General features: G+C 43.6%; 1 protein-coding gene across 1 annotated transcript; it reads left to right on the forward strand.

The window, feature by feature from the left end:
- Positions 1–40235: 40235 nt before the first annotated feature.
- On the forward strand, positions 40236–41669 carry LOC115205008 (extensin-3-like). Its single transcript, XM_029770575.1, has one exon. The coding sequence runs from the start codon at positions 40236–40238 to the stop codon at positions 41667–41669; it is 1434 nt and encodes a 477-aa protein (XP_029626435.1).
- The last annotated feature ends 30420 nt before the right edge of the window (positions 41670–72089 follow it).

Below are 72089 nucleotides of genomic sequence, written 5' to 3' on the forward strand. Positions count from 1 at the left end.
GGCTGGCCCATAATTCTCCTCCAGTCTGCTTATTGACTAGCTGACTGGCAGGTTGACGTTTATTGGAATGAGTCTTTCTCCTGGAGGCAGAAATTAGCGATTTCCGCTAAATGGGCCAGCTGTAAAGTCAAAATTGGCTATATTGTAAAAATTCATGAAAACAAAAATGACCTTTTTGGTCTTAAGACCCCTTCACGTATAAAAAATAAAAAAAAAATATAGAAATAAAAGTATTGGATGAAACATTGCATTTGACGTTACTGCTATTAGCCAATAGAAAAGCATTAAATAACATATTCACCACATGGAACAACAGATAGTCAAAACATGTATTATTTATTTATCGCCTTATTTTAGCCACTAAACTATCTCCATATATAATTCCAATCATTTTCTAAACTGGTACCGGGGATCTTCAGACGAGCCTTGTGAGGCTTGTGGGCGTCCAAGAGCAAAACGGAACACTATCGTGTTTGTGAGAGTCTCGTCTTTCAATACAGCGGTCATAATGAAGAGCAATTTTCGGGGTGTCTCATGGTCTGACAAACACTGCAGACGCGGAACGGCGATATCGGCGGATGCGGTGGATTGAGACGCAGCACTTGCAAAACTGATATCTCTAGTTTAAACAGACAGATTTTAAATGGGGATTTTTTTATTATGTTAATTAGATTTCCGGAAATTTCAGGCAAAATGTTAAAAGGCTGGGCTGATAAAGCAACAAGACAATCACACATTCTGATCAGTATGATATCTGGTTTGGGCACCAACTCTGTTCTCAGCCTACCCCCCCCCCCCCCACTACTCTCCAGGCCTGCCTCCTGTCCTCTCCAGGCTGCTCTGCTAGAAGCAGTCGCAGGGTTCTAAGAGTGAGTGATGGGCTTCTGGAGGCAGATCAATAGTCCAAGGCCTCTGTCCCAGATTGGGTCTCTCCACGGGGAATTTAGCCCCCCTCCAACACACACCAAACCCGCCCCTCCACCAACCTCACCCCCTGTCCTGATCCCCCTCCACCCACCCTTCCCCTTCGGTCCCATTCATCAAAACTTCCCACCACTCTGCCAGTATAATAGCACAGTCACAGAGAAGCAGTCTGCATTCAACTGCTGTGCTCTCATACTTTTCCATCACACAGCACTTAGAGACAGGAAGACATGAACTGCTGCCTTTCTGTCTATTGTTTCAGCCAGGAGTCACCTAGAAGCTACTGTTGTTTGTTTCTCTTTCTCCGCAGTCCTCTGATTCAGTATCTTGAGCACTAATTGGCTTAATTTGAATCCTTCTAGCTAGCTCCACCAATAAGATGCATGTTTGTTAGCGTTACCATATCCTCACTTTCCCATTCCATACGTCCATACCCTGCTCTAGTAAGTAGTATGTACTCTCTCGACCCGACTTCCACTCCTCGATTCCTCTTCAACCATAGCCAACATTCTTGAGAATATTCATTTGAATACATTTTTTAGCTGTTTATTTACCTCATGTTCATCACATGGGTAACACATTCAGTAGCCAACTTTCCAGTTTTCACGTACAGTAGCCCAATACATACCCTGTGTCTTCCTGACCGAGCACCTCTCGGTATTTCACTCACCAGATAATGATAATACATTCATAATATAGCAGTAATAATAACCAGCTTGGCGTCAATCCCTATCTCATCCAAACTGAAGTAACGCAGATCTCTGTAATACCAATTAAATCAGGCGTTGAGGATTTGTGAACTGTCTTTGCGCACGTACACAAACAAGCACATGCACTCTCAAACGGACATACCACGGTAGCTGATGTGCTTTCTCACTCTGCTTGAGAAAATGCCTTAAGCACATTTACACATGCAACGGTTGATTAGAGAGTGGGAGAGAGAGAGAGAGGGAGGGAGGGAGAAGGAGAATGGGGGTGGGAGAGAGAGTGGAAGACGAGAGAGCAAAGTGGGAGAAAGCAAATTGATTTTGCATCTTGCAGCGTTGTGCATACATTTCCTTTACAAATCAATTCTGACCTGGGAATTCTTTCCACTGCTTCAAAAGAATGAGAACCAGTGAGCATCGAGATCTGAAGACTTCTATCACACATGCCTCACAGAGACAAGCTGGAAATCAGACACATCCAGAGTAGGAAGGAGGGGCAGGAGGGACGGTCGAGCAAAGCAAAAGCAATATAACTACTTCAAAACATGCATAATTACAGAGTTATACAATTTTTAAGTATCGAATTTAAGTATTGAAAATACGCTGACAAAACAAAGACATAATTGTTGCATTGCTTGGTTAATTCGACTGTCAACTGTCAACTGACAACTGTTTTGTCCAGTTATCGCTGACAGATTCTGATAGGCTCTTTCCTTGCTCAATTAATTCCAAAGTTGTTGGATTGATTTTCTAAAGCGAGAGGGAATTTTATAGAGTCATAAAGGTTTGTTTTAGGATAATCACCACCCTGACTAGCATGGAAACCACAGCTAGTCTATCCCTAGCGTCATGACCCTAGTACCATTGTAATGATATCCAATGCAAACATTGGTCATTGACTAACATATTACTTACTTAATACTCTTCATTCCCATGTGGAACATAAGGCTTCCATGATACAGGGCCACTGTTGCCAATCTTCTGCCTTTTTGGGGATGTTTTTCCAAGACAGGCCATAGTCCTTCATCTCCTTCTCCGTGGTTCCTTGCCTTTGCCTGAAATAGCAAAACAAAAATATCTGAATAAAATGTAGCTTCAATTCTGACGCTGTTCTGTTTAACGTGTCTTCTTTCTTAGATATGTGGCATGCTTGTGGTTAGCTTAAACCCCCCAAAAGACACTTGGCGTTAAATACAGGTGGATCCATCTTCTGTTGTGCTGTTGTTTGTTTCTTCCAGCTTCTCTTGTGGTTTGTGTTGGATCTGTTACAGTACAGCATGAGTAGGGATCAGAAGTCTTTCTCTTCTCTTCCACTTCTGAACAGCGCGTTACCTTTGTCACAGTGTAACAAGAGCCATATATACTGTACATAGCACAGGAGGCTGGTGAGGGGAGGATGGCTCATAATAATTGCTGGAATGGAGAGAATGGAGTCGTATCAAACACGTGTTTGATAACATTCCATTCATTACGTTCCAGCCACATGAGTTCGTCCTTCCCAATTAAGGTGCCACCAGCCACTTGTGGTACGTACATAAAAGGCCTTCCCCGTGGCTCAGTTGGTAGAGCATGGTGTGTGCAACGCCAGGGTTGTGGGTTTGATTCCCACGGGGGGCCAGTACAGAAAAAAATTAAAAATACATGAAATAAAATGTATGAAATGTATGCATTCACTACTGTAAGTCGCTCTGGATAAGAGTGTCTGCTAAATGACTAAAATGTAAATGTAAAGCCTGTCATTGGTTTATTTTAAATTGTATTATTTCTTGTCTCATGCCCACACATAAAGCACACATTCACTTAGTTACACACAAATGGAGAGGTTGTTTTTGGTTTATTTGACTCTAGAGATTCCCTCCCTGCCACAAATCAAAATAATGGCCCTTTTAATGTATTCCTCTCAACTTTTGCACATAGCAAATGTGTAAATATGTCTACTCTTTTGTTCAACAGTGCATGAAATTACCAGAAGAGAGAGAGGACCCGCTAGTCCCAAAGGGCATAAAGGCTTCTTTGAAAGAGAGAAGGGAAGAGTAGAACAATTCATGAAATTACTGGGCGAACTGAATATGATTTACAGACTGGCTTTCTGCCCCGAGACAGTGCCTGTCTAGAAATGTAAATAGTTACATTAAGTTCAGCAGCTGTCTGTGTGTGCAGTCCCCTGGGACCCTAGGGCTCTCAGAGTAAACTCCTCTTGTGTGTGTGTGTGTGTGTGTGTGTGTGTGTGTGTGTGTGTGTGTGTGTGTGTGTGTGTGTGTGTGTGTGTGTGTGTGTGTGTGTGTGTGTGTGTGTGTGTGTGTGTGAGAGAGAGTGTCCATGTTTGTTCTATCGTAGACACATAGCAAAGCCTTCTACAGTGTCGCTTACATTAAACACACAGTTCAGTGCCTTGCCAGTAAGGGCTCAGGGAAATACCAGACAGGTCAAGGCTGCATGTCTTTAATCCAGATGCAGTACACTGCAGACACACAGAACCTCACACACATAGAAAACTTCACTTGCAAGACAAATCTCTCAATTGTGCTACTTTACCAATGTTACTGTACCATCAACTACTCCTGATTGTCACACATGCCAATACCTGATTAACTACATGTATTAATCACTGGTCGAACACACACACACACACACACACACACACACACACACACACACACACACAAAATTCCCATTACAATTCAAACAGACAGAAACTATATCCTTCTTAGCCGTATTCCTTAATGAAGGACAACAGGGTCACCCGTTTGGGCGCCAGGGAGTTGTTGTGCTATGTTGGCATCGCTGTGGAAATGACCCATTTTAGATGCTAATGATGCCGCAGTGGTCCATCTTAAGTGTGGGCGAAGCAGCACTTTGCACCTAAGTCATCAGGGACTGGGGCTCATAAGGATGGAAGGAGATGGAATTATGCAGATGGTCTACTGTAAGACTGTCAGGGTTCATCAGGCACACAGACATAAACACACACACACACATGGTTGCACACACACACGGTCGCACACACAGTGTGTCACACATAAATGTATTAGCACACAGACACCCATGTGCACATACACACACCACACAAAAAATATTCATACCAATACATAAATGACAGATGTGTCCATGACTGTTTGACATTGGCATGCCACTGGTGCACCAGTGTTATTGTGAATGTAAACTGTTCCATTGGATGTGCAGTCAGGCTCTGGACCATGGACCTTGGCTCCCACTGTGGCGTGATGGTGTCCAGGCCTCTAGCCCTGAGAACACCAACACAACTTTGGCCAACCACCACAACCGTCACATAGCTCAGCCTTATATGGTGGGGAAAAGGAGAGGAAGGGAGGAGAAGGAAGGAAGAAAGATGAAGGGAGTTAAAGAAGGTGAAACATGTCATTAACCTTTTGTCCAAATCGTATTTAATTCATTTTGACCACACACCAAACATATACATTAGGTCTAGAGATACGGGCATGGAGGTGAACGTGTGGGTGCCTTACAACTTGACATGTGTACCGTATGAGAGAGATATCAAGCTGAAGAAGACAGAAAAGGGGCGGTAATCAGAGGGAAGGAGAGGGGAAACAGACAGGGTAACAGGGTAGATGGTAAAGAGAAAGAGAGGAGGAGTGAGGTGGGAGGTCTGGCCCTTCTGTCAGCAGTAAGGCCAGGCTCCACTGCTTCTGCCAGGTCTCTGTGAAGCAATTGTACCTGTAAGAACAGGAGAAATAAAGTCACCTCTCCAGAGAGAGAGAGAGAGGGGGAAAGAGGAGGCAAGAGAGAGAGAGAGAGGGGGGGAAAGAGGAGGAGAGAGAGAGAGAGAGGGGGAAAGAGGAGGTGAGAGAGAGAGAGAGAGCGAGGGGGAAACAGGAGGCGAGAGAGAGAGAGAGGGGGAAAGAGGAGGCGAGAGAGAGAGAGGGGGAAAGAGGAGGCGAGAGAGAGAGAGAGAGGAGAGGAGGGGGGAAAGAGGAGGAGAGAGAGAGAGAGAGGGGGAAAGAGGAGGAGAGAGAGAGGGGGGAAAGAGGAGGAGAGAGAAAGAGGGGGAGAGACAGAGAGAGAGAGAGGGGGAGAGAGAGAAAGAGGGGGAAAGAGGAGGAGAGAGAGAGAGAGGGGGAAAGAGGAGGAGAGAGAGAGAGAGGGGGAAAGAGGAGGAGAGAGAGAGAAAGGGGAGAGAGAGGGGAAAGAGGAGGAGAGAGAGAGAGAGGGGGGAAAGAGGAGGAGAGAGAGAGAAAGGGGGAGAGAGAGGGGGAAAGAGGAGGAGAGAGAGAGGGGGGGAAGAGGAGGAGAGAGAGAGAGAGGGGGGGGAAAGAGGAGAGGAGGAGAGAGAGAGAGGGGGAAAGAGAGGGGGGAGAGAGAGAGAGTGAAAGACGAGGAGAGAGAGAGGGGGAAAGAGGAGGAGAGAGAGAGAGAGAGAGAGGGAAAGAGGAGGGAGGAGAGAGAGGGAAAGAGGAGGAGAGAGAGAGAGGGAAAGAGGAGGAGAGAGCGAGGGGGAAAGAGGAGGAGAGGGAGAGAGGGGGAAAGAGGAGGAGAGAGAGAGGGGGGGAAAGAGGAGGAGAGAGAGAGAGAGAGAGGGGGGGAAGAGGAGGAGAGAGAGAGAGAGAGAGAGAGAGGGAAAGAGGAGGAGAGAGAGAGAGAAAGGGGAGATAGGGGACACTAGTGGGCGCACGTGCGCAGGCTCATGCACACACGCACACACACACACCCTTTCGTCTCCACTTGCCAAACGTCAAAGGACATTTTCCCTTACCCATTTGAAACATTCAAACTCTCAACAGTGAGTTAAAGAAATTATCAAAAGGTTGTCCAAATCTCAACGGCCCAAATTGTATTGGTCACATGCGTCGAATACAACAGGGGTAGACTTTACCGTGAAATGCTTACTTATGAGCCCATTCCCAACAATACAGAGTTAACTGGGGTATGTGGGACGATTTCGTCCCACCTACGTAACAGCCACTTCAATCCAGTGGCGCGATTTTTGAATCGTTAGAAATGCTATAACTTCAATTTCTCAAACATATGACTATTTCACAGCTATTTAAAGACAAGAATCTCGTTAATCTAACCCCACTGTCCGATTTCAAAAAGGCTTTACAACAAAAGCAAAACATTAGATTATGTTAGCAGAGTACCCAGCCAGAAAAAATCTGACACCCATTTTTCAAGCTAGCATATCATGTCACATAAACCCAAACCACAGCTAAATGCAGCACTAACCTTTTATAATCTTCATCAGATGACACACCTAGGACATTGTGTTATACAATACATGCATGTCTGTTCAATCAAGTTCATATTTATATCAAAAACCAGCTTTTTACATTAGCATGTGACGTTCAGAAAAAGCATAACCACCGCAAACTTCCGGTGAATTTACTAACAGTTTGCTAAATTACTCACGATAAACGTTCACAAAAAGCATAACAATTATTTTAAGAATTATAGATACATTACCCCTCTATGCACTCGATATGTCCGATTTTAAAATAGCTTTTCGGATGAAGCACATTTTGCAATAATCTAAGTACATAGCCCGGCATTACAGGGCTAGCTATTTAGATACCCACCCAGTTCAGCCTCCACCAAAATCACATTTCCTATAAGAAAAATGTTCTTACCTTGCTTGTTCTTCATCAGAATACACTGCCAGGACTTCTACTTCAATAACAAATGTTGGTTTGGTCCCAAATAATCCATCGTTATGTTCCAACAGCGACGTTTTGTTCGTGAGTTCTAGAATGCTTTTTCACGGTCCCGCGCATGGCGCGTTGGCTTGTCAAAAATGTCTAAATATTCCATTACCGTACTTCGAAGCATGTCAACCGCTGTTTAAAACAAATTTTTATGCCATTTATGTCGTAGAGAAGTGATAATATTCCGACCGGGAGTATGCATTGAGCCTAAACAGCCGAATAAAATTTCTCCTCAGAAGCGACTCATGCACGCGCTTCATTGAAAGGTCCTCCGAGCATCCACTTACAAAAGGCGATAATATGTTTCAACCTGAGGTTCCCTCGTAAACCTTCAGTTATTTCGCGGGCTCTGAGAACCTATTGGAGCCCTGGGAATTGTCACGTTACAGCTAAGATCCTTACTTTTCAATAAAAAGAGGTAAGACGCACGACTCCTTGTCAGACAGGGTACTTCCTGCTTGAAGCCTTGTCAGGTTTTTGCCTGCCATAGGAGTTCTGTTATACTCACAGACACCATTCAAACAGTTTTAGAAAATTCAGAGTGTTTTCTATCCAAACCTGAACAATAATATGCATATTCTAGCTTCTGAGTTGGTGTAGGAGGCAGTTAAAAATGGGAACATATTTTTTCCAAAATTCTCAATACTGCCCCCTATACCAAACAGGTTAAAAATGAATAAATATATTTGCGAAATAAACATTTTAAAAGTAATACAATAAAGAACAATGATGAGGCTATATACAAGGAGTACCGGTACCGAGTCAATGTGCAGGGGTACGAGGTAGTTGAGGTAATTGAGGGAATACAGTATATACATGTAGGAAGGAGTCAAAGTGAAACCTGAATCAGGATACATAAATAACAGCACAGCACTTACGTGTACGTACATCAATATGTGTGTGTGAGGGTACAGTATGTAGTGTGTGTGTGTGTGGACAGAGCTTGTGCAAGAAAGTAAAAAAATAAATATAACAAAACAAATAATAAAGGAGGTGTCACGTTGGTAACAATGATTCGGGAGACAGGCGCAGGAATGCGTAACAGTTTTTTGTATTACTCCCCAAATTATGGCGTGCCGTGTAAGGGAACGGGGACGAAGACCAAACAAACACTACAAAAAACACAGGGTTGAACCCAAACAGAAGAGTGAGGAGTACCTTGAATAAATAACACACACGCACACAATGATTAACACTTGGGATGAGACCCGTAATCATCTGATCAATCCACAAGAGCACGAAAGCCCAAAACACACAGCACAGGTACTCACACGCACCAACGGACATTGGAACAAAAAACGACATCCCAATGGAAACCAAAGGGCACACTTATACAAGCACAATCAGTGGGAATAGGGGACAGGTGTGCGTGATGAAGGTTCCTGAGGGATCCGTGACAGGGGGTCAATTGTCCGGGTAGCCATTTTAATTAACTGCTCAGCAGTATTATGGCTTGGGGATAGAAGTTGTCCCAGACTTGGTGGTCCGGTACTGCTTGCCGTGCGGTAGCAGAGAACAGTCTATGATTGGGTGGATGGAGTCTTGACATTTTTTAGGGCCTTCCTCTGACATCGCCTGGTATAGAGGTCCTGGATGGCAGGGACTTTGGTCCCAGTGACGTACTATTTCCATGGCAACTCTGAATGAAGGTGTTTTTCAGACATATTTAACGCTGTATTTGAAGAATGTACTTTGTCTACTTTCATGTCTTGTCTAACTATTATCATAAGAAGCAATTGAGAAATACATTCATTGATTTAACAAGACAGGGAATGCTTTGCTATGCTTTGCAGTACGGAACACACTGCTTAACCCTCCTGCTGTGTTTTCTCTCTGAAAAATGTAGTTCATTTAATCTGATTATCAGAAGGTTCCATCACTTTGTCCACACAGGGCATCTGAACACACAAAATACAGTTTGATGATTTTCATTACGTTTTGGGTGTTTTATTTAACTTCTGTACACCTGTGGTGTTCCCGGTCCAAAATAACCGGTCATTAGAAATGAATTGGTGAGACTACAATTAGTGTATAAAATAATTATGAATAGATCCACCATTGAGCACAAAAACAGCACTTGTTACAGAATATTTTACATAGAAATAACATCTGTCAGACAAACCATGCCTGACAACATGATCCAATAAGACAGAAAACTAGAAGAACATTTAAAGGCTTCCTCTCCCAGACCCCACATGCATGTGTGTTTGAGCACACACACCTCACTCACCTTCTTGGCTAAAGTTGATTAAAAAAAAAAGATCTAACACATTAGGTGATAATATATGTGTTTATATGGATTTATAATCAGCTATAATGGGGCGGTCCTTTTGGACCGGGAACACAGAATTAATTAACATGAAACGAACACAACACCCGGGTTAAGACACTGCTTAATATATACACTGAGTGAACAAAACATTAGGAACGCATGCTCTTTCCATTATATAGACTGACCATATGAATCCAGGTGGAAGCTATGATCCATTATTGAGGTCAGTTGTTAAATCCACTTCAATCAGTGTAGCTGAAGGGGAGGAGACAGGTTAAAGAAGGATTTCGAAGCCTGAAACAATAGAGACATGGATTGTGTATGTGTGCCATTCAGATGGTGAATGGGAAAGACAGAAGATTGAAGTGCCTTTGAACGGGGTATAGTAGTAGGTGTCAGGCACACCGGTTTGTGTCAAGAACTGCAACGCTGCTCAGTTTTTCACACTCAACAGTTTCCTGTGTGTATCAAGAATGGTCCACCAATGACATTCAGCCAGGTTAACACAACTGTGGGAAGCATTGGAGTCAACATGGGCCAGAATCCCTGTGGAACACTTTCGACACCTTGTAGAGTCCATGCCCCGACAAATTGAGGTCAAAAGGGATGCAACTAAATATTAGGAAGGTGTTCCTAATGTTTTGTACACTCAGTATCTATGTAGAACTTCCCCAGTCAAATGTTAAGTGGAAAGGTCTAGAAGCAACAATGGCTCAGCCGCAAAGTGGTTGGCCACACAAGCTCACAGAATGGGACCGGCGAGTGCTGAAGAGCGTAAAAATCCTCCGTCCTTGGTTGCAACACTCACTACCGAGTTCCAAACTGCCTCTGGAAGCAAAGTCAGCACAAGAACTGTTCGTCGGGAGCTTCATGAAATGGGTTTCCATGGCCGAGCAGCCGCACGCAAGCCTAAGATCACCCTGCACAATGCCAAGCGTCGGCTGGAGTGGTGTAAAGCTCCTCGCCATCAGACTATGGAGCAGTGGATACGAGTTCTCTGGAGTGATGAATCACGCTTCACCATCTGGCAATCCGATGGGCGAATCTGGGTTTGCCGGATGCCAGAAGAAAGCTGCAAGCAGTGTATAGTGTATAGAATGTAGTGTATAGAAAAAGAGAGAGAGAGAGAGAGACAGAGAGAGAGAGATAGAGAGAGAGAGATGGAGAAAGGAAGGAAGTAGTATTGACCAGTAATTGACAGGGGTGTAAATCGAGGCTAGAGGCTAATGGCCAGCAGCAGAGCAGCCTCAGGATTCCTAGAAGCAACTTAATTAGAAGGTTTCCAAGGACTCTGCACATCCTGGCTTCGCTGGCCTCCAAGGTCAGCTTATTGGTCAGTGGGAATACCCTGAGCAGGACCATTACTGGGCCTGTCTACAGTCTACAGGCCTGCGTGAGTCAATCACAGAACAACTAGGGAAATACATCATGGAAATTATTAAAAGCAAATATGTTTTGCCCAATGTCTTCATTTATACGTGATGATATGATGGGCAGGCAAGGAGAGGAGAGAACAGATAGAGACAGAGCGAGAAAAGAGGAGAGAACGAGATAAGGAGAGGGAGACACAGTGACAGATATGGAATGTCAGTACCTCTGAGATGGGAGGTGTCTGAAAAGTACAAATGGAGGATTTGCTCAGCATAGGTGGTCTGGATGTGGAGGATCGATTGAGCCGCCCGTTTCAGATGAGTGACTCTCACTTTGCAGACAAGCTCCAGGGCTCTCTGGTCTGGGCTGCTTGATCGGGGTCAGACGCTGGCCTGTGGCAGGTAGGAGGAAGACAGGAAGAGAGGGAGAGAGAGAGGAGGAGAGAGAAAAAGTTCAGTATAGGCGCTCTCTATGCTGTGTTCTGAGCCCTCAGGGCTGTACTGCATCTGTGGGAGTCTGTCTGATAAACACACACACACGTACAAATTGTAGGTACATGCATGCAGAGACACACACAAACACACAGACAAATGCAAGGGGGTGCGCACAAACTCATGCACACGCACACGCACATGCACACGCACACGCACGCACACACACACACACACACACACACACACACACACACACACACACACACACACACACACACACACACACACACACACGTGTCAAGGACTGGAGTGCTGTGTCAGCAGCACATACTCTGACCCTGGTGATGCGAGAGAGGAGTTCTACTGCTGATCTGGACATTTTACAGCATTTCCACATTTTTTGGTTCCTCCTGAGTTTTCTGCTCTCTGACAGACTCTGATTCAGTAGAGCATGGAGCCAGATTCTGGGCGCGTTCCCAAGATCTCACCTCAAAATGTATTGGAATCTGCTGTGGTATTTAATTCCTGTTTGCCTCCTGTATTGTGATCTATAACGAGGCTTTTGACATTCAGTGTAAATTGCGTTTCTCTTTCACAATATGGTGTCAATATGTATCTTCTTATAGGCTGCCCAGCATGTTACCACATAACAGTATCCAACAAATACAATACTCCAAGAAAGCTACTGGAAACAACAGAAGCATTTTCTACAAGTTGGTCCTTGTTGTTTCTTAGAAAACAAATTACTACCTCCAGCCCTAAGTTAGCTAGATAATGTATGCTAAAATAGACCCTGAGATGTATGCAATGCTGTTCAAAACATGCATATACAGTGAGGGAAAAAGGTATTTGATCCCCTGCTGATTTTGTACGCATGTCAACATTTTTATAAATTGACTCTTCAAGGGAGTGCTCCTAATCTCAGCATGTTACCTGTATAAAAGACACCTGTCCACACAACATTTACATCATTTACATTTAAGTCATTTAGCAGACGCTCTTATCCAGAGCGACTTACAAATTGGTGCATTCACCTTATGATATCCAGTGGAACAACCAATTTACAATAGTGCATCTAATTCTTTTAAGGGGGGGGTTAGAAGGATTACTTTATCCTATCCTAGGTATTCCTTAAAGAGGTGGGGTTTCAGGTGTCTCCAGAAGCAATCAATCAATCAGATTCCAAACTCTCCACCATGGCCAAGACCAAAGAGCTCTCCAAGGATGTCAGAGACAAGATTGCAGAACTACACAAGGCTGGACTGGGCTACAAGACCATCGCCAAGCAGCTTGGTGAGAAGGTGACAACAGTTGGTGCGATTATTCGCAAATGGAAGAAACACAAAAGAACTGTCAATCTCCCTCGGCCTGGGGCTCCATGTAAGATCTCACCTCGTGGAGTTGCAATGATCATGAGAACGGTGAGGAATCAGCCCAGAACTACACGGGAGGATCTTGTCAATGATCTCAAGGCAGCTGAGACCATAGTCACCAAGAAAACAATTGGTAACACACTACGCCGTGAAGGACTGAAATCCTGCAGCGCCCGCAAGGTCCCCCTGCTCAAGAAAGCACATATACATGCCCGTCTGAAGTTTGCCAATGAACATCTGAATGATTCAGAGGACAACTGGGTGAAAGTGTTGTGGTTAGATGAGGCCAAAATGGAGCTCTTTGGCATCAACTCAACTCGCCGTGTTTGGAGGAGGAGGAATGCTGCCTATGACCCCAAGAACGCCATCCCCACCGTCAAATATGAAGGTGGGGAAACATTATGCTCTGGGGATGTTTTTCTGCTAAGGGTGCGCGACAACTTCACTGCATCAAAGGGACGATGGACGGGGCCATGTACCGTCAAACCTTGGGTGAGAACCTCCTTCCCTCAGCCAGGGCATTGAAAATGGGTCGTGGATGGGTATTCCAGCATGACAATGACCCAAAACACACGGCCAAGGCAACAAAGGAGTGGCTCAAGAAGAAGCACATTAAGGTCCTGGAGTGGCCTAGCCAGTCTCCAGACCTTAATCCCATAGAAAGTCTGTGGAGGGAGCTGAAGGTTCGAGTTGCCAAACGTCCGCCGTGAAACCTTAATGACTTAGAGAAGATCTGCAAAGAGGAGTGGGACAAAACCCCTCCTGAGATGTGTGCAAACCTGGTGGCCAACTACAAGAAACGTCTGACCTCTGTGATTGCCAACAAGGGTTTTGCCACCAAGTACTAAGTCATGTTTTGCAGAGGGGTCAAATACTTATTTCCCTCATTGAAATGCAAATCATTTTATAACAATTTTTACATGCATTTTCAGGATTTTTTTGTTGTTATTCTGTCTCTCACTGTTCAAATAAACCTACCATTAAAATTATAGACTGATCATTTCTTTGTCAGTGGGCAAATGTACAAAATCAGCAGGGGATCAAATACTTTTTTCCCTCACTGTAGCAGAGTCCTTTCTAGTCACATTAGTACTGCAAATGCAAAAGTAGTGCATTGCTAGGGTTAGGTGTTAGGAGTAGGGGCAGGGGTTAGGACTAGGGTTAGGGGTTAGGACTAGGGGCAGGGGTTAGGACTAGGGTTAGGGGGTTAAGACTAGGGTTGAGGGTTAGGACTAGGGTTAAGGGTTAGAACTAGGGTTAGCGGTTAGAACTAGATTATGGGTTAGGACTAGAGTTAGGGGTTAGGGTTTAGGACTAGGGTTAGGGGTTAGGACTACATTATGGGCTAGGACTAGGGTTAGAACTAGGGTTAGGAGTTAGGACTAGGGTTATGGGTAGGACTAGGGGCAGGGGTTAGGACTAGGGTTAAGGGTTAGGATTAGGTTTAAGAGTTAGCACTAGGGCTAGGGGTCAGGACTATGTTATGGGTTAGGACTAGGGTTAGGACTAGGTTATGGGTTAGGACTAGGGTTAGAACTAGGGTTAGGATTTAGGACTAGGGCTATGGGTTAGGACTCGGGGCAGGGGTTAGGACTAGGATTGGGGTTAGGACTAGGGTTAGGGGTTAGAATTAGGGTTATGGGTTAGGATGAGGGTTAGGGGTTAGGAAGAGGGTTAGGGGTCAGGACTAGGGTTAGGGGTCAGGACTAGGGTTAGGACTTGGTTAGGAGTTAGGACTAGGTTATGGGTTAGGACTAGGGTTAGGGGTTAGGACTAGGGTTAGGGGTTAGGACTAGGTTATGGGTTAGGACTAAGGTTAGGGGTTAGGACAAGGGTTAGGGGTAAGTACTCAGGTCTGTGTTTAGGCCTAGGGCTAGGTTATGGGTTAGGGGTTAGAACTAGGGTTAGGACTAGGTTATGATTTAGGGGTTAGGACTAAGGTTAGGGGTTAGAACTAGGTTATGGGTTGGGACTAGGGTTAGGACTAAGGTTAGGGGGTTGGACTACGGATAGGGGTTAGGACTAGGCACAGGAGTTAGGACAAGGGTTATGTGGTATTGGTTCGGACAAAGGGCAGGGGTTAGGACTAGGGGAAGGGGTTAGGACTAGGTTTAGTGGTTAGGTGTTAGGACCAGGGTTAGGGTTTAGGGCAATGGTTAGGGATTAAGAGTAGGGTTAGAGAGTTAGGGGCTAGTACTAGTGTTATGGGTTAGAGTTTAAGACTAGGGTTAGGTGTTAGGACTTGTGTTAGGGGTTAGGACTAGGGTTAGGGGTTAGGACTAAGGTTAGGGATTAGTACCAGGGTTGGGACTTAGGTTAGGGGTTAGAACTGGAGTTAGGGGTTATGGGCTAGGACTAGGGGTAGGAGTTAGGACTAGAGTTAGGGGTTATGACTAGCGTTAGGGGTTAGAACTACAGTTATGTGTTAGGGGTTAGGACTAGAGTTAGGGGTTAGGACTAGTGTTAGGGGTTATGACTAGGGTTAGGGGTTAGAATTACAGTTATGTGTTAGGGGTTAGGACTAGAGTTAGGGGTTATGACTAGGGTTAGGGGTTAGAACTACAGTTATGTGTTAGGGGTTAGGACTAGAGTTAGGGGTTAGGACTAGTGTTAGGACTAGGGTTAGGGGTCAGGACTAGTGTTACGGGTGAGGGGTTATTACTGTGTTTAGGTGTTAAGGGTTAGGACTAGGGTTAGGGTTTAGGATTATGGGTAGTAGTTAGGACTGTGATTAAGGGTCAGGACTATAGGTATGGTTTAGGACAAGGGTTAGGGGTTAGGACAAGGTTTAGGGGTTAGGACTAGGGTTAGAGATTAGGAGTTAGTATTAAGGTTACGGGTTAGGCGTTAGGCGTTAGGACTAGAGTTAGGGGTTAGGACTAGTGTTAGGGGTTAGGACTAGGGTTAGGGTTAGGACTAAGGTTAGGGGTAGGACTAGGTTTAGAGGTCAGGGGTTAGTACTAGAGTTATGGATTAGGGTTAGGACTAGTGTTAGGGGTTAGGACTAGTGTTAGGGGTTAGGACTATGGTTATGGTTTATGACTAGGTGCAGGGGTTAGAGGTTAGGACTAGGGTTAGGGGTTATGATTAAGGTTAGGACTAGGGGTAGGGGTTAGGACTAAGGTTAGAGGTTAGGACTAGGGTTTAGTACTAGGGTTAGTACTAAGGTTAGGGGTTAGGACTAGGGTTAGAATTTAGGGGTCAGGACTAGGGTTAGGGTTTAGGATTATGGGTTGTAGTTAGGACTGTGGTTAGGGGTCAGGACTAGGGTTACGACCAGGGTGAGGGGTTATTACTTTGTTTAGCTGTTAAGGGTTAGGACTAGGGTTAGGGTTTAGGATTATGGGTAGTAGTTAGGACTGTGGTTAAGGGTCAGGACTATAGGTATGGTTTAGGACAAGGTTTAGGGGTTAGGACTAGGTTTAGAGATTAGGAGTTAGTATTAAGGTTACGGGTTAGGCGTTAGGCGTTAGGACTAGAGTTAGGGGTTAGGACTAGTGTTAGGGGTTAGGACTAGAGTTAGGGTTAGGATAAGGGTTAGGGGTAGGACTAGGTTTAGAGGTCAGGGGTTAGTACTAGAGTTATGGATTAGGGTTAGGACTAGTGTTAGGGGTTAGGACTATGGTTATGGTTTATGACTAGGTGCAGGGGTTAGAGGTTAGGACTAGGGTTAGGGGTTATGATTAAGGTTAGGACTAGGGGTAGGGGTTAGGACTAAGGTTAGAGGTTAGGACTAGGGTTAGGGGTTAGTACTAGGGTTAGTACTAAGGTTAGGGGTTAGGACTAGGGTTAAAATGTAGGGGTCAGGACTAGGGTTAGGGTTTAGGATTATTGGTTGTAGTTAGGACTGTGGTTAGGGGTCAGGACTAGGGTTAGAATGTAGGGTTTAGGACAACGGTTAGGGGTTAAGGGTTAGGACAAGGATTAGGTGTTAGGACTAGGGATAAAGGTTAGGGCTTAGTACTAAGGTTACAGTTTAGGGATCAGGACTAGAGTTTGGTGTTAGGACTAGTGTTAGGGGTTAGGCCTAGGGTTAATAATAGGGTTATGGTTTTTTACTGGGGTTAGGGGTTAAGGGTTAGGACTGGGGTTAGGGGATAGGACAATGGTTAGAAGTTAGGGGTTAGAACTAGGAGCAGGGGTTTGGAATAGGGATAGGGGTTAGGACTAGGGTTAGGTGTTAGGGGTTAGGATTAGCGTAAGGGGTTAGGAATAGGGTTAGGGGTTAGGAGTAGAGTTAGGAGTTAGGGGTTAGTACTAGGGTAGGGGTTAGGACTAGGGGTAAGGTTTAGGACTTGGGTTGGGACTATTGTAAGGGGTTAGTACTAGGGTTAAAGGTTAAGGGTTAGTATTAGGGTTATGGTCTAGGGGTTAGGACTAGGTTTAGGGGTTAGAATTAAAGTTAGGACTAGGGGTAGGGGTTATGACTAAGGTTAGGGGTTAGGACTAGTGGTAAGGTTTAAGACTTGGTTAGGTACTAGGGTAAGGGGTTAGTACTAGGGTTAAAGGTTAAGGGTAAGTACTAGGGTTATGGTCTAGGGGTTAGGACTAGGGTTAGGGGTTAGGATTAATGTTAGGACTAGGGGTAGGGGTTAGGACTAGGGTTAGGGGTAGAACTAGGGTTAGGACTAAGGTTAGGGGTAATATCTGGGGTTAGGGCTAGGGTTATAAATTAGGGGGTTAGGACTAGGGTTAGGGTTTGGGACTAGTAGTAGGTGTTAGGACTAGGGTTAGGGGTTAGGACTAGGGGTAGGAGTTGGACACAGGTTATGGGTTAGGAGTTAGAACTAGAGTTAGGGGTTACGATTAGTGTTACGGGTTAGGACTAGGGTTAGGGGTTGGGACAAGGGTTAGGAGTTAAGGGTTAGTACTAGGGGTAGGGGTTAGGACTAGGGGTAGGGGTTAGGAGTAGGGTTAGGACTAGGGGTAGGGGTTAGGACTAGGGTTAGGGGTTAGGAGTGCAAGACGTGCCACTCTGTTCTGTGCCAGTTGCAGCTTAACTAGGTCTTTCTTTGCAGCACCTGACCACATGACTGGACAATAATCAAGATAAACAAAACTATTGACTGCAGGACTTGCTGTTTGGAGTGTGGTGTCAAAAAATCTGAGCATCTCTATTATGGAAGAGCTCTCCCCATCTTTACAACTGTTGAATCTATACAGTTTGACCATGACAGCTCTCACTACCTCTGAGAGCTCAGTGGTGGAGGAAATTATTGAAGAGGCTGGGGGAGAAGCAGGGGGATGGTAGAGTGTATTCTACTACATGGAATTGTTTTAAGGTCCTACCAAGGATCACTTTGCTATTTGATTTTGAATTTGAAGACCCTTTGAAGTGTCAAAAATGTTTACATGAAAATGTTTTGATATGAAATGTTTGGCCTTACTGCTATTAGCCCATGCAAACGCATTGAATAATTGGATTCACTACATGGAACAACAGATATTACCACCAAAAAAATCCAAAGGAAGTTTTCTCTGAGGTGTCTTTCCTTTAGATTTTTTACTTGTAAAACATTTTTAACCCAGTCTTCACATACAGTGCATTCGTAAAGTATTCATACCACTTGACCTTTTCTACATGTTGTTATGTTACAGTTCTTTTGTTTCATCGATCTACACATAATACCCCATAATGACAAAACAAAAACAGTTTTTTGACATCAGTCTGAGGTCCTGAGCGCTCTGGAGCAGGTTATCATTAAGCATCTCTCTGTATTTTCTCCGTTCATCTTTCCCTCGATCCTGACTAGTCTCCAAGTTCCTTCTGTTGAAAAACATCCTCACAGCATAATGCTGCCACCACCGTGCTTCACCGTATGGATGTTACCATGTTCCTCCACACGTGACCTTTGGTTTGATTTTGATTTGATTTGGAATTCAGGCCAAAATCTTGGTTTCATCAGACCATAGAATCTTGTTTCTCATGGTCTGAGAGTCCTTCAGGTGCCTTTTGGCAAACTCCAAGCAGGCTGGCGTGTGCCTTTTACTGAGGAGTTGCTTCCGTCTGGCCACTCTACCATAAAGGCCTGATTGGTGGAGTGCTGGAGAGATTATTGTTCTTTTGGAAGGTTCTCCCATCTTCACAGAGGAACTCTGAAGCTCTGTCAGAGGCCCTTCTCCCCCGATTGAAGAAGACTCTTGGTGGTTCCAAATACATTTTCTTTGTCATTATGGGGTATTGTATGTAGACTGATGAGGAAATCAATTTTAATCCATTTTAAAATAAGGTTGTAACGTAACAAAATGGGGGACCTTCAGACGAGTCTTGTGAGGCCTCCGGGCATCTTAGAGCAAAACAACTAACATGTTCGTGAGAGTCTCATCTTTACACATATTAGTGTGTAGCCCAAACCTTTCTGATGCTACAGGCAGAAGTCGGCTCTACCGACAGCAGACAAACAAAAATGTGACATGACGGGAGAATGACCGTGTTTGGTTTACTCCAAATACTTGATCAGCTAAAATTCAGAAACAAAGTCTCTTTCACACATGATAAACTTGCCATACAGAATTTTAACTGAACTACAAATTTTGCACGGATGCATGGGACTGATTATGATGGCGTCAAAGCAGCAGAGCGCAGAACATAACAAGTGTATGGCAAGGTAGTGTATAATGTGAAGGCTACAGGTGGAAAATTAGGGCCTATCTTTAGATCTAGCCAGAGTGGACTTTAATAACATTTCCATATACAAGCCACTGTATTGTTATACTAGTGTATTACTTTCATATCTGATATAGCAACTGAATTAGACTATTCACATTACAACAAAAAGTTTCAATATCTCCATCCTCCACAACTCTGTCCACAATGAATGGTGGGTGGGTGGTGGGATTGTCACACCCTGATCTGTTTCACCTGTCTTGTGATTGTCTCCACTCCCTCCAGGTGTCGCTTATTATCCCTGGTGTATTTATCTCTGTGTTTCCTGTCTCTCTGTGCCAGTTTGTCTTGTATGTTTCTTAAGTTTTTTCCTGTACTCTTGCTTCTATTCTCTTTTGCTAGTCCTCCCATTTTTTTACCCTTGCCTGTTTTCTGGACTCTGTTTCCCCGCCTGCCTGACCATTCTGCCTGCCCTGACCTCGAGTATGCCTGCCACTCTGTACCTTCTGGACTCTGAACTGGTTTTGACCTTTTGCCTGTCCACAACCATTCTCTTGCCTACCCCATTTTGATTGTTTAATAAATATCAGACCCAAACCATCTGCCTCCCGTGTCTGCATCTGGGTCTTGCCTTGTGCCCTTATAGGGATGGTAGCCTAATACTGCGTCCAGCTCAAAATAACATGGGCATTGGGTTCTCCTGTTCCCAGCCCTGCTCAGACAGTTCTTGGACTTTCTGTGCAATGTTTTCAAATACCTGATTTTGCGCTGGCATTGGAAATGGGAACAGGATAACACTTTGTCTCTTATTCGAGACTATATATCTCAAATAAATATAGTTAAATACGTTATATACGTAATTCCGATGGCATTCGACCACATAGCCAGTAGGCACTTGCTTTCTAATGAAGTTCATGATCTTATTTCTGGAGGAATTGTAGAGGTATTGTTGGCCATAATTATTGCCTCAACTGGCCGGATTATTTCATTTTAGAGGGACATCCGTGACGGTAGCCAAATTTATATGCTTTCGTTATCACAATTAGTTTACACTTATTTATACTCATGCAAGACGCGTATTCGACTACCTCCCGAAGTGGTCAGGAAGATCTAATCACAATCACAAAACTATATTTTCTATGAGTGGCACTAAGAAACAAAGTCTTCACTTGTAAGTGAATTTAGAAGAATACCAGCATTGACAAATGTTTATCTTGGTTCTTTGTAAATACGCTACACTGCTTCCTGGAGAGGGGCGATCTGAAAAACAGTTAGTGGGGGAGATGCTGCACTGAACACAATAACATAACAGAATGACAGTAGTTAATCAATCATGGGAAAATGATGATAAGTTGAATGAGGCTGTTGAGTGGGAAGAGTCGCGCGCGCAGTAGGAGGCAAGACACAAGAGGTTTTTTTTCTTTTTTTTCTTATTTATTGACGCGTCTAATTCGCACGCACCTGGAAGTCTGGGTGGAGAAAACAAAGATTGCTACATTACCCAACGAAATAACTAAAACAAAGAAAGAGTGGGAAAATCCATGGGGGAATGGTTAGAAGGAAGATGGGGGAGACGTGTGGGCCATGCTAATGTTCGAGCATTTATCACCATTAGGAGGGTGATGGATGTCACTGAAAATCTCCCTCCCTGAGGAAGATGGACTCTCCACTGCTCCCTCTCTCCCTCCCTCCTTCCTACCCAGAGAAGACCTGCTGGAGGTAAACACAAAGAGAGAGGAGGGTGTCTCGCTCCGTCCCTCCTTCCCTCCCAGAGAAGACCTGCTGGAGGTAAACACAGAGAGAGGGGGTGTAGGGAGAGATAAAGAAAAAGAAGGAGAGGAAAGTAAAGAAAGAGAAAAAATATAGAGAAATGAAAGGATGTGGGGAAGTCTGTATTTCTCCTCTGGTGTATAAAAGGTAAAAGCAGAAGTAGTTGGAGATTCAGAGAGCTGAGCTATGAGCTGTGTGGTGTGTCCCTGCCGGGAGAGGAAGTGCCATCAGGACCTGGGGGTTTGGCAGACACTAACTCTCAGTCCCTGGGCTAAGCCTGGGATGCTTTCATTACACACGCCGCTTCTCAGGTGCCAATACTGCGCTGTCACAGGAGTGGTAGGCCAGGGGAGCAGGGATGACAGGGGGAGGAAGGAGAGGGAGGCAGGGGGGGTGTACCTAATTGGATGTGCCATATACACAGGAGTGGGCTGGAGAGAGGGTTGAAGAGTGGTCGGCGTGGTGGCGGTAGTACACTTCTCCGGTCAAAAGTAGTATACTATATAGGGAGTAGTATGCCATTTTGGACAGAGACTCATCTGCATTCTGCAACTGATCTCACAAACCCATGCCAACATTTTTCACAATTGAGTTTTTCCAATATCTTCTCCCACTCGCCATACTTTAACATAATTTGGTGATATCTGCTGTCTAAGAAAAGTGGAGAGCTTGGCAATATATACTTCATAATTCAAATTGAGATTCATTATTCTTAGCTTTTGTAGAGGTTTTAAGATATTAAACTTTGTCTTAATATACACTCTCATCCATGTCAATACTACGTTGTTTTTGCTGAGATTTCAAATGATATCTTACAGCATTTTAAAATATTTGTGAAAGCTACTAGAACACAATGGAAAGCAACACTGAAGCATGCATGAGAGCACCAGCTGTCCCGAACGACTGTGTGATCATACTCTCTGTAATTGATGTGAGCAAAACCTTTAAATAAGCCAAAATTCTCAAGGCCAGACAGGTTACGGGTTACCAAGACATGTTACCAGGACCTGTACTCAGAGCATGTGCGGACCAGCTGGCAAGTGTCTTCACTGACAGTTTCAACCTCTCCCTGACCGAGTCTGTAATACCTACATGTTTCAAGCAGACCGCCATCGTCCCTGTGCCCAAGAAAGCAAAGTAACATGCCTAAATGACGTCGGTAGCCATGAAGTGCTTTGAAAGGCCGGTCATGGCTCACATCAAAACCATCATCCCGGAAACCCTAGAACCACTTAAAATTGCATACCGCCCCAACAAATCCACAGATAATGGAATCTCAATTGCACTCCACACTGCCCTTTCCCTTCTGGACAAAAGGAACACCTATGTGAGAATGCTGTTCATTGACTACAGCTCAGGGTTCAACACCATAGTTACCACAAAGCTCATCACTAAGCTAAGGACTTTGGGTCTAAACACCTCCCTTCCTGACAGGCCGCCCTTCAACACATCATCACACTGATCCTCAATACCGGGGCCCCTCAGGGGTGCGTGCTTAGTCCCCTCCTGTACTCCCTGTTCACCCACGACTGCATGGCCAAGCATGACTCCAACATCATCACTAAGTTTGCTGAAAACACAACAGTGGTAGGCCTGATCACCGACAACGGTGTAGTGCCAGGACAACAATCTCTCCCTCAACGTGAGCAAGACAGAGGAGCTGATCGTGGACTACAGGAAAAGGAGGGCCGTACACGCCCCCATTCACATCGAATGGGATGTAGTGGAGCGGGTTGAGAGTTTCAAGTTCCTTGGTGCCGACGTCACCAACAAACTGTCATGGTCCAAACACACCAAGACAGTCGTTTCCCACTCAGGAGAGTGAAAAGATTTGGCACAGATCCTCAAAAAGTTCTACAGCTGCACCATCAAAAGCATCCTGACCGATTGCATCACCGCCTGGTATGGCAACTGCTCGCCATCTGACCGTGAGGCGCTACAGAGGGTAGTGCGTAAGGCCCAGCACATCACTGGGGCCAAGCTTCCTGCCATCCAGGACCTATATATTAGGCGGTGACAGAGGAAGGCCCAAAAAATTGTCAAAGACTCCGGTCCCCGAAGTCATAAACTGTTCTCTCTGTCCCACCCTGATCAGTTTCACCTGTCCTTGTTATTGTCTCCACCCCATCCAGGTGTCGCTTGTTTAACCCTGTGTTTCCTGTCTCTCTGTGCCAGTTCATCTTGTATGTTCCAAGTCAACCAGCGTGTTTTTCCTGTGCTCCTGCCTTTTCTATTCTCTTTTACTAATGCTCCCGGTTTTGACCCTTGCCTGTTTTCTGGACTCTGTACCCGCCTGCTTGACCATTCTGCCTGACCTGACCTCGGGCCTGCCTACCACACTGTACCTCCTGGACTCTGAACTGTTTTTGACTTTTTGCCTGTCCACTACCATTCTCTTGGCTACCCCTTTTAGATATAATAAATATCAAAGACTCAAACCATCTGCCCCGTGTTTGCATCTGGGTCTCGCCTTGTGCCCTTATACTCTTTGCTACCTCACGGCAAGTGGTACAGGAGCACCAAGCCTAGGTCCAAAAGTCTCCTTAACAGCTTCCACCTCCAAGCCATAAGACTGCTGAACAATTCATCAATTGGGCACCTGGACTATTTACATTTACACTGCCCTCTCCTTTTGTTTTACTCTGCTGCTACTCACTGTTTATTATCTATGCATAGTCACTTTACCTATGGCCTACATGTACAAATTACCTCGACTAACCTGTACATCCGCACATTGGCTCCGTACTGGTACCCCCTGTATATATCCTCATTATTGTTATTTTATTGTGTTGCTTTTAAATACATTTTTTACTTTAGTTTAATTAGTACATATTTTCTTAACTCTATTTCTTAAACTGCATTGTTGGTTAAGGGTTTGTAAGTAAGCATTTCACGGTAAGGTCTATACCTTTTGTATTCGGCACGTGACAAATAAAATGTGATTTAATTTGATATTTTACTACAAGTTACAGCGGACATATTCCCCAGTGTTTTTGTTCCATTCTTTCTATTCGATGTATTTCTATCTTGCATGATTAATTAATTCCAGAGCACTCGAAGTGAATCTCAGCCATTATACAAATATTAGCTTTTTGCCCCAATAATGGCTTTTTGTATTAAAAATAACAACTTGCACACAAGTGCAATCGCAACTCAATCAAGTATAGGCTATTTCCAACCTAACTATTCATTCTCTAATTATTATCCTATCCAATGTTTTATGTTATCCTCTCTGTTGAGTTCTCTGTGTTTTGGCTACATAGTGAAAGTTAGTGTTTTGAATGTCACACTGCCAGTTAGTTACAATCTCCTTTGTGCCTCTGAAGAGTCCGCCCCCAGCGTTTGCCTTCTTCCATTATCATCTCCAATAGAGAATTATTATCTCTGGAAAGCTGTTTGATTAGTTTTCCATTGATGCATGCGCACAGATGCACTCACACATTCTGCGCACGGGCAATGCCTACACACTGGCAATGCACATACAAACACACGTCCACTAGTACGCGCACGCACACACACACACACACACACACATCTCTAGGCTGCACCTGCGAGAGCAGCTTTGCCAACACCATTAGTGTGTAATGAGCTTTCTATAGCCCTGCTAGCAGCAGCAGAGGGCTGGGGTCATGACCTCTCTCCCCACAGGCTCACCTGTAGACACACAGGGAATGATGATGTGGATCTGGCTACATGCTGCACATTACAGAGGTCAGAGTAAGGTTCAACACACGACCACACCATACAACTCAATACACTATACAGTATACTGCAATAGAACTACGTACCAAAATAAGCAACGTGATACAGCCTAATAGAGAACTGCTATTCGTAATGAAATATTATACACAGTTTGTTCTATTGGTAAATAGAACAGGTCATCTATTAGTCTTTGTTAGGTAAAGCCCCGCCTTATCTCAGCTCACTGGTCACCATAGCAGCACCCACCCGTAGCAAGCGCTCCAGCAGGTATATTTCACTGGTCACCCCCAAAAGCCAACTCCCCCTTTGGCCGCCTTTCCTTCCAGTTCTCTGCTGCCAATGACTGGAACGATTGCAAAAATCACTGAAGCTGGAGATTTATATCTCCCTCACTAACTTTAAGCATCAGCTGTCAGAGCAGCTTACCGATCATTGCACCTGTACATAGCCCATCTGTAAATAGCCCACCCAACTACCTCATCCCCATGTTGTTATTTTATTATTTTGTTCCTTTGCACCCCAGTATCTCTACTTGCACATTCATCTTCTGCACATCTATCACTCCATTGTTTAATTGATAAATTGTAATTATTTCTCCATTGTGGCATATTTATTTCCTTACCTCCCTAATCTTACTTCATCTGCACACACTGTATATAGATTTTTCTGTTGCGTTATTGGCTGTACATTTGTTTATCCCATGTGTAACTCTGTGTTGTTTGTGTCACACTGCTTTGCTCTATCTTTGCCAGGTCGCAGTTGTAAATGAGAACTTGTTCTCAACTGGCCTACCTGGTTAAATAAAGCTGAAATAAAATAAATAAAATAAATATAGTCCTAGTACTTAAACCCCAGTGAAGGTATCAGTTGAATTAGTTTTTGTTGTAAAGTCACCACTGACCTCATGCTACTGAAGTCATGCCACATTCTATATACTAATTACCTAGTATATAGAAACCTGTGAATTTTTTTTTTAATACATTTTGAGCTTCGGCTAACGCTAATTGCTAACTCTATATGACATGCTGTTGCTGTGGATGGGGAGGCCGGGGAGGCCGCAGGTTAACATTAATTGTCATGAATCTTGCCCTGGAGGCAGAACTGAGCAATTTCTGCTAGATGGACCAGCAGCAAAGTCAAAATTGGATATATTGTAATAAAAGGGTGGTCTTAATTTAAGGTTAGTGTTAGGCATTAAAGTTAGCAGTGTGGTTAAGGTTAGGGTTAACGTTAGGGTTAGATTGTAAATCAGATTTTATGACTTTGTGGCTGTGCCAACAAGTGACCATTCTGTAGAGCTGCCTCCAGAACAAGATTCATGACAATAAATAGCAACCTGTGTGGAGGCCACTCAGGGAAAGGTCAGCAATGACAGCATTTTAAGGTTGCTTCCTAATGAGAAGGGGATACATGATGCAGGACCATACGTCCATAGATTTGAATCTAGCATTTTATTGCAGAGTCTGAATGCCCAAGATGGGTTGGAAGTGCCTGTGTGTAGGTGTTCAGGAGTGAGGGCGAGAAGGAGAGAGGGAGTGAGGAAGAGAAAGAGAGAGGGAGAGAGGAAGAGAAAGAGAAGTTTGCATTCATGTGGGAGCTTTTAGTAAGTGTTCATGTGTATTGCATACAACTGCATACAACATGATGTTTAGCATATGACAAAGAGTTCCCTGTGTAAATTAGATGGACAGTAAGATGGTTTGAAATTGAATTCGATATTTTAATTGAACGGTCTTCACATTTGTGCGTGAACAGGCTACACGTTTTGGCCAAACAAGTGACTATGTGAGGGGTAGCCTGCAGCCATGTAACTCCAGCTGACCTTTCTCTGTTGTGTGAGCGAGCTGCTCCATGCCGTCACAATGAGGATCATACACTACTGTTAGTCTCTCTGTGACAGTAATGGCTGCTGCTGCTGAGGGATTCATCATTCTTCTATCTGCCATTTAGGATCCCCCTCTCTACACTAAAGCCATCCCTCTTCATCTGAATAATTGGCCTGGCATGAGGGAATCTGATTTCCAAAACTATAGGTTGTTATAATATGGAGTTGAAAGGTTACTGTTATAGTATATGCTTATGTATTGTAGAGGAACAACATACCCCTAGTATTCATGCATTCTCATTCATTCCAAGTTTGAAACGGTGTTAACATTCTGTGAATTACTTGATAAGCTAAGATGGATGATGTTGCAGGGTTGATCTCCCAGCCTCCCCCATAGCATGTCCTCCTTTTTCCTCTCATCCCTCTTGTTTCTTTCAATACTAACCCTCCCTCTGTTTTAGCCACTTGATCACATGATCTTCCTCTAACTTCCTCAACCAGGCCTAGTTTGATCTGTGTAGGACATAGGCCTAGACTTCACCATTGAAACAAACTTTATCAGACATTTTCATACCTTGTTAGTGTCCTAAAGTCCAGCTGTGTCCTGAGGTGTTTTCATTAGTCGGGTTTACATTGCAAAATGTATGGTCAGTTGCCATTGCAACGGAAACCGTTTACTCCTAACGAAAATGTTTCGCAACAAATACGATTGTTTCTATTGGACAAATTCAGGTAGGTCCCTTCCCATTTCGTTTTGTTTTCTTCCGTTTGGTTCCTAGAGCTAACAGTAAACGGTTTTCGTTGCGAAACAATTTCCAACAGACGAAACGTTTTGCAACTAAATCCGAATAATGAATACACTGCAGGTCCCACTGGATATATTCCATAAACAACTCTGGTGTCTTGACTGCCATATGGGATGGATAAAAACAATTGTACCATGTAATTCTTGCATAATTGTAGCAAATTTTGCAACAAAAAGTCAGCTAGCAAATAACAAGTTGAAACTTTAACTGCTAATGTCACGGATCCCTCCAGAACTTTCATTACGCACACCTGTCCCCTAATCCCACTGATTAGTACTTGTATAAGTGTGCCCTTTGGTTTCCATTGGGGGGTCGAATATTGTTACAATGTCTGTTGGTTGTTGCGTGTGAGTACCTGTGCTGTGTGTTTTGGGCTTTCGTGCTCTTGTGGATTGATCAGATGATTACGGGTCTCATCCCAAGTGCTAATCATTGTGTGCGTGTGTTATTTATTCAAGGTACTCCTCACTCTTCTGTTTGCGTTCAACCCTGTGTTTTTTGTAGTGTTTGTTTGGTCTTCGTCCCCGTGCTTTTACATGGCACGCCGTGATTTGGGTATAATAAAGACTCCTATTACGCAGTCCTGTGTCTGTCTCCCGATCCTTCATGCCAGCGTGACAGCTAAGCTGCACGTCTTTTTATTTTACTTCATATATCCACTTTGTTTGTTCAATTTAGCTGTTATTCAGGGTTGGGGGGGGGGTAGATCAGCTTTAATATTGCAGATAGATTGTGTCTTCTATCAATGTAATAATCTGCCTAATTTCCAATCCCCCATATTTAGCTAATATTAGTTAAAGATTTAGATTTGCTTCCTTTTTTTGACTGTGTTCCTGCAAATTTCTGTTCTAGCGGTAATTGGGACAGATCTCGCGGGAATATGATGAGGTTTTGTGGTAATATGACTAAAAACAGGAATCACATTTGACTCTGTAATGGTCCAAACTGTAATCAACGCTAAATGGATGAAACTAAATTGATGCATAGATTTGAGGATGGAGAACAACACAAGTACAACTAGTTTAAGAGTTCAGCTTTCAACCTTTGTTAATTGAATCATTTGCTAACTAAATCATTTGCTAACTGAATCATTTGCTAACTGAATCATTTGCTAACTGAATGTTTTGTGCAATTGTGACAATTCAGACAATTGTGCTCAATTTCTTCAGGACATCAAGACTGCAGAGTTTAAATGTATAGCCTATAGAATAAATGCCGAAGGACTCAGTTTAACTTCTGAAAACATCTGATAAAGTTGGTTTCGAAGGCGAAATATCTCTTTTAGATAAAGTTATATGGAGCATCATGGTCTCCTAAACAAGAAAGAACCCAGTGGGGCAGGTATATAGAGGGAAGGTGGACTCAGACGCAGATCTAACTGTCAAAGCAGTTGTCTCAGATAGAGGGAGAGATTGGAGAGGAGAGGCAGGAAAGTGGAGGAGAGAGTAAAAGACATTGGCCCTTTTTATCAGCTGACAGATAAGCTGAAGCTGATTACAACAAGGGATTTATCCAGAGAGAGAGAGAGAGAATATTCACTCTTCACACCCTAATTGACAAACAAACCAAAACAAAGGCAAAGTTTTCTCATGATTTTTTTATTTAAAAAAAGCTTTCGATTCAATTTGGCATAATGGTCTGCTATACAAATTGATGGAAAATGGTGTTAGGGGAAAAACATACGACATAAAATCCATGTACACATGCTCGGGGGGGGGGGGGGGGGGCAGGGATGCAGCTTAAGCCCCACCCTCTTCAACATATATATCAATGAATTGGTGAGGGCACTAGAACAGTCTGCAGCACCCGGCCTCACCCTACTAGAATTTGAAGTCAAATGTCTACTGTTTGCTGATAATCTGGTGATTCTGTCCCAAACCAAGGGCAGTAAATAGATATTCCTTGCTATTGAGAAAGACCACGAAGGCAGACCTGGCTCTTAAGAGAAAACAGGCCATGTACACACTTCCCACAAAATGAGGTGGAAACTAAGATGTACTTCCTAACCTCCGACCAAATGTATGACCATATTACAGACACAAAAACTCAGCAAGAAAATAAATGTCCTCTCACTGTCAACTGCGTGTAAATGTGTAAATATGTGTATGAACATTACAAGATTCAACAGCTGAAACATAAACTGAACAAGTTCCACAGACATGTGACTAACAGAAATTGAATAATGTGTCTCTGAACAAAGGGGGGGGGGTCAAAATCAAAAGTAACAGTCAGTATCTGGTGTGGCCACCAGCTGCATTAAGTACTGCAGTGCATCTCTTCCTCATGGACTGCACCAGATTTGCCAGTTCTTGCTGTGAGATGTTACCCCACTCTTCCACCAAGGCACCTGCTACTTCCCGGACATTTATGGGGGGAATGGCCATAGCCCTCACCCTCCCATCCAACAGGTCCCAGACGTGCTCAATGGGATTGAGATCCGGGCTCTTCGCTGGCCATGGCAGAACACTGACATTCCTGTCTTGCAGGATATCACGCACAGAACGAGCAGTATGGCTGGTGGCATTGTCATGCTGGAGGGTGATGTCAGGATGAGCCTGCAGGAAGGGTACCACATGAGGGAGGAGGATGTCTTCCCTGTAATGCACAGCATTGAGATTGCCTGCAATAACAACAAGCTCAGTCCGATGATGCTGTGACACACCGCCCCTGAAGATGACGGACAATTCCACCTCTAATTCGATCCCGCTCCAGACACCAGATCTCGGTGTAAAGCTTATTCCTTCGACGATAAACGCGAATCCGACCATCACCCCTGGTGAGACAAAACCGTGACTCGTCAGTGAAGAGCACTTTTTGCCAGTCCTGTCTGGTCCAGCAATGGTGGGTTTGTGCCCATAGGCGATGTTGTTGCCGGGGATGTCTGGTGAGGACCTGCCTTACAACAGGCCTACAAGCCTTTAATCCAGCCTCTCTCAGCCTATTGCGGACAGTCTGAGCACTGATGGAGGGATTGCCACTTAGGCCACCTCACTAGAACACGTAATAGTGAGGTGGCCTTAGAACTGCTCTCTTTTATGATAAGCCACCTTAGTGTCATATCTGCCATCTCTGTTCCATTTCTTATCCAACATACACAATTTATTTACACATTGCGATTTAATGTCAGCTTATATAAAATTGGATAGTTACAGCCACTCTTGCAATTTGATAAACAATTTCACACATATATGCTCATGCACATATTTGAACTCATTAGCAGTGATCAGTTAGATACATAAAAGATGATTCAACTTTTCAGATAAATCAGTTTTTTGTGTTCCAAACTCCGTTCAAGTTTACCAAGATAAGGCCTCTCCACTTGTGTATTCTATCCATGCTTATCGGAGGGCTCCACTGCTGCCTGTCAGAATATTTTATCGCTTGGCGATTCCAGAACGTGATCTCGTTCATCATGCTGTTTCTTCCACGGCATACATTTGTTTTTACAAAGTAGACCATTTCAACAAGAAGCCACACTCAAACAGGGAGCTATCCAAACTAGTCCGGCTTCACAGACACGCAGGACAGAGCCATGATTTTAAGATAAGAGCCTGTGGTTGTTTAAGGATGAATCTTCTCTGTTCTCAGGCTTGATAGTGTCATTGAACTGTTTAAAAAAAAATTACAAATAGTAAATAAACCCAGTGATTTCACAATGATTTATTGGATTGCATCTCACATGTTATGATTTCCAGACTGTTGAACCATATTTCTGAAATTCTGAACACTTTTCTTTCGAAATATTAAAGCTCTATAGTGGCTATGCAGTACCTGTTGTGCTGTCAGAATCTCTCTCTCTGTGTCTCTCTGTGTCTCTCTGTGTCTCTCTGTGTCTCTCTGTGTCTCTCTGTGTCTCTCTGTGTCTCTCTGTGTCTCTCTGTGTCTCTCTGTGTCTCTCTGTGTCTCTCTGTGTCTCTCGGTCTCTCTCTGTCTCTGTATATCTCTGTCTCTCTCTGTCTCGCTGTCTCTGTCTCTGTCTCTCTCTGTCTCTCTGTCTCTGTTTCTGTCTCTCTCTGTCTCTGAAATGACACACTCTAATTGTTTTATGTTTTTGACATTTTGTCAGGAAATGCAGCTCTGTCTCAGGTTCTGCTGTTGTGCAGTGATTGTACAGCCTTTCCTCTACAGGGAGCCATGTTTTCCTTCTCAATGGCAAGGCTGTGCTCACTGAGCCTGTACTTTGTCAAGGTTTTTCTAAGGTTTTGATCAGTAACCATGGTCAAATAGTTAGCCACGGTGTACTGTCGATTTAGGGCCAGATAGCACTGCATTTTGCTTTGTGCTTGTGCTTTTGTTTCCCAATAAGCAATGTAGTTTTTTTTGACTGTGTTGTAATTTGGTTTATTCTGATTGATTGGATGTTCTGGTCCTGAAGTTTGTGAACTCAGCCCCAGGACCAGTTGGATGAGGGGACTCTTTTCTTTGCTCAGCTCTTGACATTGCAGGGCTTGGTAATGTTTCCACAACTTAATTGCTCTTTTTTGAGTTTTTATTATTAGTGGATATTGGACTAATTCTGCCCTGCATGCATTGTTTGTAGTTTTCCTCTGGACATGTAGGAGAATCTTACAGAACTCCGCATGCAGGGTTTCAATGGGGTGTTTGTCCCATTTGATGAAATCTTGTTTTGCAAATGGACCCCACACCTCGCTGCCATGAAGTGCAATTGGTTCAATGACACATTCAATTCGTTTTAGCCAAATTTTAATAGGTATTTCAATTTGAATTTGTTTTTTTAATGACGTAGAATGCCCTGCGTGCTTTCTCTCCCAGTTCATTCACTGCCTCATTAAGGTGTCCAGTTAAGCTTATTTTTAAACCTAAGTAATGGTAGTATTTGCAGTACTCTATATATTTTGTACCAATTGAGAACTTTGGTCTAATTCCCTGAGATCTGGATCTTCTCCTTCTCATTATTTTAGTATTTTTTGGGTTTACTGCAGGGCCCAGGTCTGGCAGTACTGTCCTAGCAGGTCCAGGCTCTGCTGTAGGCCATGTGCTGTGGATGACAGCAGGCATAGGTCATCTGCGAAGAGCAGGCATTTAACCTCTAAATTGTGGAGACTAACACCAGGGGCTGAGTAGTTTTCTAGAATAGTGGCCAATTCGTTGATGTAAATATTAAAGAGTGCAGGGCTCAGATTGCAACCCTGGCGAAGGCCCTGCCCCTGGTTAAAGAATTCTGTTATTTTCTTGCCAATTTTAATGCTGCACGTATTGCCAGTATACATTGATTTAATTAGGTCATATGTTTTACCCCCTACACCACTTTCAATAACTTTGTAGAACAGTCCTGTATGCCAAATAGAATCAAATGTTTTTTGGAAGTCGATAAAGCAAGCGTATATTATGGTATTATTTTGGTCGACATGTTTATCTATCAGGGTGTGTAGGGTGTAAATATGATCAGTTGTGCGATGTTTTGGTATAAATCCAATTTGGATTTTACTCAAGACATTGTGCTTTTTAAGGAAGTTTAAAACTCTTACATTTATAATACTACAGAAAACCTTCCCCAGGTTACTGTTCACACAAATGCATCTGTAATTGTTAGGGTCAAATTTGTCTCCGTTCTTAAGGATTGGGGTGATGAGTCCTTGATTCCAGATGTCAGGGAAATAACCTACACTCAGGATCAAATTATACAGTTTTAATATAGCCAATTGAAATTTTGCACTAGTGAGTTTGAGCATCTCATTTAGGATGCCATCAGGTCCGCATGCTTTTTTAAATTTGAGGGCCTGAAGTTTCTTATAGAGCTCCTGGTCAGAATCTCTCTCTCTCTCTCTGTCTCTCTCTGTCTGTCTCTCTCTCTGTCTCTCTCTCTCTGTCTCTCTGTCTCTCTCTCTGTCTCTCTCTCTGTCTCTCTCTCTCTCTATCTCTCTCTCTCTCTCTCTCTCTGTCTCTCTCTGTCTCTCTGTCTTTCTCTCTGTCTGTCTGTCTGTCTCTGTCTATCTCTCTCTCTCTCTCTCTCTCTCTTTCTCTCTCTCTCTCTCTCTCTCTGTCTCTCTCTCTGTTTGTGTAGCTGTCCGACCGTATGAGGGTGCATGTTTGAGTGAATGGTAGGGCCTAGTATAAATTTATGCTTTTACAGGGGATTTCATGTAATACTTAAACAGACAAAAATATACAGGCCTTTAAATAACCCAGAGGAATACAGACATCTCATTTAAATGGAACAGGGGATGGCGGGGGGATGGAGGGGTATAAGTGGAGGAGGGGTTTTCCCGCTATCAAGGATTGGCTGTATAAGAGGATGGTGGAAGCTTTGAGTGGTAGGAGTAAAGCAATGCCATAGCTATGACAATGGCTGCTGCTATTGAACACAGGCTGGCTGCATCAAAGCAACGGGAAAGATGAATTTCAAACACATTTATGGGAGACTGGATGAAAACAGATTGTGCACTCAGATCAAAGTGAATGGAAACATAGGATAAGTATATTTGTATGTTGTCCATTATAGCAGAGATACTGATCCAGACTGACATTGTAGGACACAGTACAAATTAACATTCACAAGCAACTAAGATTTTTTTTTATTATCCTTACAGAATCCTATCGTAGGTTGGTAAAGGGAGATCCCCAAACAGTCACAATTCAATTCAATTCCATTCAAATGGCTTTATTGGCATGGACAACATATCCCTAAGAAGTTAACATTGCCAACAAGTGAAATATATAATAAACAAAAGTGAGCAAACAAATTTGTGGTTGACAATAATGTCTATAGCAGTCAGCGTTGTTGTGAGAGTTTTTATCTGACATGTACCAGATATATGTTTTTATTGTAGCAGATAGGTAAAAAAAAAAAAAGTATCACAGGAAACCCATGGAAAGAGACAGGGGGGACTGCTGAGGGACTGCTCTCTCTCTCACACTCTATCTTATGTCTCTGTCTCTGTCTCTCTCTGTCTCTCTCTCTCTCTCTCTCCTTCGCCCTTTCTCTCTGTTAAATCACCCCAGCGTCCTAAATCAGGAAAGGAACACAACACAGCCTTGATTTACATAATGGTCTGTTACAAACACCTGACAGCTCTCAGAATACACGGTAACATTGGGAGATACAATACGAGAGGAAAAGACAGCAAAGCTTCTTACCGAGCGATAAGGAACTCATATTGCGAAGACAGATCATCAGAAGACTACTGAGTAAACACCCAGGTAAACACCCAGGGAATTATTGGCTAACAGAGCTGCTGTTTGTTGGTAGGTAGACGAGGTGGAGATCAAAATCAAATCAAATCAAATGTTATTTGTTATATGTGCCGAATACAACAAGTGTAGACCTTACCGTGAAATGCAGTTCAATAGAGTTAAGAAAATATTTACTAAATAAACTGAAGTGAAATAAAAATAATAATAAAAGAAATGAAATAAAAAAGTAACACAACAAAATTGAATAACAATAACGAGGCTATATACAGGGGATACCTGTACCGAGTCAATGTATGACTATTCTATAGATAATAAACAGCGAGTAGCAGCAGTGTAAAAACAAAGGGGGGGGGGGGGGGCTCAGATGTAAATAGTCTGAGTGGTCATTTGATTAATTGTTCAGCAGTCTTATGGCTTGGGGGTAAAAGCTTTTATGGAGCCTTTTGGTCCTAGACTTGGGGCTCCGGTACCGCTTGCTGTGCTTGCAGAAGCCTATTATCAGCATCTATCACTCCTGTGTTCCAATGGCACGTTGTGTTAGCTAATCTAAGTTTATAATTTTAAAAGGCTAATTGATCATTAGAAAACCCTTTTGCAACTATGTTAGCGCAGCTAAAAACCGAGCGTTGGACGACGCGACAGAGTGTCGTCCGGAACAGCTGGTGCTCTCATGCATGCTTCAGTGTTGCTTGCCTCGAAGCGTGCACAAAAGGCATTTAGCTCATCTGGTAGGCTCAACACTGGACAGCACAACAGCACAACACAACACTGGACAGCTCATGGCTGGGTTTCCTTTTGTAGTCTGTAATATTTTTCAAGCCCTGCCACATCCGACCAGCGTCAGAGCTGTTGTAATAGGATTCAATCTTAGTCCTGTACTGATGCTTTGCCTGTTTAATGGTTCATCTGAGGGCATAGCGGGATTTCTTATAAGCATCCAGATTAGTGTCCTGCTCCTTGAAAGCGGCAGCTCTAGCCTTTAGCTCGGTGCGAAACTTGCCTGTAATCTATGGCTTCTGGTTGGGAAAGTTATGTACTGTCACTGTGGAGACGACGTCGTCGATGCACTTACTTATGTGTTAAACTCCTCAATGCCATTGGATGAATCCCGGAACATATTCCAGTCTGTGCTAGTAAAACAGTCCTGCTTTAGTTTTTGCTTGTAAGCAGGAATCAGGAAGAAAGAATTATGGTCAGATTTGCCAAATGGAGGGCAAGGGAGAGCTTTGTATGCGTCTCTGTGTGTGGAGTTAAGGTGGTCTAGAGTTATTTTTCCTCTGGTTGCACATGTGACATGCTGGTAGAAATGAGGTAAAATGTATTTAAATTTGCCTGCATTAAAGTCCCCGGCCACGATCAGAGCCATTTCTGGATGAGCATTTTCTTGTTTGCTTATGGCCTTATATAGCATGTTGAGTGCGGTCTTAGTGCCAGCATCAGTTTGTAGTGGTAAATAAATATAGATGAGAACTCACTTGGTATATAGTGTGGTCTACAGCTTATCATGAGTTATTCTACCTAAGGCGCGTAATACCTCGAGACTTCTTTAATATTAGACAAATATACACACATCTTACCAGACGTAAATGCTCTTTCCTGCCAGCCAGCTCTATATTATTTGTCTCGCCGTTCAGCCACATCTCGATGAAACATCAATTATTACAGTTTTTAATGTCCCGTTGGTAGGATAGTCTTAATCGTAGATTGTCCGGTTTGTTTTCCAATGATTGCACTTTGGCCAATAATATGGAGGGAAGTGGTGGTTTACCTTCTAGTCTGCAAATTCTTACAAGGCACCCTGCTCTCCTCCCCCTTTTCCTCTGTCTTTTCTTCACGCTGATTATGGAGATTTGGGTCTTGTCTTGACAAAGCAGCATATCCTTTGCGTCGGACTCATTAAATGTTTTTTTTTCGTCCAGTTTGAGGTGAGTAATCGCTGTTCTGATGTCCAGAAGCTCTTTTTAGTCATAAGAGATGGTAGCAGCAATATTATGCACAAAACTTCTTACAAACATTGCAAAAAACCTAACAAAATAGCACAGTTGCTTAGGAGCTCGTAAAACGGCAGCCATCCCCTCTGGCGCCATTATATAAAATGGAATCAATGGGACGACTAAACATGGTGAAGATTAGTACAGAAAGACGTGGATATCATCGATTTCATTTCAGTGTCTGGTTGGGTGTTTGTCTCTCCGTCTACCTCCCTCTGCAGTTATCCTTCATTTAGAAAAATAAATAGACTAATGTTCTGGAATTCCGAAGCCCCGTTAGAGAGATCTGAAAGGCCACTCTGTTTTGTCCAGTAGTCCGAGGCTCAAGATGAAGAGACCTACCCTGATATGAAAAGGATAGCAGAAGATTGTGGTAGTTTCATAAACAACAGGCCATGATGACTCCATTCAAATGTCTTTTCTCGATGAGTCTTTCTATCCACAACACAAACTAGCCAATCCCGACTCACACCAGGCAGGCAATTTAAAAAAAACATTAATTGACGGACACTTAAAAAAAATGCATTGATTTTTTTGTTCCTCAATGTTAAAAAGCAAAACGCCTGGGGATAAAGTGGCTCGGCGAGAGGAGAGACTTTTGTTCTGTTTTGTGCTGTTTCCCCAGAGATAGCACTCCTTGCATTCAGAGAGAGAGGGAGCGAGGGAGAGGTAGAGAAAAACAGAGAGGGAAAGACTTTAAGACATAATGTGTTACTAACCGACAGAGAACAAAGGAGGCCTGAGTAGGAGGGTGTTCTCTCTCTCTCTCTCTCTCTCTCTCTCTCTCTCTCTCTCTCTCTCTCTCTCTCTCTCTCTCTCTCTCTCTCTCTCTCTCTCTCTCTCTCTCTCTCTCTCTCTCTCTCTCTCTCTCTCTCTCTCTCTCTCTCTCTCTCTTCTTCTCTCTCAATTCAATTTCGATTTAAGGGGCTTTATTGGCATGGGAAACATATGTTTACATTGCCAAAGCAAGTGAAATAGATCATAAACAAAAGCGAAATACATTTTTTTTATTTTACCAGTCAAGTCAGTTATTGAGAACAAATTGTTATTTAGAATGACGGCCTACCGGTGAACAGTGGGTTAACCGCCTTTTACCTTGTCTGCTCGGGGATTCAGTCCAGCAACCTTTCGGTTATTGGCCCAACACTCTAACCACTAGACTACCAGCTACCCTAGCAATAAAACATGTACAGTAATCATTACACTCACAAAAGTACCAAAATAGTAAAGACAAATAAAATGTTGTATTATATCTATATACAGTGTTGTAACGATGTGCAAATAGTTAAAGAACAAAACGGAAGTTAAATAAATATACATTTAGATTGTATTTACAATGGTGTATATTCTTCATTGGTTGCCCTTTTCTTGTGGCAACAGGTCACAAATCTTGCTGCTGTGACTGTGGTATTTCACCCAGTAGATATGGGAGTTTATCAACATTGGATTTGTTTTCGAATTCTTTGTGGGTCTGTGTAATCTGAGGGAAATATGTGTCTCTACATACATTTGGCAGGAGGTTAGGAAGTGCAGCTCAGTTTCCACCTCATTTTGTGGGCAGAGTGCTCTCTCTCTCTCTCTCTCTCTCTCTCTCTCTCTCTCTCTCTCTCTCTCTCTCTCTCTCTCTCTCTCTCTCTCTCTCTCTCTCTCTCTCTCACTGTGTGGAAGAAATCATGCCATAATTATTCTCCCCACAATACATTTATTTTCTAAACACCTTTAGGTAACTGCAATGCATTTTAACTTTAGAAATAATTGCCTTGGTTTAGTTGTCAAATCTACTGTATTCTGAATGTACTGTATAGCCTATTCAGGTAAACAGTAGATGAAAACATGATAACATGGTGCATATGAAGGTAGGAAAGTAGGAAGTGGTAGGAAGGTAGGAAGAAGGTATGAAGAAGGTGGGAAGGTAGGAAAGTAGGAGGAAGGTAGGAAGCAGGAAGGTTTTTTGGTAGGAAGGGAATAACTAGAGAGGAATGGTTTAGTTTCCAATCTAGGCTTGACGTTGTTATTGTTAGTCTGCCAAAGAAAATCCCAATACTTCTCACACACTGTAGTATTGATTTGTTGGCATGCATCAAACATGACTCTCCTCCCATCAGTAGAGATATGCTCAAAGGTGTAGATAAGGCCTACAGCCAGGAAGGGCCTCCAAATCCTCTGTCTTTCTCTTCCTGTTAGTGCTAGTCGACAGTGAGTTTCCCTACTCTGCAAAGACCAGTGAACTGAGCCACGTAGGAGTTTAGTCAGAACGTGACGGCTCCCTGCCTAATTGATTAGCTACAGACGCAATTCCCCTCGTCCCAACCCTAACTCACCTCTCACACTAGCCTTCATCCTCTCTTCATCTCATTCAGCTCATTAGAGGAGACAAAACAGCACCAGCACTATTAGGCCCACGTAGGCGGTGGTGCTCAAGGCTAATATAACAACGGAACCGACGGTTGCCTTCAATGTTCCAACGGACTGATTATCGCCAACGTCGGGCATCACTTCTTCTCTCCCGTCGACAACAGCACTTTCACCTTCTACTACAATGCTTTACTGACTTAGTCAGAAGCAGTGGAGGAGGAAGATGTTGGCTATTGTGATACTGAGCAAACAGTAAGCATAATTTCATGTACTATACTATAAACAAAACTTGAAATAAAGATGATTTCCTTTAGTGTTGTGACCGCTTGTAATTATGGTTGTTCTAAAGGCTCAACTAGTGAGCTTAAAATGACATTTGCACATGTAGATTAAGCTTGAGAAGAAGATGGGAAAACAATAGTGGTTTCTGGAGATTGTACGGTATTAGACTGCGTGGTTTTCAGGTTTTTATTTGGCATTGTAGCATCGCTCGCTGTTCTGGCGTTCCTTGCGTTCTATTGCCAGTACACGTTCTTTTCGAAAGAACAAGACTGTGCTTCTCTCTGAATAAACCATCTAATACATCAATTGGGCGTAAGGAAATGCTCTGCTATGAATCTTATGTAAATTTCACTTTTGTGTATACCCTCTGGAGGAAAAATAAATGTGCATATCCTTACTGGTAAACCGACCTATATTGGATAAGTGCCAGAGAAATCTCTCTATAGCACCAAGAAATCACTTCTGTATGCATTATACGACCATCGAGGTAGACAGTTAAATAGACAGGCGCTAGCCTTGCGTGATTCATGTGTAGATCAGAGGAGATGTTATCGTTAGCCCATCATATTGTTGAATATTTCAGGTTCAGACACAATGTTTGCGCTCTGGGACTTTGACTGATGGGGTGATTATGAGGCAGGTGATCTGTATGGAAGGTAGCATTTTCCTCTCCAGATGGCAGGAGGCAAACACACACACACACACACACACACACACACACACACACACACACACACACACACACACACACACACACACACACACACACACACACACACACACACACACACACACACACACACTCTGACCCGTGCCTGCAGAATTTGTGCATAGCCTTGTGGAGCTTTTCTGAACCTGTAGGGACTGACTCTGTAGAGAGACGCCTTGCTGCTGTAGCATCTACCAGCTCCTGCATGGCATCTCACAGACCCGGAGCCCCCTGCAATGCTGCATTCTGACTGAGCACTGCTTCTTTCCCTTTAATGTCCCAGCAATCCATCAGTCCCCACATCTGTTCACTGTCACCCTATCATCCGTCACACGTCCCCACTCTCTCATCACGCCCCACGTGCCCACTCTCCCATCACGCCCCACGTCCCCACTCTCTCATCACGCCCCACGTCCCCACTCTCCCATCACGCCCCACGTCCCCACTCTCCCATCACGCCCCACGTCCCCACTCTCCCATCACGCCCCACGTCCCCACTCTCCCATCACGCCCCACGTCCCCACTCTCCCATCACGCCCCACGTCCCCACTCTCCCATCACGCCCCACGTCCCCACTCTCCCATCACGCCCCACGTCCCCACTCTCCCATCACGCCCCACGTGCCCACTCTCCCATCACGCCCCACGTCCCCACTCTCCCATCACGCCCCACGTCCCCACTCTCCCATCACGCCCCACGTCCCCACACTCCCATCACGCCCCACGTCCCCACTCTCCCATCACGCCCCACGTCCCCACTCTCCCATCACGCCCCACGTGCCCACTCTCCCATCACGCCCCACGTCCCCACTCTCCCATCACGCCCCACGTCCCCACTCTCCCATCACGCCCCACGTGCCCACTCTCCCATCACGCCCCACGTCCCCACTCTCCCATCACGCCCCACGTCCCCACTCTCCCATCACGCCCCACGTCCCCACTCTCCCATCACGCCCCACGTCCCCACTCTCCCATCACGCCCCACGTCCCCACTCTCCCATCACGCCCCACGTCCCCACTCTCCCATCACGCCCCACGGCACCACTCTTCTCCCATCACGCCCCACGTCCCCACTCTCCCATCACGCCCCACGTCCCCACTCTCCCATCACGCCCCACGTCCCCACTCTCCCATCACGCCCCACGGCACCACTCTTCTCCCATCACGCCCCACGTCCCCACTCTCCCATCACGCCCCACGTGCCCACTCTCCCATCACGCCCCACGTCCCCACTCTCCCATCACGCCCCACGTCCCCACTCTCCCATCACGCCCCACGTCCCCACTCTCCCATCACGCCCCACGTCCCCACTCTCCCATCACGCCCCACGTCCCCACTCTCCCATCACGCCCCACGTCCCCACTCTCCCATCACGCCCCACGTCCCCACTCTCCCATCACGCCCCACGTCCCCACTCTCCCGTCACGCCCCACGTCCCCACTCTCCCGTCACGCCCCACGTCCCCACTCTCCCATCACGCCCCACGGCACCACTCTTCTCCCATCACGCCCCACGTCCCCACTCTCCCATCACGCCCCACGTGCCCACTCTCCCATCACGCCCCACGTCACCACTCTTCTCCCATCACGCCCCACGTCCCCACTCTTCTCCCATCACGCCACACCACAAACGCAAAGCCACCGCCTCTCACCCCAACCCCTGCCTCCCTCGCTCCTGCCAAAGACATGACCAGCCTGATTATGCTGTAGCATGGTGGCAGCTAGGCCTGATATGGCTGTGGTAACTCACGGTGTAATATGGAAAAATGTGGGTGCGCTGGCAATATATATCTAAAGTATATATTTGTATTTTTTATTGTATAACCCCCCCCCCCCCTTTGAGTTTAGTGCTGAGCCAGAGATGTTGAGGGAGGGTGTGTGAGGACTTTGAGAAGAATGCAGAAGAGTAGGTGGAAAGTGGGAGGGGGTTACAGACTGTTGCCAAGTCAGGCTGGTCCATGTCAGACAGAGAAATAAGAAGAGGAGTGTGGGTGATCGTAGGATTTCTTCAGTGGCCACATTGATTTCCATTTCCTCTTGTCCCCCCGCAGACATTTTTAACAAGATGGGTGCCTTTTCATGGCTGCATTCGGACTATTTCTCTAACTAGCCAACGGTGTTAATTAGATTAGCCAATTGGAAAGAATGGAAGGCTGGGAACTCCCAGGGGTCAAGGAAATACATTACCTCTAAAAGCAGGAGGGGGACATTGGCCCTATGGGAAATGGACCAAGACAAAAACAATTTTTGAGTCATATAACTAGGAATAGGAAATAAACCAAACCCACTCAAGAACACACACATATTCTTGACACACACTCTCACACATATCCTTGAAGGAGGATATACAAATATATATTGCACTGCGTTTGACCATTTATTGGGATTTAAAAACGACTGTGTATTATTTTAAATTTCAACTTATTTTCTTGCATGTTTAATGCATGAGTTGTAATGTCCATGAAAAGTAATAGACTTTGATTCAAAATGAAGTTCAGGGACATTAGCTGCCCACTTCAGCTTCAGATTTATATGAAGGACAAAAGCTGTTCATGACTGACAGATTTGGATAGGGAGTATTGGATAGGGAGTATTGGATAGGGAGTATTGGATAGGGAGTATTGGATAGGGAGTATTGGATAGGGAGTATTGGATAGGGAGTATTGGATTGGGATGGGAATACAATAAAGAGACAGTGAGAGAAAGACAGAAACAAAGGCAGACAGAGACAAAATAGTGCGAAATGCAAGAAAACCTGAAAACAGATAGCTTCTCAACATTTCCTAAATATACTAAACAGAAATATAAACGCAACATGCAAAGTGTTGGTCCCATATTTCATGAGCTGAAATAAAAGATCCCTGAAATGTTCCCTACACACAAAATTGTGTGCACAAATTTGTTTACATCCCTGTTAGTGAGCATTTCTCCTTTGCAAAGGTAATCCATCCACCTGAAAGGTGTGGCATATCAAGAAGCTGATAAAACATCATGATCATTACACAGGTGCACCTTGTGCAGAGACAATAAAAGGCCACTAGAAAATGTGTCACACAACACAATGCCACTGATGTCTCAAGTTTTGAGAAAACGTGCAATTGGCATGCTGACTGCAGGAATGTCCACCAGAGCTTTTGGCAGAGAATTTAATGTTAATTTCTCTACCATAAGCCGCCTCCAACTTCGTTTTAGAGAATTTGGCAGTACGTCCAACCAGCCTCACAACCGCAGACCATGTGAAACCATACCAGCCCAGGACCTCCATATCTGGCTTCTTCACCTGCAGGGTCATCTGAGACAAGCCACTCAAACAGCTGATGAAACTGAGGAGTATTTCTGTCTGTAATGAATCCTTTTAGTGGGGGAAAAAAACGCATTCTGATTGCCTGGGCCTGGCTCCCCAGTGGGTGGGCCTGGCCTACCCATGGCTACGCCCCTGCCCAGTCATGTGAAACCAATTACCCTCCCAGGCCCACCAATGACTGCGCCCCTGCCTGGTCATGTGAAATCCATAGATTAGGGCCTAACAAATGTATTTCAATTGAATGATTTCCTTATATGAACTGTAACTCAGTAAAATCGTTGAAATTGTTGCGTGTTGCTTTTTATTTTTTGTTCAGTATAATGAAAAACCTTAAAAACAGCTCCAGTGTATCTCCTCTAAAGAGAGATATTGACACATTCATTACGAGTGAACTCAAGTGGCTTATACTGAGTAGAAGACTACCCTTCAGGGAAATCACACTAAAATACTGAGTGACATATATCTGTGCCAGGGGGATGACAATAGCGTCTTAATTACTTCACAGGTGCAGTACAACCGCAGGTGCAAAACACAAAAGCACAACATTTTAGCGTAATTGATATGTTTACCTTTTAATTAAGATTACCTTTATAATAGCTGTTTAATTATAACCATCAATAGCGTAACACATTAAAGACGAGTCACCAATGGCCTTTCGTGACTCAAACAGATATTTTGACTTGTGAAAATGATTTGTTCTGTTATGAAAGTAACTGTACAATGTGTACAATGTGAATAGGATGCCAGTTTGGAGCCTCCTACATGCCACTATGACAATCTGTGACTCAAATGGCACCCTATTCCCTATGGAGTGCTCTACTTTTGACCAATGGCACATGGGGAACGTGGTGCTGTTTGGGAGGCAGTTGGGTCACCTCCAGAGGCTATCCAATCAACGGCAGACATTGTTGCAGCACTCCATCACCCTCACCTGCTGCACTAACTGAAATGGGTTGTGTCTGTGAATGTCACGCCCTGACCAGGTGAACTCTGTTATTTTGGTCAGGGTGTGGTATTTCTATGGTTTATTTTCTATGTTTTGGTTATAGCCTTTCTTTGTGTTTTATTTCTATGTTGGGCTCGGGGTGATTTCCCAATCAGACAGCTGTCGCTTGTGAAGTCTGATTGGGAATCACATTTAAGTTCCTTTTCCCCCACGATGTTTGTGGGTTGTTGTCTCTTTTGTTTGAGCAAGTAACGTATCGACGGTTTTTCTTGAATTTTGTGTACATGTTAATTCCATGGTGTTGAATAAACATGTGTTCGCTCCCAGCTGCGTTTTGGTCCGCTTCCTCGTCTCCCGACGACAATCGTTACAGAACAACCCACCGAACCAGGACCAAGCAGCGGGAGGAAAAGGAGTGCGAGAGATGGGCTCGCGAGGGGAAGGAGTTCTGGACCTGGGAGGAGATCATGTCGGGGAAAGGACCCTGGCGGACGGATTCCCAGGTCGAGGAGGAAAAGCCAGCCGGTAGACGGAGTCGCAGGCGGCGGTCGAGGAGGCCCAGAAAACACCCCCAAGAAAATGTTGGGGGGGGGGCTAATGGGGTGGTCCGGAAGGGCAGAGGAAGAGCCCAGACCACTGCTCTCGTGGATGACGGCGGAGGAAGAGACGGAGATGAGGCAGTTGATTGAGGACCTGCAGAGGGAAGATCTGGAGGAGGAGCCATGGTATGCGGAGTTGCGCGCTGTGTCGCCAGTGCGCCCGCACAGCCCGGTGCGTCCGGTGGACATGCCCAGCACATGCCGTGCTAGGATGGGCATCCAGCCAGGACGAGTGGCTAAACCGGCTCCACGCTTCAGTTCACCAGTGCGTGTTCACAGTCCTGTCTGGCCCGTTCCTGCTCCCCGCACCAAGCCCACGGTGCGTGTCCACAGTCCTGCCCGGCCCGTCCCTGCTCCCCGCACCAAGCCATGGTATGCAGAGTTGCGCGCTGTGTCGCCAGTGCGCCCGCACAGCCCAGTGCGTCCGGTGGACATGCCCAGCACATGCCGTGCTAGGATGGGCATCCAGCCAGGACGAGTGGCTAAACCGGCTCCACGCTTCAGGTCACCAGTACGTGTTCGCAGTCCTGTCTGGCCCGTCCCTGCTCCCCGCACCAGGTTAGTGGTGCGTGTCCCCAGTCCTGTCCGGCCCGTCCCTGCTCCCCGCACCAGGTTAGTGGTGCGTGTCCCCAGTCCTGTCCGGCCCGTCCCTGCTCCCCGCACCAGGTTAGTGGTGCGTGTCCCCAGTCCTGTCTGGCCCGTCCCTGCTCCCCGCACCAAGTCAGTGGTGCGTGTCCCCAGTCCGGCCCGGCCCGTCCCTGCTCCCCGCACCAGGTTAGTGGTGCGTGTCCCCAGTCCTGTCCGGCCCATTCCTGCTCCCCGCACCAAGCCAGTGGTGCGTGTCCCCAGTCCTGTCCGGCCCGTCCCTGCTCCCCGCACCAAGTCAGTGGTGCGTGTCCCCAGTCCTGTCCGGCCCGTCCCTGCTCCCCGCACCAAGTCAGTGGTGCGTGTCCCCAGTCCTGTCCGGCCCGTCCCTGCTCCCCGCACCAGGTTAGTGGTGCGTGTCCCCAGTCCTGTCCGGCCCGTCCCTGCTCCCCGCACCAGGTTAGTGGTGCGTGTCCCCAGTCCTGTCCGGCCCGTCCCTGCTCCCCGCACCAGGTTAGTGGTGCGTGTCCCCAGTCCTGTCCGGCCCGTCCCTGCTCCCCGCACCAGGTTAGTGGTGCGTGTCCCCAGTCCTGTCCGGCCCGTCCCTGCTCCCCGCACCAGGTTAGTGGTGCGTGTCCCCAGTCCTGTTCGGCCCGTCCCTGCTCCCCGCACCAGGTTAGTGGTGCGTGTCCACAGTCCTGTCTGGCCCGTCCCTGTTCCCCGCACCAAGGCCACGGTGCATGTCCACAGTCCTGTCCGGCCCGTTCCTGTTCCCCGCACCAAGCCCACGGTGCGTGTCCACAGTCCGGCACGGCCCGTGTCCGGTCCACCGGTGCCCAATCCTGTTCCGGTCGACGGCTCCGCTCCGGAGCCTGAGCATGCCGCTACACAGTGGTCCAGTCCGGGCCAGAGGGGTAGGGTTAAGGTGAAGGCGGGGGAAAGAACACGCCCGGGGCCAGAGCCTCCAGCGAGGGTGAGGCGCCCACCCGGGTCCCCCCCTAATAGACTCTAGGTTGGTGCGCCGGGAGTACGCACCGTTGGAGGGGGGGTACTGTCACGCCCTGACCAGGTGAACTCTGTTATTTTGGTCAGGGTGTGGTATTTCTATGGTTTATTTTCTATGTTTTGGTTATAGCCTTTCTTTGTGTTTTATTTCTATGTTGGGCTCGGGGTGATTTCCCAATCAGACAGCTGTCGCTTGTGAAGTCTGATTGGGAATCACATTTAAGTTCCTTTTCCCCCACGATGTTTGTGGGTTGTTGTCTCGTTATTTGAGCACGTAACGTATTGGCAGTTTTTCCTTGATTTTGTGTACATGTTAAATTCTAGTGTGTTAAATAAACATGTATTCGCTCCCAGCTGCGTTTTGGTCCGCTTCCTCGTCTCCCGACGACAATCGTTACAGTGAATGTGTCTGTATGTGTCAGTGTAGGCTCCTCAGAAGAGGAAGGGGAGGTCCATCCTATTCAGGGAATTTCAGAAATTCTTTAAAAATGTAAACATTAATAAAGTTATCCTTTTTTGGATGAAACTATAAAACTATATTCACATCACCAAATACCTGAATAAAACACACTGTTTTGCACTGAAGGTCTAGAGTAGCTTCAACGACACTCTGTAGGGTAGCACCATGGTGTAGCCGGAGGACAGCTAGCTTCCGTCCTCCTCTAGGTACATTGACTTCAATACAAAACACTTGAGGCTTGTGCTTCTCTCTCCCTTGCATAGACTTACATGCTAAATATTGTGAATTCTTCTCCAACCAATCAAAGCTTTTGCAGCATGGCCGAGAAGATTGTGGACATTTTTAAGGCCTTTATTTTGTTTACGAACACCCCCCACATTCATACCCTCTGCACTCCTCCACTGGAAGGTAATACAAATTATTGCAAATCCTCTGTTGATGACTGGTTTCTTTCTTGTAAATTGTTTCTATGAAGTTGCTGTTCAATTGCTCTGCCATTATTATTATTATTATTATTATTGTATGAGGTATTATTGGTGGGGTTACCCCTGTGCTGTGACGTGGGTTTTATATGGTGTGTATTCTCTTTTCTCTCCACTGGCTATCTGGTAAACAGGCTACTCTCTAGGCAGTTTCTTCTGCTGATGTGTGTGTGTCTGGTAGTGGTACTCTCTCTATTATGCTCTTTTCCTTTCGGCATGGTTAATACCTGCCTGGCGCCCGAACAAAATCTTTATCTTTACCCCTCTCTATTAAATACCGCTGCAAACTGACAAGTTGTCCATCTAATCAAAGGATCAGAGAATGAACCTAGTACTACGCATGTGTTATTTAGAAGCTCTGTGAGTTGGTGACACGTTTGGAGAGATTGAAATTGAATTGTTGAGCATTGTTTTGATATTATTCAATTAAATGTAGTTTCTTCGAACACAGGAAACTGAGGTAGATTATATATTGTTTTCATGGTTTTTAAACTTTATTTTTCATGTCAAGTTAGTGTAATTTATTTCAATTTGCCCTGCAAACTTTAGTATCAAGTAGCTAGCTAGATACCAGAGTGCATTTTTGTCTTCCAGAATGGCTAGCTAACGATAATGGAAATACAGTGGAGTTTTTTGTTGAAGAACCCCTTTCATTGACTACATCAGATTCAAGCTTCTAGGAAAAAGCTGCATCATGTAATGGCCGCATCAAGCTGCACAAACACAACAAGAAGGTAAGAAGAAACAGGGATGCTTTCAAGCAACTTATCGACAATCCAGCATTTTTGGGAATGTAAGAGTTGGCTTTTAGGGGCATGTTGCTTTGCCGATGCAAGGGGGCATGATGAGAGGAAAAGTAAAACACCAGACTCAACGTCAACAGTGAAGAGGCGACTCCGGGATGCTGGCCTTCTAGGCAGAGTTACAAAAAAAAGCCATATCTCAGACTGGCCAATAAAAAAAAAAGATTAAGATGGGCAAAAAAACACAGACACTGGACAGAGGAACTCTGGCTAGAAGGCCAGCATCCCGGAGTCGCCTCTTCACTGTTGATGTTGAGACTGGTGTTTTGTAGGTACTATTTAATGAAGTTGACAGTTGAGGACTTGTGAGGCGTCTGTTTCTCAAACTGGACACTCCAATGTATTTGTCCTCTTGCTCAGTTGCAGGAGTGGGCATCCCACTCTTCTTCTTATTCTGGTTAGGGCCAGTTTGCTCTGTTCTGTGAAGGGAGTAGTACACAGCGTTGTACGAGATCTTCAGTTTCTTGGCAATTTCTCACATGGGATAGCCTTCATTTCTCTGAACAAGAATAGACTGACAAGTTTCAGAAGAAAGGTCTTTGTTTCTGACCATTTTGAGCCTCTAATCGAACCCACAAATGCTGATGCTCCAGATACTCAACTTGTCCAAAGGCCCGTTTTATTGCTTCTTTAATCAGAACAACAGTTTCAGCTGTGCTAACATAATTACAAAAGTGTTTTCTAATGATCAATTAGCCTTTTAAAATTATACATTTGGATTAGCTAATTCAACGTGCCATTGGAAGACAGGAGTGATGGTTGCTGACAATGGGCCTATGTAGATATTCCACAAAAAAGCTGCAGTTTCCAGCTACAATAGTCATTTACAACATTAACAATATCTACACTGTATTTCTGATCAATTTTAAGTTATTTTAAAGGACAAAAAATGTGATTTTCTTTCAGAAACAAGGACATTTCTAAGTGACCCCAAACTTTTGAAAGATAGTGTAAATAAATTAAAAAAGAAATGGTCCTTTTTCAGGACCCTGTCTTTCAAAGATAATTCGTAAATATCCAAATAACTTCACAGATCTTCATTGTAAAGGGTTTAAACACTGTTTCCCATGCTTGTTCAATTAACCATAAACAATTAATGAACATGTACCCGTGGAATGGTCGTTAAGACACTAACAGCTTACAGACGGTAGGCATTTAAGGTCACAGTTAGGAAAGCTTTCTACTAACTCTGAAAAACACCAAAAGAAGATGGCCAGGGTCCCTGCTCATCTGCGTGAACATGCCTTAGTCATGCTGCAAGGAGGCATGAGGACTACAGATGTGGCCAGCTAAATAAATTGCAATGTCCGTACTGTGAGACGCGTAAGACAGCGCCACAGGGAAACAGAACGGACAGCTGATTGTACTCGCAGTGGCAGACCACATGTAACAACACCTGCACAGGATTGGTGCATCCGAACATCACACTTGCGGTTACACCAGGAACCTGAGTTACACCAGGAACGCACAATCCCTCCATCAGTGCTCAGACTGTCCGCAATAGGCTGAAAGAGGCTGGACTAAGGGCTTGTAGGCCTGTTGTAAGGCAGGTCCTCACCAGACATCACCGGCAACAACATCGCCTATGGGCACAAACCCACCGTCACTGGACCAGACAGGACTGGCAAAAAGTGGTCTTTACTAACGAGTCATGGTTTTGTCTCACCAGGGGTGATGGTCGGATTCGCGTTTATCGTCGAAGGAATAAGCTTTACACCGAGACCTGTAGTCTGGAGCGGGATCGAATTAGAGGTGGATTTGTCCGTCATCTTCAGGGGCGGTGTGTCACAGCATCATCGGACTGAGCTTGTTGTCATTGCAGGCAATCTCAATGCTGTGCATTACAGGGAAGACATCCTCCTCCCTCATGTGGTACCCTTCCTGCAGGCTCATCCTGACATGACCCTCCAGCATGACAATGCAACCAGCCATACTGCTCGTTCTGTAAGTGATTACCTGCAAGAAAGGAATGTCAGTGTTCTGCCATGGCCAGCGAAGAGCCCGGATCTCAATCCCATTGAGCACGTCTGGGACCTGTTGGATGGGAGGGTGAGGGCTTTGACCATTCCTCCCAGAAATGTCCGGGAACTTGCAGGTGCCTTGGTGGAAGAGTGGGGTAACATCTCACAGCAAGAACTAGCAAATCTGGTGCAGGCCATGAGGAGGAGATGCACTGCAGTACTTAATGCAGCTGGTGGCCACACTAGATACTGACTGTTACTTTTGATTTTGACCCCCCCCCCCTTTGTTCATGGACACATTATTCAATTTCTGTTAGTCACATATCTGTGGAACTTGTTCAGTTTATGTCTCAGTTGTTGATTCTTGTTATGTTCATACACATATTTACACATGTTAAGTTTGCTAAAAATAAAATCTGCAGTTGACAGTGAGAGGACATTTCTTTTTTTGCTGATTTTATAGAACATAAACTCTTCATCATCAAGGCATTCCTCTACTCTAAGTCTGGTTGCATGCTAACTTACATGGAATGTCAAAATAGTTTTCCTTTTTTTCTCCAATAACACTTCCTACGTGTGTCTGTCTGTCTGTCTGTCTGTCTGTCTGTCTGTCTGTCTGTCTGTCTGTCTGTCTGTCTGTCTGTCTGTCTGTCTGTCTGTCTGTCTTCATGTTGCTTGGCTGGCTTTTTGGGTGGAAAATGAAATCCCATAGTTAGCGTTTGGAGCATAGAGACATGAATGGGTAATTCGAGAGCTTGAAGGCAATAGATAGGAAATATAAAGACTTACTTTGGTGTTGATCACAAATGATTTCATGCTTTGAGTAAGTGCGCATGTACACACACAGACACACAGACACACAGACACACAGACGCAAACACACAGACACACACACACACAAACACTCCGAGACAAAGAGAAATGTACGGACACACACAGAGAGAGACAAACACACACACACACACACACACACACACACTTGCACCAAAGATGGAAATTCATTACATATTTAAACAGTCATTTTAAACATGTACATTTTTTTAACATCTCTGCTTAGCAACTACCTCGTTCCTTTCTCTCGCTCCCTCTGTCTCGCACTCTCTTTTCTCTCTTTCCTGCTCTCTCTCTCTTTTGCTCTCTCTCTCACTCTGTGCTTCTCTCTTATTGAATGTACCATCTGTGTCTAAGCTCTCCAACCTTGCACATTGTTAAATTAGGAAATAACAGGCAGATTACAACTTTGGCAGCACAACACAGACTGGAGCACTTTGTTGTTTATTTGCTGTTTATTTGTTGTTTGTTTTTGTGTTCCTCGGCACATTCCCACATCGCACAGTTCAATTCCTCATCACGTCAAGGTGTTCTGTTTGTCCCTATGCTCTCAAGAATATATCAACCAGCAACATTCATCGAAAAGAGAAGAATTGACATTGGTGACCAAATGTATGACTGTACGCATTTCCAACATTATTGTAGTGATACACAATGAGAGGTGCTGTATAAAATGGTCCCATTCAGGACATCTTATTAGACAACATCATATCCATTCAGTTGTGAAAGAACTGTGACGCGAACGGCCCTTTCTCTCACACACCCACCGACCTTTTCACCTCTGACTGGCTGAAAGAGAAAGGGGACTGCGCGGTGTCTAAGAGACTGTTGCCCTTTTTCCAGAGGAAAACCAACCTGTTTCATCTGCTCTTTTCATTTAATAGTATCTTAAAAGGCCACAGCTAATGTGTATTTGCCTGTTAAACATTACATTTCATTATAATTAAAAATAGATTAGCTATCCTGCAGAGCACGATTTATCATAATCATCATCCAGCCTTTTAAGGCCTTAAAATAATCCAATGCAGAAATCCATAACTCTTCGTGACACCATAATAATTTGTTTACGGCCACATATATTTGGTGTACGGCTCCTTGATCAATACGAGTGAAACTTAAGTCGGTTTTGCTGCATGATTTTCCTCAGTGAAAACTCTCCTGGGTGGAACTACCCACTCAGAATGCAGGGTGCTGCTCATAGCGTTGGGATGTTGACCAGCACTGCTGTCTGTCGGTCTGTCTGTCTGTCACTGTGCTGTACTGTACTGTACTGTAGCTATATACAATTACCCGTGTAGAGAAGTGTCTGCTGTAGGGTATGGCTATAGATTGAAAAGTGGATAAGAGTGGTGAAAGGCAATAAGTACATCGTCTCAAACTGATCAATTAAGATTAAAGGCACAAGCCTTGTAGCAATGCTTCTCTCCTCCCTGGATGCAGTAACATTATGCATAAGTCATGTGGTATCTTGCATTAGTAAAGTTGTATCCATTATTAGTACACATCAATCGTCAGCACAGTCTACTGTAATGGTAGGGGGAAAAGCTTAAATACTTCAAGCTTACAAAGACGGGCAGATATTCACTTTTTGAGGTCGTGATTGAATAAAGTTGAAATTGAAACTGAATTGAAAAGCTTCCAGCATGTCTATTTATCATGATCGTTGCACGGTGTCTCCAGTATCTCTAAGAGAGCTCTGCATCGATTTCGTCTCCATGAAAGTGCCTGGTTGGAAATGAAAGGGGGAAAGTGCTGCTTTAAGACAAGGCTTGGAGACCGACAAACAATAGAAAGGAAGGCTCCTGAGGCTTTGTGGAAAGCAGTCATTGTTGCCCACCATTTTAGCCAATATTCATCCCCAGCCTTAATGTGTTATTTATGTTTACCTTCCTGCATGCTGTACGCTCGTCACTGGGTACAGCAGCCTGTCCCAGTAATCCAGGCAGGAGAAAGCCATCTTATTCCTTGTCAGATGAAAAGCTTTGTCTTTTGACACTGTGGATCACTGAAGATCAATACTGCTACCAGAGAGAGAGAGAGAGCGAGAGAGAGAGAGAACAAGAGAAAAAGAGAGAGAGAGAGACTGAGGGAGGAGAACGAGGAAGAGGAAGGGAGACGTAGCATGAATAGCCTACCTGTCAGAACTGATGGATTTTAAGGAGGCTGTTCATTGTCATGTTGCCACCTCCATCCTTCCTTCCTTCCTGTGCTGACCTGTGTAGGTTGATAACAGACAAACTCTACCCGGAAAACCTCATTAAGTTTTAATTCATTTCTGTATCCTATTTTTATAATAGAGAATTGATTTTTACTTTGTGCGGTGGAGCAGAAATAATTATATTTCAAATATTTGTATTCCTCTCTGTCTTGTGCGCAAGGGTGCATGTGTGTGTTTTTGTAAGCAGGTGTGGTGTTAATGCATTTCCTTAATCCATTTGAGTAATATATTTGAGACCTATATAAATAGTAAAGCACCAAAGCTTGCTGAATATTTCTAGCAGCATCGATGGGCAGTATTTCTGTCACATGTATTTTAAATATGTATTTTAATTACTTCTGAGTATTTCATATTGTGTATTTGTCAAGCTTGGGTGTAGTGGGTGAGGAATCAAGCGCAGGAAGCAGCGATACAGGGTAGTGGCTTTTAATGAGCACAACGGCGAAACACAAGCCACCCCAACAGCGATCCAGAGCGCACACAAAACAATGTGCCCCAAACACAGGGGACAGAAAACAGTCGGCGCAAAACCACGCACTAGAGCATAAACACAATCAGCGTGAACACAAGCCAAAATACAGAGCAACACAATCACGTACAAAAACCATACATCCTACGCTAACCTAAATAACCCCCCCTTTCTAATGACTAACCCAAAACAGGTGCGTGCCTACCTAGACCTAACCAAACGAAAGTGAAACAAAAAGGGATCGATGGCAGCTAGTAGTTCGGCGACGACGACCGCCGAGCCCCGCCCGGCCGAGGAGGGGCGCCACCATCCGTCACAGTCGTGACAGTATTACACTGGCATGAACTGCACTCCAATGTATTTTGTAACAAGACACTTTTGAGAGCTGCAATTAGAATTTTCAAAATACAAAATCATTTTCTATAGCATTTTTTAAATAGTTGTTCACAATTTTGTGGCCCACTTTCACCCTACATTGGTTTTAAAAGTCTGATGGTAATATGGTGGGGTAAGATTGACTGCTAAATTAACACTAGTTTAATGTACAGTACCAGTTAAAAGTTTGGACACATCTACTCATTCAAGGGTTTTTCACTATTTTGACTATTTTCTACGTTGTAGAATAATAGTGAAGACATCAACACTATGAAATAACACATATGGGATCATGTAGTAACACAAAAATTGTTAAACAAATCAAAATTCTTCAAAGTTGCTACCCTTTGCCTTGATGACAGCTTTGCACACTCTTGGCATTATCTCAACCAGCTTCATGAGGTAGTCACCTGCAATGTATTTCAATTAACAGGTTTCCTTCTTAATGCATTTGAGCCAATCAGTTGTGTTGTGACAAGGTAGGGGTAGTATACAGAAGATAGTATTTTACCAAATAGGGCTAAGTCCATATTACGGCAAGAACAACAACATGATTTCATATGTGTTTTTTTCATAGTTTTGATGTCTTCCCAATCCTTCTGCAATGCATAAAATATAAAAAATAAAGAAAAACCCTTGAATGAGTAGGTGTGTCCAAACCCAAACCTTTGACTGGTACTCTATACAGTATGTAAAAATGAACAATTGCAAAGCATGCTGAGCTCTGCTCTCAGTAAAGTCTGTACGCATCTCAGTAAATGTTGTACGGCCACTGCTTGACAATGCAGAGCCTTTTAGTCCAACAACATGTTCTGATCATCAACTATCACGAGTATTTTAGTGACTGGTCACATTGCTCTCTGTCACACAGTCCACGTAATTGTCGCATATTGTGGCAAGTGTTGGAATCTCACATGAGTTCTGCACATTTACATGTATTGTGCTTGTTCCGGTACTCATTTTGGGTGCCGGTACTGTTTAGATTTAGCTGCAAGATCTGTAAAATACTTTTAAACTAATATTTTATAAGAGGTGCAGGATCTCAAGCAGTAGAACATTTTAGGTGCCGGTACTCAGTTCTGGTGAGCTCCTGCCCAAGTCAAGCACTGTTATTGTGTTGAAAAGGCCAACAGTTTGGAAATTAAGATTTTGAATGAATTTAATAAGGAGCTACCACTTTCTTCAACACACTGCTATTGACTAATAATCATATTGCGTAGGCTATATTGCATGGACAGCTAAATATAGGGCTACAACATTTTATAGGCTATTGAACATTATAGTCACATGCATTTAGAATCAAGCATCAAGGACCATCAGTTAACCTTTTTTCCTCATCGAAGAAGCTTGTTCCAAGGGGGGCTTGAACCCATGTTTATAGTGCACTATCAATTGGGCGTCAACTGCTTTAGCAGTGTATGCCACCGAGAAGTGATGATGATAACGATAGCCTAAATGACTGCTATTTGCGAAGTGTTGTAAGGACCTATTTTTATTTTTATTAGTCAAGGATGTATCAGTGCAATATCCTTCTGGTGGCCAGGCTTGACCTATTTTAAGAAATGCCTTTGGTTGGCGGATATAAAGTCTAAGATCTTTCAAAAGGCCGTTGAAGAAGTTGTGCCAGGATATAATCAGTACTACCTGTTGAGGTTAGCATAGGGCTAACGTGTGCCGTGTTATCTGATGGGACCATCTACAATTTAGCTTTCTGTCACATGAAAGTAAAATTACGCTTTTCATTGGCTGATTCTCATTTTGTGCGTGATCGTTTTTTTAAACTCTAAATGCTTGCTAATGTTCGCAAGTATGGCCCCAGTGCATTCAACTAAGGCATATAAACAACAACATAATCACACTCTTAGCAAGAAACACGCTTCTGTAACCGTTAATGACAATGTTTTTGCTTTCGGCCAGCTACTTGCAAATGTATAATTCTTTTTTTAATTACAAAATTAAATACAATACTTTGCTACAGTGTCTTATAAACTCTGAAAAAAAAGAAATTTTCCTTTTTCAGGACCCTGTCTTTGAAAGATAATTCATAAAAATTCAAATAACTTCACAGATCTTCATTGAAAAGGGTTTAAACACTGTTTCCCATGCTTGTTCAATGAACCATAAACAATTAATGAACATGTAACCTGTGGAACGGTCGTTAAGACACTAACAGCTTACAGACGGTAGGCAATTAAGGTCACAGTTATAAAAACTTAGGACACTAAAGAGGCCTTTCTACTTACTCTGAAATAGACCAAAAGAAAGATGCCCAGGCTCCCTGCTCATCTGCATGAACGTGCCTTAGGCATGCTGCAAGGAGGTATGAGGACTGCATATGTGGCCAGGGCAATAAATTGCAATGTCCGTACTGTGAGACGCGTAAGACAGTGCTACAGGGAGACAGGACGGACAGATGAACGTCCTCGCAGTGGCAGACCACATGTAACAACACCTGCACAGGATTGGTACCTCTGAACATCCTACCTGCGTGACAGGTACAGGATGGCAACAACAACTGCCAGAGTTACACCAGGAACGCACAATCCCTCCATCAGTGCTGACTGTCCGCAATAGGCTGAGAGGGCTTGTAGGCCTGTTGTAAGGCAAGTCCTCAACAGACATCACCGGCAACAACGTTGCCTATGGGCACAAACCCACCGTCGCTGGACCAGACAATAAGTGCTCTTCATTGACAAGTCATGGTTTTGTCTCACCAGGGGTGATGGTCGGATTCGCGTTTATTGTTGAAGGAATGAGCGTTACACCGAGGCCTGTACTCTGGAGCGGGATCGATTTGGAAGTGGAGTGTCCGTCATGGTCTGGGGCGGTGCGTCACAGCATCATCGGACTGAGCTTGTTGTCATTGCAGGCAATCTCAACGCTGTGCATTACAGGGAAGACATCCTCCTCCCTCATGTGGTACCCTTCCTGCAGGCTCATCCTGACATGACCCTCCAACATGAGCAGCTGCTGGTGGCCATACCAGATTACTTTTTTTTTTGACCCCCCCTTGTTCAGGGACACATTATTAAATTTCTGTTAGTCACATGTCTGTGTCAAATATTTACAGATGTTAAGTTTGCTGAAAATAAACGCAGTTGACAGTGAGGACATTTATTTTTTGCTGACTTTATTTTATTTTGATGTCTTTAGCGTAATTTTATAGTTGTAATTTGTCATTTATACCCATCCCTGGCTAGCATCAATGCAGTGGAAGGAAGGACACATAGGAAAAGCAATATAATTCATTTTTTATGTAGAAATTGGCTCCTCCGGACCCCACAGAAAGAGGGTCATATATACACTGAACAAAAAAATAAATGCGACATGCAATAATTTGAAAGATTTTACTGAATTACAGTTCATATAAGGAAAACAGGCCCTAATCTATGAATTTCAGATATACATATTTTGGTCAAAGAAACCTTTAATAAAAAGGTAGAGGTGTGGATCTAAAAACCAGTCAGTATCTGGTGTGACCACCATTTTCCTCATGCAGCGCAACACATCTCTTTCGCTTAGAGTTGGCTGTTGATCAGGCTGTTGATTGTGGCCTGTGGAATGTTGTCCCACTCCTCCTCAATGGCTGTTTGAAGTTGCTGGATATTGGCTGGAAGTGGAACACGCTGTCCTACATGTCAATCCAGAGCATCCCAAAACGTGCTCAATGGGTGACATGTCTGGTGAGTATGCAAGCCATGGAAGAACTGAGACATTTTCAGCTTCCAGGAATTGTGTACAGATCCTTGCAACATGGGGCCAGGCATTATCATGCTAAAATATGAGGTGATGGCGGCGGGTGAGTGGCACGACAATGAGCCTCAGGATCTCGTTACTGTTTCTCTGTGCATTCAAATTGCAATTGATAAAATGCAATTGTGTTTGTTGTCCTTAGCTTATACATGCCCATACCATAACCCCACCTCCACCATTTGGCACTCACCTCCACCATTAGGCACTCCACCATTAGGCACTTAGCAAACCGCTGCACACAACGCCATACTGGCATCTGCCCGGTACAGTTGAAACTGGGATTCATCCGTGAAGAGCCCACTTCTCCAGCATGCCAGTGGCTATCAAAGGTGAGCTTTTTCCCACTGAAGTTTGTTACGATGCCGAACTGCAGTCAGGTCAAGACCCTGGTGAGGACGATGAGCACGCAGATGAGCTTCTTCAGCTGTGCAATCCTACAGTTTCATCAGCTGTTAGGGTGGCTGGTAAAAATCCTCCAGGTAAAAAAGACAGATATGGAGGTCCTTGCCTGGCGTGGTTACACGTGGTCTGCTGTAGGGCAATTAACCTCTTATGGGGTTAAGAGTCCTCTTCCTGCACATCATATGGATGTTGAAGAGTACTGTGTGTAATGTTGGTCAATTCCTTTTACCACCAGCGGCCAAGACTGGCATTCATTTCAATGTCGGCTAATAGACTGATGCAGCAATAGCTTCCCTAGAACATTCTGTTGTGATCGATTGAGATTTATATCCCACTTGGCACAGACGTCCATTCAGCATCTATTCCACGTTGGTTCAACATTATTTCATTGAAATGACGTGGAAATAACATTGATTCAACCAGTGTGTGCCCAGTGGGATGTGTAATATAAAATTCACCCAGACTAATAATAATACTCTCTAACTAATGAAAACAGACAGTCACATCCGGCATTCCGTGCTCCTTTATCTTTCGAGTCCACTCCTCTCCTCGCTCTGCCTTGCAAGGCTCCAAAAAGACATCCACACACTGCCTTTATTAAGAATGAACTCACTCTCTCTCTCTGACTTTCTCTGTCTCTCCCAGCCTCTCTCAATCCTTCTCTGCGTCGCTCTGTCTCTCCCTTTGCCCCAGCGAGCACTGCAGCCTTCTCGACCTCGCCAATTTCACCCATGTGAGGATCAGAGTTCCTCCTAGCCCAGCAGATAGCAGCTCTCCGGGGGATGCCAAGCAATAACATGGCCTGGAAGTAGAAGAAATCATCAAATCTAATGCATAGAGTGATCTGACTCCTCTAACCCCGCTTATTCCTTAATTTATTAGACATATGAGAGAGGAAAAGGCAGCAATCCAATGCACAGAAGACTCCCGAGACGTTTCCAGGTGCTATAGTGTTTATTGCTTTGGGTTTAGCCCTGGAAAAAACTCTCAATCTATTTTCATCATCTAGGCCTATCCCAACAAGCAACAATTCAGAAACTCTTAAAGACGGCGCTTTGCTTTTCCCTGATGTTGTTTTGTTTGTGCCTCTTTGCTTACTTTTTTGATATGCACTCATCACTCAGGGACTGAAGAGAACAGCATAAATAGTCAATGTGCTAGGGAGCTCTACCAGCTGTTGGTGGAGCTCTTGTTGAAACCTCCATATCTGTCAGAAGAGCTTGCTGAAATGGTGTTTGGAAGAGGTATATTGGCCAGTATCTCAGAGGCAAGCTGTAGCCATTGAAACACAAATAGGATTAATGCTATGTCAATACTGCCCTCAAGCTTCTTTCCACTCTCCATCCACACACAATACACTAACTTAGAGGTGAACCAACAAGTACTAGATGTACTATATATTAGACTGTGACAAAAAGGTTGTATTAAGTGAAGTTTATAACGCCTTTTTGGGAGGAGAGCATTTCACTTAAGAAGACACATCTATTCCACAGAAGGAACTTCCATATATGGGCAATGCCTTCCGTATTGGAATGCAGCCTTACAGCAAGAACTCCATAACGTAAGACCCTCAGCCCTCATTTGTGATCAGGTGTGCGAGTGTACAATTCTGTTCACGCCGGAAACGCCCCACAATTCAATTTGCGATGATTGTACAGCTGTTTAAGAAAGGTCAGCTAAAACGTAAAACCAACATCAATATGGAGAAGTCAACATACAAGTGTAAGTAAAAAAGAATGTATATAAGTTAGAAATTGTGCTACTAATGCACATGATGGCACAAACACATAAAAGGAATGATGTTTTTGTTTGGTTAGCTTTTGGAAATGGTAGAAATAAAACATTTTCCTTCTTCAGATGATCCAGATAGGCGGGCTAACATCAGCTAGCTAGCTACTTTTCTAGCCATCATACAGGCATATATATATATATATATATATATATATATATATATTCCTGTATGATATATATGCCTGTATGAATCAAGATAGTCATACAATTACAAAATGATTACGTCTACTTAAATGAACTATATAATTATATATATATATATATATATAGTTCATTTAAGTAGACGTAATCATTTTGTAATTGTATGACTATCTTGATTGGTTACTGTCAAATGATCACCCACCTTTAATTGTATGATGTTCTGTGTACAACAGGGTCAGACGAGGTGACCAAACGCGTCATTACTTTTCGAGTTGTTTACAGGGAAGCGGGAATCCTGCAAAGATGGGCTGGGAGTAAGTCGGGGAATTGAATGGGAGATAATACGAACCAAAACAAATGAATCTTTGAAAATAATAACTAATAATTAATGGATTAGCAGTAGAACTATATTAAATGTATTATATTGGTCAACAATCTGGCGTGTAAGGAAAAGTGTGTTTGCTTTGCACACCAGCGACTTTGCACACCAGCGGTTTGCTTCACTGCCCCATCATTAGCTACATTGGTGCCTGAAAGTGGGATGGTAGCCGTGACCCATGTTACAATTCTCACCAAGTGGGTATTATTGATGCAATGCATAGGATGTTTTCCTTTCACGCCAATCGAACATGTTTCTCTTCACTGCCCCAAAGTTTCCAAAAATATTGCAATTATTTACAGGACAATTTAGCAGAGGATAGGGCTGGAGGGAAAGCTCACAGGTGGCCAGGCCTCAAAGAAGTAACCCTTGTGTGGTGTTTGGGTCTGTGGGACCCATTTCCAATGTTTACTAAAATAAAAATTATACAATGATTCATTTCTCAACCTGACTCGTTGGCCTTGGCTAATTTTCTGTGAAGAACATGTAAAATACCACATTTTCATTGAGTGCACACTGTGCACCGCTCTACACATTTATTTATATTACATATGTGGTGTTCGGGTCCACTGGACCCGAGGGTAATAAAAAGTGTGGAAAAGTGTGTGTGTAGGTGAAAACAAGTAAAAATGAAACAGAAAGGTTTACTGTGTTTTTTATTTAACTAGGCAAGTCAGTTAAGAACAAATTCATATTTTCAATGACAGCCTAGGAACAGTGGGTTAACTGCCTTGTTCAGGGGCAGAACAACAGATTTTTACTTTCTCAGCTCAGGGATTTGATCTTGCAACCTTTCAGTTACTAGTCCCAACGCTCTAACCACTAGGCTGCTTGCCACCTTTTGTCTTTTGGTAGGGCGTCATTGTAAATAAGAATTTGTTCTTAACTGGCTTGCCTAGTTAAATAAAGGTTAAATTAAAAAAAGGCCTCCTGTGGGGATGGGGACCTGAGATTGAAAAAAAACCATTATAAATATAGGACAAAACATACGTCACAACAAGAGAGACAACACTGTGTAAAGAGTAGACCTAAGGCAGCAACACATGACAAAATGGTAGCAGCACAAAACATGGTACAAACATTATTGGTCACAGACAACAGCACAAAGGGCAAGAAGGTAGAGACAACAATGCAGCCACAACTGTCAGTAAGAGTGTCCATGATTGAGTCTTTGAATGAAGAGATAAAACTGTGTGCCTTCACTCTATCTTCCTTCTCCCTGGGCCTGCTGTTTCAACATAGCACCAATAACCTGCCTGTCTCCCACTTTTCTCGCACTCTTTACCCTTTGTAGTGTGTGGAACTGCATAATGTCTTGCGGGAACCTGCAATTACAATACATTGTAAAAAATGCAGTGTTTTCCCACACTCTAACCCAGCCAGGTGCAAATTGGGGGAGGGATACAACAAGTAAATAGCTTTGCATGTGTGGCTCCTTACCACAATCAATCAGTATGGCAAGAATTATCTCTGCTCAGAGGGCCTTAGAATTTATTTATTTTTTGCATGGAGAGAAGCTAGTGTGGAAGGAGCATCTTCCACTTTGGAAGATGAAGAATTTTCCGAATATCTGGATCTTGTCTCTGTTAATTCGGAGTCAGACAGGGAGTTGGAAGAAGAGAATGAGATTTACCCTCAGCCAGCCCCAGGACCAGCCCGTCAGCAGGAAGAGAAATATGGATGTCAAACATTTTTAAAATGTATTGGTCTTCTTGCCCAAGGAATGAGCCACCCCGCATTGCTGCCAATGTGATAAGGATCCAACCAGGGCCGACGCAGATTGTGGTTACTCATGTGCAGGACATAAAGTCCTCTTATGAACTGTTCATCATAGACACCATCTAGAAAATCATTCTGGACTGCGCTAATTTGGAGGGAACGCCTGTTTTTGGAGAGCATTAACATGCATACTTTGGTGTTATCCTTGCTGGTGTTTTCAGATCCAAGGGGTAATCCATAGAATCCTTGTGGGATGCAGAAACAGCAGAGAACTTTTACGTGCGACAATGTCACTGGAAACAATCCACATTATCCAGGATTATCCACTTTGATAACTGAGACACCAGGGGCCTCATTTATAAATGTTGTGTAGGCACAAAAGAAGGCATACGCCACTTTCTAAGCAAACTTTGGGATTCATAAAGGGAAACCGGTGTGGGACGTGCATGCGCAATGTGTTATAAATCAGAATAATTTTGTTAGTAAGCACTTTCTGTGTTTCGTCCGTACGCCACCTTTTGACGTGAATCCTCAGCACAATTTATAAATGAGGCCCCAGACCAGCTCGGTGGCAGAGAGACAAGATAGCTGCAATTAGGTCAGTGTGGGACATGGTGGACCACCTTCCCCTGTTTTACAACCTTCAACGTCGCCACCCTTTGACTTGATGACAGCTTTGCACAATCTTGGCATTCTCTTAACCAGCTTCACCTGGAATGCTTTTCCAACCGTCTTGAAGGAGTGCCCACATATGCTGAGAATTTGTTCTGCTTTTCCTTCACTCTGCGGTCGAACTCATCCCAACCCATCTCAATTGGGTTGAGTTCGGGTGATTGTGGAGGCCAGGTCATCTGATGCAGCACTACATCCCCTCCTATTTATTGAAATAGCCCTTACACAGCCTGGAGGTCTGTTGGGTAATTTTCCTGTTGAAAAACAAATGATAGTCCCACTAAGCACAAACTGATGGGATGGCATATTGCTGCAGAATTTTGTGTTAGCCATGCTGGTTAATTGTGCCTTGAATTCTAAATAAATCACAGACAGTGTCACCAGCAAAGCACCCCCACACCATCACACCTCCTCCATGCTTTATGGTGGGAACCACACATGCGGAGATCATCCGTTCACCTACTCTTTGCTTATTTGAGCTGTTCTTGCCATAATATGGATTTGGTTGTTTACCAAATAGGACCTTGTCACAACACAACTGATTGGCTCAAATACAATAAGAAGGAAATACATTCCACAAATCAATTTTTAACAAGGTACTCCTGTTAATTTAAATACATTGCAGGTGACTATCTCATGAAGCTGTTTGAGAGAATGCCAAGAGTGTGCAAAGTTGTCATTAAGGCACAGGGTGGCTACTTTGAAGCGTCTCAAACATAACATATCTTATCATTTGTTTAACACTTTTTTTGGATACTTCATGATTCCATATGTGTTATTTCATAGTTTTGTCTTCACTATTATTCTACAATGTAGAAATTAGAAAAAAATTTAAGAAAAACATTTGAATGAGTAGGTGTGTTCAAACTTTTGTCTGGTATTGTACATACACTACTGTTCAACAGTTTAAGGTCACTTAGAAATGTCCTTTTTCAAAGAAAAGCAAATTTTTTGGTCCATTAAAATAACATCAAATTGATCAGAAATACAGTGTAGACATTGTAAATGACAATTGTAGCTGGAAACGGCTGATTTTGAATGGAATATCTACATTGGCGTACAGAGGCCCATTATCAGCAACCATCACTCCTGTGTTCTTATGACACATTGTGTTAGCTAATCCAAGTTTATCATTTTAAAAGGCTAATTGATCATTAGAAAACCCTTTTGCAATTATGTTAGCACAGCTCACAGCTTAATTCTGATTAAAACAGCAACAATACTGGCCTTCTTTAGACTAGTTGATTCAGTCTATTCTTGTTCTGAGAAATGAAGGCTATTCCATGTGACAAATTGCCAAGAAACTGAAGATCTCTTACAACGCTGTGTACTAGGGACGGCAGGTAGCCTAGTGGTTAGAACATTGGTGTCACGGCTGTCGTAGGAATGAGCGGACCAAAGTGCAGCGTGTGTGTTGTTCCACATTTTATTTTCAGCGTGAAACTATGCGATACATAAACAATAAACTGAACTAACAAAAACAACAAACCGTGACACAGAGGTGAAACATACACTACTCAAAAACATTCTCCCACAAACCCAGGTGGAAAAAACCCTACTTAAGTATGATCTCCAATTAGAGACAACGAGGACCAGCTGCCTCTAATTGGAGATCATCCCAAACAAAACCATCATAGAAATACAAAACTAGAACATGAACATAGAAATACAAAACATAGAAAACACCCCGTCACACCCTGACCAACTCTACCATAGAAAATAACATCTTACTATGGTCAGGACGTGACAATTGGGCCAGTAACCGAAACGTTGGTAGATCGAATCCCTGAGCTGACAAGGTAGAAATCTGTTGTTCTGCCCCTGAACGAGGCAGTTAACCCACTGTTCCTAGGCCGTCATTGTAAATAAGAATTTGCTCTTAAAACTGACTTGCTTAGTTAAATAAAGGTTAAACAAATACATTAAAAAAACTACTCCCTTCACAGGACAGCGCAAACTGTCTCTAACCAGAATAGAAACAGGAGTGGGAGGCCCTGGTGCTCAACTGAGCAAGAGGACAAGGACATTAGAGTATCTAGTTTGAGAAACAGATGCCTCACAAGACCTCAACTGGCAGCTTCATTAAATAGTACCCGAAAAACACCAGTCTCAAAGTCAGCAGTGAAGAGGTGACTCTGGGATGCTGGCAGAGTTATGGCAAGCCATATCTCAGACTGGCCAATAAAAAGAAAAGATTAAGATAGGCAAAATAACATAGACACTGGACAGAGGAACTTTTCCTGTTGACACAATACTGTGAATCTGGGCATGTGGCTCCCTTAATGCGCACATGACATCCATTGATTGCTCCCACACACTTGATGAATGCCTGGCTCTGTGCTAGCATAGCAAAGCCCTGGCCAACAGCATCTAACATCTCTGGTTTGGGCAATGATATGCAGCGATGACTGCACTGCACGGAGAACGGAGGTCTTCAGCACATCGAAGGCACGGGAGACTTGCATGAGAGCTGTGTGCCAACCAATAGACCATAGTGAGAACCTCAAGGTGACAACCCTAGCCGTGCTGTTTGGGGACATCAAGGTGACTCATAACCATGTTCATGGCTTCTCTGGATAAACGGAAATCAAGTTTCATGTCTTTCTGCACATCAAGGTAAATCTGCAGAAGTGGCACAGTGGTGTTCATTCTGGCGTAGTGCACCAAGGGGACTCTCTGTAGAAAAAAAAGAATGAAAATGTTCCATTCTTTTGAAATAAAAACAAGTGGCTCATACTTATGGTGCTATCAAGACAACTGGGGACTCTGAAGAAAAAAACAAGTTCAAATCATGCCGTCAGTAATCTTGAGGTTGGAAAGTTAGAACTCTAGAAAGAGGCCTGAGATCCCTACTTGGTGTTCTGTGTTGGGTGATCGTTCAAAGCAATTGTTCCGAGTTCACAGTTGTTTTGAGCGCACGGAAGTTGGAGATTTAAGATTTCCCAGTTGTTTTTAAAACGGCATCAGACAACAGGAGATACTGGTAACATACAGTGTGAGTATCTTTTGTAATGTAAACAGTGCAGGTAGCGTAGAGGGTGCTAGCATTGCTAATGTTTGCTAGCGCATACAACTTTCCCTGACAGCACACTTATACATTAAAATGTTAGATTTTTCCTGATATGGTCGGATGGCTAGCATTCGATAACTGCGGATGCGTTGTCTTCTGGTCAAGATACGAAATGCAATCATAATTGACTGTAGCGCTTATAAATCACACACAACAGCTACCGGTGGTTCCATGATGACTGACCACACAACCTTGGGACGAACGAGTGACGAATTTCCTGGAAAAGGCGGTCCATTTCAAATGAATTCATTCCTCCCTTGCTCCTTTCCTGCAAGTGCCAACTCATCAAACGTCATGATACGTCATCAGAAGTGTCCACTTCATTTGAGGGCAGAGGGGAGAGGGTGTGTCTTTTACAGGTTTGGTTTGAAGCCTGTCTGACTAGTAGACGCGTTGTCTTCTCTTCCTTAGCAGTTGAAACTCAAACATTGAAAAACAACCTAGCTTGTGAACAAGACAATGTAAATAGCCATGAAACACAAGGAAAAAGTCTCACTTCAGTAGACTTTAGCTTCAAGTAAATTAGACCAACTTTTATGCCTGTTCACAGTGCTTCTAAAAATGAATCCTTCACTCAGCTCTTCATGTGCACACAGCCCCCAGCCAGCCAGTGTTGCGGCGTAAGATGGGATAGGCTATATAGGATTCGTAGTTCCTTTACTTTGTGCCATTCATTTACCAGCTATGAAACAAAACGGCAAACAGCTATTTTACTATAAATGTGATCATACTTTACTATTTTTATTCACAAATGCAAGTGAAGTGCTTGCACTGTGGAGCCCTGACCAACTGCCTACGCAGCTGTTAAAATGTACATCTCAACCACCAATGACAAAATCTACCCACATTTGGCAGGTGGCGGGGGTTAAGTTTAGGCCCTGCCAGCCACCCTGTCTTCCTCCTCCAGGCTTCCTGCACAATGGCACCAGCAGGAGGGCCAACACAACCTCGGCTGACGGCCAGAGGTTGGCCCTGTCAGCAGGCTCAGCGCAACCCCAGTTCACAACTGGGGGCTGATCCTGCCGTGAGGCCAACTACCAAGCCTGATCCAAGACCAGGTGCTGGCCTCCCTGTCCACCATCCACGCCAAAACACTCATACCAAACTCCATGAACTACTATCCATTCTGACATCTTCGTTAGATGGTTATTTCACTACATATTTTCTATTTAATGAAATTCTCTTCCAATGTAATATTTATATTTTCAGATTTAGATCATTAAGATTAGATCAAACAATAATATTAAGGGATTAGAAATCCGTGGCTTAAAAACTAAGGTGTCATTGTACGCCAATGATTCATGTTTTCTTTTAAAACCACAATTAGTCTCTCCATGCCTCATAGAGGATCTAGATACTTTTGCTATCCTCTCTGGATTAAAACCAAATTATGATAAGTGTTGGATCACAAATTATATTACGTATTGGATCACAAAAAAAATGCTAATTTTACATTACCATGTAGTTTACCAATTAAATGGTCTGACGGAGATGTGGACATACTCGGTATACAAATCCCAAAAGAAAGAAATGATCTCACTCCAATATATTTTATAGAAAGTTATCAAAAATAGATAAAGTCTTGCTACTATGGAAAGGAAAATACCTGTCTATTTGTGGAAAAATCACCCTGATTAACTCTTTAATCATATCACAGTTTACCTATTTGCTTATGGTTTTGCCTACACCTAGTGACCTGCTTTTTAAATTATATGAACAAAAAATATTCAATTTTATTTGGAACGGCAAGCCAGATAAAATTAAAAGGGCCTATTTATATAACGAATATGAATTCGGAGGGCAGAAATTATTAAATATTAAAGCATTAGACCTCTCACTAAAGGCATCAGTCATACCAAAGTTATACTTCAATCCAAATTGGTTTTCTAGTAAATTGGTACGAATGTCTCATCCTATGTTCAAGAAGGGCCTTTTTCCCTTTATTCAGATTACACCTGCCCACTTTCGGTTGTTTGAAAAGGAAATAATCTCCAAAATATCTTTATTTTTTAAACAAGCCTTAGAAAGTTGGTTGCAATCTCAGTTTAATCCACCTGAAAAGACAGAACAAATAATACAACAAATATTCTGGTTAAATTCAAATATAGTAATTGATTAAAAAAACGGTATTTTTCGAAGAAATTTAAAAAAAAGTTATAATTTTAGTGAATGATAATATAAATAGGACTGGTGGAGTGATGTCACACATGCAGCTAACACAGACATATGGAAATGTCTGCTCTACCCAAAATTACAACCAATTAATTGAAGCATTACCACAAAAATGGAAGAGGCAAGTAGAAGGGGAAAAAAGTAAGGAACTTGTATATCGGCCCTGTATTAAAGAACATAAATGGGTAAAGAAAAGTGTGATAAATAAAAACATATACCAATGTCATTTAAGGACCAAAAAACTGACAGCTGTGAAGAGATTTTTGATGTACCCATTCCATGGCACATGGTTTATGAATTGATACGCAAAACAACGCCGGATTCAAAACTTAAAATGTTTCAATTTAAATTGCTGTAAAAAAAATTCTTGCAACTAATAGAATGTTATATATATTGGGGATACAATCTTCCCAGCTCTGCAGATTCTGCTGTGAGGAGGCAGAGTCATTAGATCATTTATTTTGGTATTGTCCATATGTAGCTCGTTTTGCAACATTTGCCTAGAACTAACGCTGCAGATAGCAATACTGGGTGATTTGAAAAGCCATAGTCAATCAATCAATAATATAATCATTATTTTAGCAAAAATGTTTATTTTTAATTTACAATCTGTAGAAGCTATGAGAATAGAAAGAATTGTTTTGTGAAGCATCATAGCACAGTTGAAAAATACATGGCAAATAGAAATCCGAAATGGATGATGTTGAGAGATAGATGGGAGGGGTTGAATGCAGCTGAAGGGTGGGACTAATAACAAGATAAACAATGTAAAAAATACGGGGTCTGTAAAATGTATATAGGTTCAGAACTTTTGTGAGATAGCATAGTTACAAATAGAAATCAAACTGGATGGACATCAGAAATAGAGGAAGGACTAAAAACAAACAAAGAAGAACTATTGTAAAATAGACTGTGTCTTTAAAATGTGTATAAGATGAATAAATTGTAGGTGAAAGCGGTGTTTATTAGTTTACTCCAATTGGGGGATCGGTGGTAGGGTTTGCGGGGAATAATAATAAAGGTATATTCTTTAAAAAGTATGTATGTCTATATAGGTATGTGTATGTATATATGTGTATATGTATGCATGCGTGTATGGATATATATATTTACCCCAAAAAATATATGGGGGATTGGAAATGATGCAGACAATTACATTGATGGAAGCAATATTCTTTCCGCAATATTAAGCTGATCCACCCCCCCCAAATTTTAAAATTAAAATAAAAAATAAAAAAATATATTTGTATTTGCAGGGCGAAGGACCCCAAGAGATTTCCTAATCAAATTTCAAACCCATCTATTTTAATGTGATTTGTTGGCATGGGTCCAATTTTTGGGCATGTGTCTGTTTTTTATTTGGTGTAAATTGTTGCTTAAACCTCAAACCATACGTGCGACAACAAATAACTCTTACTGAAATGAATGCTGGGTGACTAATGGATTAAACCTGTGTAATCCATGTCGGTCCCTATCTCTCTCTCTCTGCTTCCTGCTGCTTTGCACTCTAATAATCAACAGCTGATGGTGTGGATGGGTCTCTCTATATCTCGTTCTCTCTCTCTCTCTTCCCCCTTCTCTCTCTCTCTCTCTCTCTCTCTCTCTCTCTCTCTCTCTCTCTCTCTCTCTCTCTCTCCTATCCCTCTCTTATTGAACACCACAGTGTCCATGGGCCCATCTATCATTGTGTCAGGTCACTCAGTCAAAGGTAAGCACCGATGAGAGTAGGAGAGACAATGAACATCCACCCAATCACCGGTAGCTACTTTGATAAAGAGCACTGTTGCATTTCTTCCAAAAAACTTTGGGGTCAATTCCATTTCAATTCCTGCCAGTTGAATTGGACACGAATTGGTTTCTCCTTTGGAATGCAGTTCAATCTCTCAATTGGTTGCAATTGGGATAGAATGTATCGCAACCCGTGTTTTTATTATCAGCCGCTAAACTCTACAGGTGAGTATTTACATGTGAGGGATACAGAATACTACTCAGCACATAATGCCATTCTGTGGAAAGGAGTGAGTTTGAGAAGCTAGGTAATCAGATAGGGTAAGGGAGGAGAGATTCAGGAGCGAGTGAGAAGGAAAGAGAGAGAGAGAGATGAAACAGACAGAAGGGAGACTCTGATGATCAATTATTCAACTCATTAGAAGAGTTTCCTGGAACCATGTTGGGCAGAACGGTAGGCAGTGGTACACAGCAGGGCACAGAGATACACAGATACACAGCAGCACACTGAGTTACCACATGGTGCACAGTGTGGTTTTGTGTGGAGGATGACATGTAACCCCCCAAAAAACTATAGCCTAGTATCTTAACACTTTCGTGACAAGGTTAGGAACAGACCCAAATCCTTATCCTTTTGTGAGGACATGAGGCCACAACCCACCTCTCTCTCTCTCTCTCTCTCCTCTCTCTCTCTCTCTCTCTCCTCTCTCTCTCTCTTCTCTCTCTCTCTCTCTCTCTCTCTCTCTCTCTCTCTCTCTCTCTCTCTCTCTCTCTCTCTCTCTCTCTCTCTCTCTCTCTCTGCCTCCTTTTCATCATCCACATCTCTCTTTGCTTAAATCTAAATTGGCTGAACAATTGAATGTTAAAATGTAGGGAATTAAAATATGCAGTGTGAGATTCCAGAGTGAATAACAAAGCATTCATTACATAGACTCTTTCGATCAGCCACTCACTAAAACAAACTAACCACTTGTGTTAGCTCTGAGAATTACTTTATTTTATTGGTCTTTAATGAGATGGAAAAACAGCATATTTAGTTCCGTTCATTTTGGAGGCAATCAAACCTTCACTGCATGTTAAACATTTAATTAATCAACATTATTTTGTTAGTTCAAATCTAAGTGTCGTTATGATGATTTTAAGTATCTTTCAGTGCTCTGAATCTATCCAGTCTAATGTTGGTTGGCACCCATCGCTCTTATTTCATACTAGTGCTAAAGAATATGGGTCCAAACTGACCGCTATAGAAAGAAGACCACTTATTTAGACCAGCTCTTCTGGTCCACTCGAGCAATTCAGCAAAACACAGCTCAGATCAGCTAAGGCTCTTCCTCTCCCCACTTCCTTCCTTTTGACACTTCATCATCTCCAACGAGCAGACTGTCTTTGTCTCTGTGCTGGTGTGTGTGTGTGTGTGTGTGTGTGTGTGTGTGTGTGTGTGTGTGTGTGTGTGTGTGTGTGTGTGTGTGTGTGTGTGTGTGTGTGTGTTGGTGAGAGAAAGCCCAGATAATAGGACTCATGGCACCAAGTGAATCTGGGTATCAAGGCGCAAGGCGAGACCCAAATGCAGACACAGGAGGCAGATGGTTGGAGTCTTACAATGTGTATTAATCCTAAGGGGTAGGCAAGAGAATGGTTGTGGAAAGGCAAAAAAAAAGATCAGAGTCCAGGGGGTACAGAGTGGCAGGTAGGCTCGTGGTCAAGGCAGGCAGAACGGTCAGGCAGGTGGGTACAAAGTTGAGAAATAGGCAAGGGTCAAAACCGGGTGGACTAGAAAAAGGAGAATGCAAAAGCAAGAGAACGGGAAAATGCTGGTTGACTTGGAAACATACAAGACGAACTGGCACAGAGAGACAGGAAACACAGGGATAAATACACTGGGGAAAACAAGCAACATCTGGAGGGGGTGGAGACAATAACGAGGACAGGTGAAACTGATCAGGGTGTGACACTGGGTCACCGTCCTGTCGGGGCTCCATACAGGAGCAGTCAACCACAATTTTAGGGATCGCTTAACATTTACTTGTTTATTTAGATCCACATTAGCTTGTGAATAAGCAGCAGCTACTCTTCCTGGGGTCCACAAGAAAACACAAACATGGCAAGTAACAAAACACTTATACACTAATAGACAAGGACAGTTACACAAATGTAAAATACAACGAAATACAAAACAACAGAACAAGGAAATTATATAAACAACTTTCTAAATGTTCAAACCCTTTATGTACAACTCCAGTTGAGGTTTAGGTCTTAGAGAATGTT

The sequence above is a fragment of the Salmo trutta genome, chromosome 13, assembly GCF_901001165.1.
Source record: "Salmo trutta chromosome 13, fSalTru1.1, whole genome shotgun sequence".
Classification (NCBI taxonomy): domain Eukaryota; kingdom Metazoa; phylum Chordata; class Actinopteri; order Salmoniformes; family Salmonidae; genus Salmo; species Salmo trutta.

What these genes read in the sequence shown, in the direction of transcription:
- LOC115205008 (XM_029770575.1), top strand. Translation starts at nt 40,236, where the DNA reads ATGTCCCAGCAATCCATCAGTCCCCACATCTGTTCACTGTCACCCTAT.